Source organism: Symphalangus syndactylus, chromosome 11 (genome assembly GCF_028878055.3).
Source record: "Symphalangus syndactylus isolate Jambi chromosome 11, NHGRI_mSymSyn1-v2.1_pri, whole genome shotgun sequence".
NCBI classification, from domain to species: Eukaryota; Metazoa; Chordata; class Mammalia; order Primates; family Hylobatidae; genus Symphalangus; species Symphalangus syndactylus.
In genome coordinates this window covers 49,530,117-49,602,205 of record NC_072433.2, presented here as the reverse complement: position 1 = coordinate 49,602,205, position 72,089 = coordinate 49,530,117, and the positions used below count along the sequence as shown (strand labels likewise).

General features: G+C 41.6%; 1 long non-coding RNA gene and 1 pseudogene across 3 annotated transcripts; both read right to left on the bottom strand.

Annotated features, from left to right (window-relative positions):
- Positions 1-36,374: 36,374 nt before the first annotated feature.
- Positions 36,375-53,368, bottom strand: LOC129492807 (uncharacterized). 3 transcript variants are annotated; one of them, XR_010114427.1, is made up of 7 exons: positions 52,723-53,368; positions 50,218-50,360; positions 40,884-41,125; positions 39,544-39,593; positions 38,635-38,739; positions 37,971-38,089; positions 36,375-36,458 (listed from the first exon to the last, which is right to left on the bottom strand). It is a non-coding gene; the product is annotated as an uncharacterized lncRNA (long non-coding RNA). The 3 variants fall into 3 exon arrangements; XR_008660955.2 differs by lacking the exons at positions 50,218-50,360; positions 52,723-53,368 and adding an exon at positions 42,849-42,963; XR_010114426.1 differs by lacking the exons at positions 40,884-41,125; positions 52,723-53,368 and having other exon boundaries at positions 50,218-50,323.
- Positions 53,369-60,561: 7,193 nt separating this feature from the next.
- LOC129492623 (angiogenic factor with G patch and FHA domains 1-like) lies at positions 60,562-64,488 on the bottom strand (annotated as a pseudogene).
- Between the last annotated feature and the right edge of the window lie 7,601 nt (positions 64,489-72,089).

The window sequence follows — 72,089 nt, the reverse complement described above, 5'->3', positions numbered from 1 at the left end:
CTTACTTGTCCAAATTTATTACAAATAGCTCAAAATAAATAATTCAACTCTTCTTTTTTCTATTTATTTTTTGTTGATGCTTAAGAGTAAAAAGGTATTTCAACTGAATTTTTTTCTTTTTTAAATTTTTTTTAGCATCAGTTCTCTTGTTTTATCACCATAAGACTGTAAACGGCCATAACAGGTCACTGAATCTAGCACTGCCTTCAACAAGAAATGCACCTAGAGCAGGAATATAGTACTTGGCACTCATCTCTAGGCCTATAACCTAATTGATTTTTTTTTTGTCTTTGGTGACAGTAACATAAATTTGCAGCTGGAAAGGACCTTAGAGGTCATCTAGTCCCACCCAAGTATCTTTTAAAACAAAATAAAGAAGTATGTTGGCTTGGTGCCGTGGCTCACGCCTGTAATCCCAGCACTTTGGGAGGCCAAGGCGGGCAGATCACGAGATCAGGAGATTGAGACCATCCTGGCTAACACAGTGAAACCCCATCTCTACTAAAAATACAAAAAATTGGCCGGACATGGTGGCAGGTGCCTGTAGTCCCGGCTACTCAGGAGGCTGAGGCAGGAGAATGGAGTGAACCTGGGAGGCAGAGCTTGCAGTGAGCTGAGATCCTGCCACTGCACTCCAGTCTGGGCAACAGAGCGAGACTCCGTCTTAAAAAAAAAAAAAAGAAGCATGTTTACTTCATCATTTTGTACTTATATACTGTGTGTTTCCAGAAAAGCCTCTGAGATAGCTTAGAGTGAAAGGTACAGACACTATAAAACAAGGGCAAAATGACAGAATAATGAAGAGAAGGAGGTGACAACTACATGGGACAACCTAGGGAAGGAAACACTACCCTTCAGCCTAAAATTTAGTCCTAAGCCTCTTGTTCTTAAAGGCCAAAAGGAAAACCAGAATTCAAATAGGAGTCATTAGTTAATAAAATAGTATCTGCATATGTCAGCAGCTATTTTTTGGTAACTCTAAACTCTTCAGCAAAATATATAAGTCTTTAAGCAACAGACAATGGACAATACAATAAAAATAATCTTCAATCGCAATTTCAAAACTTTTAAAGATGCTAAGTACAAATTACCTTTTCTTACAGGATGCTTTGTTGAAAGCTGCCCGCATGATGGTATGTTAAATTACATGATATTAAACTGCCTGCATGATGGTATTTTATTGGGACCTGGTTATATGACTTGGTGAAGAATGTAATCTTTGAGAACTTAGAAGAGTGAATGGTTAATATTTCTCTGAATTTTTTTTGTTTTTAATTGATATATTATTTTATCCCTCATAGACAATATATGTTCTGGGAAATATACTGAAGTATAGTAAAAAAGAATCTCAGGGTTAAAGTGCTGAGGTAAATGAGAAAGCAGAGGTTGTGTCTGAAGAACCATGTGGTCACACTGCACCTCACAGCAAACAGAAATATGGGTGAGCACAGCCGGGAGCGGTGGCTCACGCCTGTAATCCCAGGACTTTGGGAGGCTGAGGAGGGCGGATCACGAGGTCAGGAGATCGAGACCATTCTGGCCAACATGGTGAAACCCCGTCTCTACTAAAAATACAAAAAATTAGCCGGGCGCAGTGGCGGGCGCCTGTAGTCCCAGGTACTCGGGAGGCTGCCGCAGGAGAATGGCGTGAACCCGGGAGGCGGAGCTTGCAGTGAGCCGAGATAGCGCCACTGCACTATACTCCGGCCTGGGTGAAAGAGCGAGACTGTCTCAAAAAAAAAAAAAAAAAAAGAAATGGGTGAGCACTTTACCAGCAGATAAACACCAATGAGAGAGGGAACAGCAGTCGCAAGATGTGTTTTAACAGAGAGATAGTTAATTAAATATTTTCTAATACACTTATTGAACCTACATTTAATGGAATTTTTTTCCTTTCCTGACTTTGGCAAATGTGTGTATTTTTATAGAGAACATGGTTTTACAGATGTAATTTTCAGACTTTAAGTCAGGCCCATCACCAACGCTCTATGAATTGGGTGGCCTTGATATGTGGTCCTTGTATTTTTGAATCAGGGACGGGAGCCTATCAAATGAGTCAAAAGCTGATTTTTGTAGCTTTCATTATGAACACCTCTCTGGCTGCTCTTCTTTTTGACTTTACCAAACAAATTAGTTAGTATTCTTAAATGCAAGGTATATTAACATAAGAACTAAATAAATTTTTAAAATACACACACACACACACACATGCACATAGCACTCTATATTTACTTCTACTTTGAATAGCAAACAAGCTGTGTTCCTGGGCCTGTGGAAGAAATATGAAGTTTGAAAAGATTTTTAAATAACTTTTTCTTAATGAAAATAACTCTGTAGTAATTACTGTTTTAAAAAGCCATTAGAATTTGAGCATAACACAGTTTCAATCTTGTCTCTATTCCAACTTAAAGTCCTGTCCAACAATTCCATTTTATGGTCTGTTGAATCACAAAATAAAAATTTGCATATTTTAAAGTATTTGATGAATGAGGAGGAGGAGGGAAGAAAGAAGAGGAGGAGGAGGAAGAGCATGCCAAATGCAGCTAGAGAAGGCCATGAAGGCAGAATTCTCATGCACATATGCCTGATAACAGTAACTATCATGAAAGACTGCAGAAACCACAATCTTGCCATTGCAACCTTGTAAAAAAACACTTCTGCAAGGACATATGTCCAGCAAATGCCTGTCCAACCTTGGACTGGCACCACCCTTGTTATTGATCCTTGTAATCAAGGATAACTATGTCAAAACAATTGTGTAATCCTCCACATTTTTTCTTTAAATGCCTTTGTCTTCCTTTACCTCCCTGAATGCATACATAGTTGACTATGGCACATGTATTCCTACCGAAATACCCTATCCCCAACCCAGTGTTCTTTAGAGAGTCTCTCTCTGTTCATTATTGAGGTTGACACCTTGCACCTATTGATTGATAACATTTATTTTCCAGGATGCACTTATCATTGTTGTAATTAAGTATTAATTGTGCAATCATTTGTTTAATGCTTGTAACTTCCTTCTTGACTGTACATTTGTTGAGCTCAAGTAGTATGTCTGTTTTAATCATTCTCTAGTTCCAGGGCTTGGCAAATTCCTTGGACCACATGAGCTCAATGAATATTTGTTATGTGAGTGAATATATGACTGATACTAAAGTAACCTAAAAAATAATTTATACCAATGATTTATCTCTCTCAGAGTTGGTCCTTATAAATGCTATATGAATCATTCCAAAACAGTACCGACTCTAGTAACAAATCCCATGAATGTGTAATTTCATTTTGATGCTGATTTGGCCCAATTTTAAACAGCATCTGGATGATACTTTGTAATGGAGTCCCATCAAAGTTCCTATTAGAAAAGAAAGAAAAAAAATCAGTAAAACAAAGCAAACAATGTAAACTTAAAACAACACTAATTAGTAAAACTGACACCCAATATGCAGACTAATCTAGAAGGAATTTTTACTAACTATAAGAACAATTAAGTTAAACTGGCCCATCCATATTTTGTTTTATGAAATGGAAGAATTTCCTCAATATAAAACTCATGTAAGATGGTAGTTGCCTCTCCCCAGCCTGTCCCTGAGTCAGACTCTCTGAGTGTCCCAGAAAATGGACACTTACTCCTTTACGGCTCCATTCTTACTTTTTGAGGGGCCAGGTCCTAGCCACTCTCACATATCTTATATACTAAGCTCCTAGGAATATACAGGATACAATAAAAACAAACCAACCAACCGTGTATCAGGTGCCTGTCAGGCCTGGGCACACAGTTCACTCAAGAAAAGCCCTGGGAGGGGAGGCAGCAGAATTGCCAGTCTAGCAATTTGTAACTCCAGTGGCCCAGGTCTTAGCCACATGACCTGGCTGGCATTCTTCTCTCCCTTCTTGCTTCCCTCCAATCATGAACTCGGCCTCTTTTCTTTCCTTCCCTCCCCATGTTACACTGTTATTTCATACAATGGGATGTTAATAAGTTCGGGGAGCCAGTAGAGAGGGATTATAAAGCAAAACAGGAAACTACTGATAAGCAACTTGCATCATACCAGCTGGCCATTGAAGATTATTTTTCAAGTAAAATACAGCCTTCCTTTAGAACCTCTACCCAGAAAGCAGTAGCATCAATAATCTATAAACTAGCACTCATTCTTGCCACCACCAGCACCCTGCATTATCCGTGCGTGCTAGGTATTGTGTATGTCTTGTACAACAAGGCAGACAAGATACTAGAGGTCTCCACTTTAGCTTAGCTGGGCTACTCCAATAAATATTTGCTCACTACTGAGAGGAACTGTGCATATCAACCTTATCTCCCCTGCAGATCAGAGAAAGGGCCTTAGCCAATTTCTCAAAGGTAGAAGAATCGTTTAAAGAATGATCATTTCCTGTTAGATATTAATGATATGGTTTGGCTGTGTCCCTACCCAAATTTCATCTTGAATTGTAGCTCCCATGATCTCCATGTGTCCTGGGAAGGCCCAAGTGGAGGTAATTGAATCATCAGGCTGGGTTTTTCTATGTGCTGTCCTTGTGATAATGAGTAAGTCTCACAAGATCTGATGGTTTTATACAAGGCAGAAAGGGCGGTTCCCTTGAACACACTCTTGCCTGCCACCAAATGAGACATGCCTTTGCTCCTCCTTCACCTTTGGCCATGATTATGAGGCCTCCCCAGCTACCTGGAACTGTGCGTCCATTAAACCTCTTTTTCTTTGTAAATTACCCATCTCGGATATTTCTTCATAGCAGTATAAAAATACACTAAGACAATAATTGGTACTGTTAGAGTAGGGTAGGGTACTGCTATTAAGATATCCAAAAATGTGGAAGCGACATTGGAACTGGGTAACAAGCAGAGGTTGGAACAGTTTGGAAGGCTCAGAAGAAGTCAGAAAAATGTGGGAAAGTTTGGAACTTCCTAGAGACTTGGAGGGCTCAGAAGACAGGACAATGTGGGAAATTTTTGAACTTCCTAGACATGTTGAATGGCTTTGACCCAAATGCTGATAGTGAATGCACACTAATATCTGGGCCGGAGATGGAGATGTGGAACTTGTTGGGAACTAGAGCAAAGGTGACTCTTGTTATGCTTTAGCAAAAAGACTAGTGGCATTTTGCTTCTGCCGCAGAGATCTACGGAACTTTGAACTTGAGAGAGATGATTTAGGGTATCTGATGAAAGAAATTTCTAAGTGGGAAAGTGTTCAAGAGGAAGTAGAGCATAAAAGTTTGGAAAATTTGCAGCCTGATAATACAATAGAAAGGAAAAACCCTTGGCCAGGCACAGTGGCTCACGCCTGTAATCCTAGCAGTTTGGGAGACTGAGGTGGGCGGATTGTCTGATCTCAGGAGTTCAAGACAAGCCTGAGCAACATGGTGAAACCTCGTCTCTACTAAAATACAAACAATTAGCCAGGCGGGGCAACGTGCACCTGTAGTCCCAGCTACTCAAGAGGCTGAGGCAGGAGAATTGCTTGAATCCAGGAGGCGGAAGTTGCAGTGAGCCGAGATTGCGCCACTGCACTTCAGCCTGGGCAACTGAGTGAGACTCTGTCACCAAAAAAAAAAAAAAAAAAGAAAGAAAAAAAGAAAAGAAAAACCGACTTTCATTAAAGCCTCCTGCAGAAATTTGCATAAGTAACAAGGAGCCAAATGTTAATCATCAAGACAATGGGGAAAATGACTCCAGGACATGAAAGACCTTCACACCTTCACGGCAGCTATTTCCATCACAGGCTCAAAAGCCTAGCATGGAAAAATGATTTCCTGGAGCAGGTCGAGATCCGCCTGCTGTGTGCAGCCTAGAGACTTGGTGCCCTGCATTCCAGCCACTCCAGCCATGGTCTGGGTGGGAGAAACCATGGTACAACTCAGGCCATGTCTTCGGAGGTTGCAAGCCCCAAGCCTTGGCAGCTTCCACAAGCTGTTGAGCCTGCAGATGCACAGAAGTCAAGAATTGAGGTTTGGGACCCTCCACCTAGATTTCAGAGAATGGATGGAAACACCTGGATGTCCAGGGAGAAGTTTGCTTTGGCGGGGAGGGGGGCTGGGGCGGGTGCAGGGGCTCATGAAGAACCTCTTTTGGAGTAGTAGAGGAGTGAAATGTGGGCTCTGTCCCCCATACAGAGGCCCTACTGGGGCACTGCCTAAGTAGAGCTATGAGAAGAGGACCACCATCCTCCAGACCCCAGAATGGTAGATCCACCATCCTCCAGACCCCAGAATGGTAGATCCACCAACAGTTTACAGTGTGTACCTGGAAAAGCCATAGACAATGCCAGGTAGTGAAAGCAGGCAGGAGTGAGGCTGTACCCTGCAAAGCCACAGAGGCGGAGCTGCCTAAGGCCATGAGAGACCACCACTTGTGTCAGAGTGACCTGCATGTGAGTTAAAGGAGATCATTTTGGAACTTTAAAGTTTAATGACTGCCCTATTGGATTTCAGACTTGCATGGAGCCTGTAGCCCCTTTGTTTTGACTAATGTCTCCCATTTGGAACAGGCGTAAATACATTGGGGGTACCCAATGCTTGTACCCCCATTGTATATAGGAAGTGACCAACTTGCTCTTAGTTTTACAGGCTCATAGGTGGAAGGAACTTGTCTCAGATGAGACTTTGGACTGTGGACTTTTCATTTAGTGCTGAAATGAGTTAAAACTGGAGGACTGTTGGGAAGGCATGATTGATTTTGAAATGTGAGAACATGAGATTCAGGAGGTGCCAGGGGAAGAATGATATGGTTTGGATATGTCCCTACCCAAATTTCATCTTTAATTGTAGCTCCCATAATCCCCATATGTCATGGAAGGGACCCAGTGGGAGGTAATTGAATCATGGGGATGGGTTTTTCCCTGTGATGTTCTTGTGAAACAGAATAAGTCTCACAAGATCTGATGGTTTTATAAAGGGGAGCTCCCCTGCACATGCTCTTTCTGTTGCCTGCCACCATGTAAGATATGTCTTTGCTCCTCCTTTGCCTTCTGCCATGATTGTGAGGCTTCCCCAGCCATGTGGAACTGTGAGTCCATTAAACCTTTTTTCTTTATAAATTACCCAGTCTCAGGTATTTCTTCATGGCAGTATGAAAGTGGACTAACACAATATCAAACCCTGGTTTGGGGTAATAATCACTACCTTCTAGGTAACCAGAATGCAAAAAATATAACAGAAAAAAAATCCTAAAAATCATCCTGCATACAAGCAAAATGAAACCGCCATTCTCCATTCTCGATTAACCAGGGACACAACACACTGCAGAAAGCCTCAGGGACATCTGCCCAAGAAAGCCTGGGTATTGTCCAAGGTTTACCCCCACTGAGATGGGATAGAAGTCTCTGACTTCTGAACTGGACACAGGAGTTCTCAAAATCACCAGACGAGGCAGTGAAATGGCATGGTAAATGTTAAGGGAGGTCTCTTTGCAGTTGAGATAAGAGGAAGGCTTCGGTCTCCTGATCATCCCTGGGAATGGAATGTGTCCGTGTAAAGCCGGCCATTCCTGTTCATTCTATTCGGAGATAGGAGAAAACCACCCTGTGGCTAGAGGCAAGATATGCTGGCAGCAATACTGCTCTGTTACTCTTTGCTACACTGAGATGTTTGGGTAAAGAGAAACATAAATCTAGCCTATGTGCACATCTGGGCACAGTACCTTTCCTTGAACTTATTAGTGATACAGATTCCTTTGCTCACGTATTTCCCTGCTGACCTTTCCCCACCTGTTGCCCTGCTACACTCCCATCACTAAGATAGTAAAAATAATGATACTGAGGGAACTCAGACACCAGCGCTGATGCGAGTCCTCTGTATGCTGAGCACCGGTCCCCTGTGTCCACTATTCTTTCTCTATACTTTGTCTCAGTGTCTTATTTCTTTTCTCAGTCTCTCCTCCCACCTGACAAGAAATATCCACAGGTGTGGAGGGGCTGGCCCCTTCAATGTCTATTATGGTGGAGTGTTTCCAGTTCTGTCTTTCCTAATACTGCCCAATAGAAACTTGACTCCTAGAGCTTGTGTAATTTTAATATATTTCAGCCATTTCCCTGTCAATTTTTATACCATACAATAACAGGGAATCTGACTAAATCTCTTAGGGCTTTTAAAAAAATTATATGAGAAGCTAAAAAATTTATTTTTACTAAGGTAAAAGAAATAGGAATAATCACAACAATAGCCATAATTATTCTGTCTATGAATAGCCCTTCAGGTGGTGACATCAGAACTCACAACAACAGCATAAGGGAAGTGGAACAAATGTAGCCAAAATCCCCTGTACACCTCCCTTTTCTCTTCTGACCACAGAATTCAATCGTGTATCCGTTTACTCTGGAATGAAAGTATCTGTAGAAACCATGAATGTTTCATCTGTTTTTCTTTTCTTTTCTTTTTTTTTTTTTGAGACGGAGTCTTGCTCTGTTGCCAAGGCTGGAGTGCAGCTTACATCTTTGCCTCCTGGGTTTAAGTGATTCTCCTGCCTCAGTCTCCCGAGCATCTGTGGCTCCAGGTGTGTGCCACTATGACTGGCTAATTTTTTGTATTTTTAGTATAGACCATGTTTCCCTGTGTTAGCCAGGATGGCCTCAATCTCTTCACCTTGTGATCCACCCGCCGCGACCTTCCAAAGTGCTAGGATTACAGGCATGAGCCACCGCATCCAGCCTCATCTGTTTTTCTAATGTGTAGGGTCCAGCCCTACGAGGCTTAGCAGGTGTTCTCCCCATGTGTGGAGATGAGAGATTGTAATAAACACACAAGTCAAAGACATAAAGAGAAAGCAGCTGGGCCCGGGGGACCACTACCACCAAGATGCAGAGACCAGTAGTGACCCCAAACAGCCGGACGCGCTGATATTTATTGCATACAAGACAAGGGGGGGCAGGGTAAGGAAGGTGAATCTTCTAAGTGATTGACAAGGTGAAGCAAGTCACATGATCACAGGACAGGGGGCCCTTCCCTCTTAGGTAGCCAAAGCAGACTGAGAGAAGGCAGCATACGTCAGCGTTTTCTTCTATGCACTTATAAGAAAGAGCAAAGACTTTAAGACTTCCTTCTACTGTTATCTACTACGAACTTCAAAGAGGAACCAGGAGTATGGGAAGAACATGAAAGTGGACAAAGAGTGTGACCACTGAAGCACAGCACCACAGGGAGGGGTTTAGGCCTCCAGATGACTGTGGGAAGGCCTGTATAATTTATCCAGCCTCCCACAAAAAGCTGGTGGAGCAGAGTGTTCCCTGACTCCTCCAAGGAAAGGAGACTCCCTTTCATGGTCTGCTAAGTAATGGGTGTCTTCCCAGACACTGGCATTACCACTTGACCAAGGAGCCCTCAAGCAGCCCTTATGGGGGCATGACAGAGGCTCACCTCTTGCCTTCTAGGTCACTTTCTCACAATGTCCCTTCAGCATCTGACCCTGTACCCACCGGTCATTCCTATGTTACATTAGCAATGCAATAAAGAGTAATATTAAAAGCTAATGATTAATAATATTTATAATAATGATTGATAATTGTCCATGATCATCTCTATAACTAATTTGTAGTATGACTATTCTATTCTAACAATTTTCTTTATTATACTGAAACAGTTTGTGCCTTCAGTCTTTTGCCTTGGCACCTTGGTGATCTTTCGCCCACACTAATGGTCATATAATATAGTTTAGATGTCTCCTCCAAATCTCATATTGAATTTTAATCCCTAATGTTACAGGTGAGGCATGGTGGTAGGTGGTTGAATCATGGAGATAGATTTCTTATGGCTCTGTGCTGTCCTTGTCATGGTGAGTACTCACGAGATCTGGTGGTTTAAAAGTGACGCGTATCCCTCCCTGATCTTTCCTGTTCCATCTCCTACCATGTGAGATTCCTGCTGCTCTTTCTCCTTTCATCATGACTGTAAGCTACTTTATATGTTAATATTGTTACAAAATTTCACTGAATTTTCTTGTAAAATTACCTGACAAGGTTTCTGTTATTATACCATTAACGTGATAAATAAATATATTATGACATTACAACATATTATGATATCATAATCCATATGTATTATGACATCACAATATGTTACGACATCGTAATGCACACACATCATGACATCACAATATATTATGGCATCATAATTTATACTATGACATCACAATATATCATGACATCATAAAGCACATGTATTATGACATCAAAATTCATAAGCATTATCATGTCACAATATATTGTGACATCATCAGTATGTGTTATGACATCACAATATATTATGACATCATAATTCATGTGTATTATGGCATCATAGTATATTATGACATCCTACTTTGTATGTAATATGATGTATCATGAATTATTACGTAATTCATATGTATTACATATCTATTAGATAGCTCTGGATGTCTTGGGCTCTGCGGGGCAGGCTGGGGGTCAGAGGAGACACACCTGCTGCAGATGGGGAGATTGGGGTACAGGGTCCTGGGGTTCCAGGAGCAGTGAGGAGGCCAGGATTGGCCTGTGGGGACTTTGATGTTAGCTCTGGGTGAGGTGGCTACTGTAGGTGTGAGCACAGCAGTGCTTGGGGGCTCAGGTGGCTGCCAAGGGGCAGATGGACGGAGGGGTTAAGGAACCAGGAGACAAAAGCTACAGCCCAGCAGGAGGGCAGGGTGGCCATGAGGGTTGTAAAAGTGATGCCAACAGCATTTGTGGGGGATGGGCTGTGGGTGTGAAACAGCAGCAGCGGAACAATTCCCAGTCATTCTGGCCTGGAACAGTAGCAGGTGAACTCTGCCTAGTTGTGGAGGGGTCTGTCAGGAAGATGGGGCTTCTGGTTTCAGAGGAGCCCAGAGATGTGCTCAGGCAGATGAGGGTCCTCATGGGATAGACATGGGAGAGGCAGCTGCAACTTGGGGACCATTGGTGGTGGGCTGAGTCCCTGGGACCTCTGGAGTGAGCAGGAAAGAAAGTGAGGAGGAGCCAGCCAGGAAGCCAGAGGCAGAGGGAAAAGAGGAAAGTAGACCCCAGGAAGAGCAGACAGGAAAGGATGAAAATTTCCCCTCACCTGTCTCAACAGTGTCTGCCCCTGCCCACACAACCTCGTGCACTCCCCCTGAGTCCCTGCTCACCTCTGCCTACCCGGCTATCTCAGGCTGGTGTAGGCTTAAGCTCTGGGGGTAACTGAAGAGCCACTTTAAGAAGACACAGTCTAGAAGTGAGCAGCATTGAGTCACTGTTGTCTTCCAGTCCTGGGAACATCCTGTGCCACAGTTTGCTGAGCTGTCTTAATCACCAATGGGTCTCCATCTCCCACCCCTGGAGTCCCAGAGGACAGCTCATCGCTGTGATTGGTGCCTCTTCCCAGTGTCTCTCTACACAGCTCCCGCCTGTGCTTCAGCATCCTCCACTGAAAGGTGGGCCTGTCGCCGCATGTGAATGGCGAGGAGATCACTGTGGGGAAGGGGCTGCCTCCTTTCTCTTTCCTGGGCCCCTGGTGCCTCTCTCCTGGTGGTAAGGCAGTTCAGCCTTCCCACAAGTCCAGGCAGGAAGGCAGCCCCACCCCATCACCCATAAATTAGAAAAACTAGTTGAGCTGTGAGAGGGGGAATGGTGACAGCCCTGGAAGTCAGAACAAAAAAGAGCCGAAGCCTCCAGGACGCCATCCTCACCAGTACCTGCTGGGCCCTGAAGCTCTGCAGGGGGTGGCTTAGGGGCTCAGAGGCTTGTGGACCAAGACTTCTCAGTTGCTTCTGAGGCTCCCAGCTCTGCAAGGGGCTGGGTTTCTTCTCCTGGTAAACTGCTCCCAATGCCTGTCCTGACTCACTCACTTAGCTGGGCTACCTGCTGGGCTTCCTTCCTGGCGGGCCCTCCCTGTGTGCCTCCCTGTGCAGGTGGGGTATCCCCTCAAGACTCCATTAGTCTTTGAGGCTTTCAGGCCAGGATGAAGAACCCCAACCTCTCAGCAGGAGCAGCCACTTGGGGGAAGCAGAGGGAATAGAAAGACACACATTGCCAGCTCTGAGCATGACTGGGTGGGGATATTGTGTTGAAGCTCCTGGGAGCCTTATTCAGCCCAAGTAGATGTCCTTGAAATGTCAACACTCTCCCTACACAGGAGAAAAACATGAGACTGGGGGTGGGCAGGGCGATCTTGAATCAGGGGTCTGGTCAGATGGGTCTCTGTTCCTCACCTCAGCTATGGCCTTCATGTGTGCTTCCACCAGCAGAGACCCCTTCCTGGACTTTGCCCCAGTGGATGGACAGGAAACTGCCAGCCATGCTGGCCACCACAACCACCTTTCACTGCCTGGCTCCTGGCAACCCCACTCTCTCATCTCCTGGCTGAAGAACCACAGGAGGTCTAAGGAGAGCATCACATCAGGATATTGATGTGGGCCTGGAAGTTGGTGGGAGTGTGGGCTGGATGTGGAAGGTGGGACCTCTCTTTTGCTTACCTGTCCTTTCACCTGGAGCTATGGCACCAGAAGTAGACCCTGATCATGGAGTGTGGTGCCCTCAGACTGCTTTCATCCCACCTCTGTGATGGAGAACAATTGCAGCAGCCTTCAGCAGACATGCACGCTGGACAGCTGGGTGAGGACTGTGGCCTGTGGGCAGGGTGCAGGGTGCAGGAAGCTAGGCAGCCTCTGAGCTCCCATCTAGTCTCTCAATGTGCCCTCCTGACCAACTCTTTCTACCTGGAGGACTTCTGACCAACCAGATACAGTAAGGTTCAATTCCACTGCAAAGTGTATGGCAACTTAGTATGTGGAGGTGAACAACAGCAAGGTGGGTGTCAATGGCATGCCCTATGTGACTGTGCTTAGGTTACCTGCTGCTGCTTGTCAGGAGCATGGGGGTGGCAGGCCAATGCTCCACTTCACTAAACTCTACCATCATTATAGAAGTTTTAGAGTAGCCTATGAAAGACAGAATCATGTCATTATCCAGGAGACAAAATTCTCTATAGTAAGCAGTTCTCCTGGATATAAACTTGGTGCTGGTTCATTTAGCATTTGCTATGAACCAATGTCTAAAATTAGAGGCAGTTTCTCCTAAAGTGAGATGACATGAGTCAGTTGATAAGTGTGAAGCACTCCTGTGAGTATTGTCCCTCATAATTCATTCAAAAACATTTGCTTCTGTCTTTGCAACTTTATGCTCTCTGAATTCCCACACTGAGTAAAACCCTCCTTGATGAGCTTATAATCAATCTCACATATTTAACAATTTGGATTTTATCTTGAGTTCCACTATAAAATATGGAACAAAATCGGTTTGATTTACAGTAGATGTAAAATAGAAAAATTAAGATTCTGGACATGTAGAATTAGTTCCTTTTATGAGTTTTCTACAAACCTGTATTTATTACACTAAAATAATGCTAAAATACATTTTGTTTTATTGTGTGGAGCTTAAGTGGATAAGCTGGGTAATGGAATAACATTAACTAAATAAACATTGATGCCTTTTTTTCAGTTTTTTAAAATTTTTTAACAAAGATTTCTTTTTACTGTAAAATTGCACTTCATTAAATCTACTCCTAAATATTTATTTCATTTTCATACATACACAAATGGATTTTTTAAAATTTTATTTTCAGGTTTATCATTGTTGGTACAGAAAAGTACAATTGAACTTTGCATATTGATTTTGTATCTTGTGACCTTGCTGAACTCATGTATTGGTTTTAGTGGGTTTTAATGAGTTTCTTATAAACTTTTATATTCACATTATGTCCTCTGCAATGATAGACAATTCTAACATCTTATTTTCCCACATTGATGATTTTATTTATTTTTCTCATGTAATTTCTTTGGATGCTAACATTTTTGTCTCATTCTAAAATGTCAAGACACAACAACCAGTATTTTATTTTTATGGCATTAGGTGAAAGTTTTTCACTGATGCTCTTTAGCAGATTTAGGAAGTTTGCTTGCACTCCTCCTTTCCAGGGAGATTGTGAATGAATATTGGATTGGTCAAATGCTCCCTGTGTCTGTTGAAAGGCTCTTTCTGTTAATTTCCTTTATTCTATTACTTTGTGTAAGGCTCTGATTGATTATTGGATAGATCAATATTGCATTTGTAAAATAATTCCATTTGGTCATGGTGTACATTCATTTTGATATATTCTTGATTCATTTCACTTTTTTTGAGAATTTCTGTGTGTGTATTCATCAGGGAAATTCATCCATATTCATATTTACTGCTGATGCTTTTGTCTGGCTTTAGTATCAGGGTATCTGGCCTTAGTATCTGGCCTCACAGAACAAATTGGGAAGTGTTCCCAATAACTGTCCTCTATTTTCTGGAAGGCCTTGTAAAGAGTCGGCATTGATTCTTCATTAAATGTTTAGTAGAATTTACCAGTTAAGCCACGTGGCTCTGGGCTTCTCTTTTTGTGAAGATTTTTAATTAATTGAATCTCTTTACTTGTTATATGTGTATTCATATATTCTGTTCCTTCTTGGATTTGCTTTTATAATTGGTGCCTATTGATGTATTTATTTCTAATTTGTAGTATTTCATGTATTTAGGTTTTCTAGACAGTTGACATAGAAGATTCAAGAAGTTTAATGTAGGAGAATGTTTAATATAGGAGAATGAGGCTTTGGTGTCATCAATGAATGACTTGAAGTTTCTTATGTTGTAAAGAATGATATGACCATAACTGCCATAGTTAATATTTATTGTGCAAGTCAGATAAGAAGGCAGAAGGAAAGGACATCCATCACTCAATCACAAATCAGTGTACTCATTAAAGCCTTTGAGAAGGACCCTCAACATTTTCCAAGAGAATTCCTTTCCTGGAATCACCATTATAGAGAAAATGGCTAAACAGACAGGCTTTTCAGAGTCCAAAATTTACATTTGGTTTCAGAACCAAAGACCTCAGCTCCGAGGCCACAGCAGAAGTGGGCTTGTGAATTCCCTGGCAGCAGGTCCAAGACCAAGACCTCATCTGACTGTTTGGCTGGAACAAAACATGTGCACTACCCCAGGCAGGTCTCATCTTCTTCCTGCCTCCTATTCTGTCAGCAGCCACCTGTCATTTGTACCAGCTCTTCCTTCACCTCCCACAACCTGTGATTTTTTGGATCCCTCTGCAGGCTGTATGAGCCAGGCACCTAGGGTCACGATGCACATAGCACCCTGGCTGTGCAGATGGGAGAGTTCTCTCAACCTCTTCTGGCACTTAGGAGTCATATGTCAATGGTACCAACTCTAGGAGGGAGGCTCTCCCATACACAGACTTGCTTCTGGCCTCAGTCGAAAGGAAAACTTTAGGATGACAAGAAAAATAAGACACTGGCCTGGAAGTTCTGCCTTAAAGGGACAGCCACAGCCTGGTCATCCTTAGCCACAATTTTAGAGTCTGGGTCAACAGGACACATCCCACCTTCAGAAGTGGTGGAGCTTAGGCAATGGGTCCCAGGATGCCACGATTCAATGGCAACCTGGAGCAGTAGCACCTTAGTAGCCCATGCACACTAGGTATACCCTGTGGCAGAAACAGGTACAAGCCATGAAAGAGCCATCCATCTGCTGGAGCAACCACGCCAGTCATCTGCATGATCTTCTATAAGTCCCAGAGTTTCAGGAAAAGGCACAATCTTTTCTGAATGCAGATCCACAAGAGGAGGGCCCTCCATGGTCTGAATCACCACTCAGTGAGAAATAATATCAGGCTCTGCTTAACAGGCTGCAGAGCTCACCAGGGGATCAGCTTTAGCAGGCAGGCATCCTTCTCAGCACTGCCATCCAGGACTCTTTCCCTTGGACACAAACAGCAAAATGCCAGGAAGAAGGGACCAGGAACACACTGTGGTCAGAAGCAAGACTGATGCAAGAAGTAACCAATTGGAAATCCAAAGAGAGCATTTTGGCCCTCTCCTGTGGGCAACCCTCAACTTTGGTGCTCACTTCCTAATCTCAGTGATGGTTTCTGAGCTTCATCCTGCCTCTGGAGTCCACATGGGCTCCAGGCGGTGAACAGTTTCACTGAATCCTGATGCAGCAAAGCATTCTCATGACAAACATGACCTCTTCACTTTGATCATAAGCTCCTGGCCCATCTGGACGATGCACAAACTGGAAACCCAGCAAGGGGAGGAGAGTAGCTCTAAGGGGGACACATTCCCACTTCTTTCCCTTCTAGCAAGTTTGAAAGCTAATTGTAAATGCAGGTGGATATGTAGAAAATGAGGGAATGCTATAACTTCTCATCACATGAGTTTATGACCAGGAGTTTTTAATCCTAGCTCTGAGAGCTGTAAATGGGAATTGGAAGTTTTTCCACTAAGCATCTATCAATGACTGATTGTGCAAGCTTATCTTCATCATGCTGAGGAGTCTTCACTGAGAATTTTCCTATTGAACAAATAAACATAGAGATAGTGACAGGTAGGCCAGGCATAGAGGCTCACGCCAGTAATGCCAGCATTTTGCGAGGCCAAGGTGGGCAAATCAGTTGAGGCCAGGAGTTCGAGACCAGCCTGGGCAACATGTCGAAATCCCGTCTCCACTAAAAACACAAAAAACAGCTGGGCATGGTTACTCATGCTGGCAATTCCAGCTACTCGGGTGGCTGAAGCCTGAGAGTCTTCTGAACCCAGGAGGCAGAGGCTGCAGTGTGTTGATATTTTGCCACTATACTCCAGCTTAGGCAACAGAGTAAGACTCTGTCTCAAAAAAAAAAAGAAAAAAAAAAGCAAGTGAGCGCGAGAGAGCAAACTATAAAATCACTGAACAAAGTGTAAGGATGTTAATTTTCCCACAACATCAGAAATTTTGTATATATTTACATGCATATCTACACATAAAGCTGATCTCATTATATGTTAAATCAGTTACATGTTCAGTGAAAAATAAAGATATTATTTTCTCTGTTTTAACACTGAAGAGCGGTGCATGTGCTCCAGACATGTCCCGTTGGAGTTGAATAGGGCCTGTTCTGGGAAAGGGGGAAAGGCAGAGTAAGGGCCTGGTGCATTTAGGTGGGGTAAAGTGGGACCCTAATAGAGAGGCATCCAGGGTCTGGGCCCTAGCAACACTGAGGCTCACAGGGGCTTCTGGAGGTGAGGCAGGTGAGGGAAATGGCCCAGGGTGCTGAAGGCTAAAATATCCTGTAACAGGCGAAGATCTGGCCAGATCGTCCTGCATCTCAGCATCATTGCCAGCCAGGCCTAACTTAACCCTGTATTGAAGACACCCAGCTGGGATGGACAGGTGTGAGCCTCCAGGCTTCAAAGAGCCCCCACATGAGATCTGCCCTGCGGCAAGGGTCCAGACCATTATGGCCAGGCCAATTTAAAAGAGCCCCATCTCCTCTGTTCTCAGAGGCTTAAGCGGGTGGAGAACAGATAAGAAGTGAACTGAAGACTCCCTGAAAAAAAACAAAGTCCCATGGGGTTTGCCGCCCCCTCCCCCCACCCACCTAAAACTGGAACCAGTCAGCCACCTCTGCTCTTCTCTATGCCAAGAACCTCTGTTCAGGGCTCCTGGCAAACCGCTCCTCCCTGCTGCCTCCCCGCCACAGTACCCTTGCCAGGAATGCCCGAGATCTGGCACCTGAGCATGTTGCACGGCAGGCGGGGGAGCAAGCGGGACAAGGGCGGCGATGTGTCCTGCACAAAGGCGGGCGTTCACGGGCCCAGGCTGCAGACCAACTCGCCTCACAGCAGGTAGCAGCTATGTGCCCCCTGCCAGGCCACTCTCCCTCCCGGAACAGCAACTCCTGCTGCCGCTTCTGTTTGTTGAACACAGAATGTATGAATGTCAGCTAGGGTGCCAAGGATGGGGATGGTGGCGACATCTGGTACTGTTGTAGTAAAACTCCAGCCAAGGAACACGAAGAGACCTTTGGAGACCAAAGAGAACTTTATTTAATTCAGGCACCTGGGCCAACAGCAGGCTCATGCCCAAAATGGCTGCCGACCCAGGCAAAGAAAGCAGGCTTGCTTATATGCCATTTGAGGCGGGAAAACAAGGCAGGTTACAGGTTTCAGACAAAGACAGTAAATTATCCAACCTGTGACAATTCGGAGAGAACTTACAATTTAGTTATTTTGTCCAGTCAACTTAGAAGCTGGACAGAGCTGGGGTAAGGGAAAACAGGAATTACAGAAATATGCGGGGCTCTGGAGGCAAGGCAATAAGCTTGGAAGATTGAGATAAGCTCGCAGCTGCAACTTGTTAGCAATGCTGGAATGGGCTGCTGAAATTTCTTAGCTTATGTATAACTTCCAAATAACCTATACTTAATGTTAACTGTTACCTATGTTAGGTTTATTATTTTAAACTTTATTATTATTTATTTTATTTTATTTTCCTTCCACAGTATCTCTTACCATCCGGCCCAGGCAGCAGCCAGCCCTACCTGGGCCGCGGCCATCAGCCTCATGAGCCTGGCGTTCCTGTCGCCCCTTCTCCCCACAGCTTGCCTCCTCAGTCTCACAGTCGGGCACCCGGCTCCTCGAGACGCAGGACCAGCTCAGATCTCAAGTCCTGCGCCTGCTGGGTGAGCAAACGAGGAGACGGGGAGAAAAGCTGTCTGTCGTTCCTGAAGGAACAGGACCTCCGCACTCCAAGAAGGAATCGGGAGCCCAGTGGGGGCTGCAGGAGCAGAGGACGGTGGCCGCAGTAGCAGCAGAGGTAGGAGTAGGAGCAGTGGCTTCTCTGGAGGTGGCACTGTCTGCTCCCTTGAGCCTCTTCTTAACGCAGTCTTGTTTCAAAATCCCTGCTCACCACGGATGCACAGTCACAGCTGAAGATTGTAGTTATCTAGGAGGATTCTTTCTTAATTGTAAACCTATGTTTTATATAGGAGTTTTTTCGTTGTTTCTCTCATTCTTTTTTGAAATTTCGTATTACTTTTTTTTTTTTTTTTTTTTGCTAAGTTCCTTGACATTCGTGTTTTGTGAGTTTTGTTTTACCTACGTATTATGATTTTGGATGTAAATCTGCATCTCTATGTACATGTTAAGTCAATGTGGTGTTTAATCAAAATATGAATCAGCCATATCTACCACCAATAAAATCGTGTATGTTTGTTTGCCTCTATAAATATACTCCATTTCTTCTTAATTATGTTGCATATTTCTCTTCTTGGCTGGTGTCAAAAGTTGTTTTATCTTGTTCAGGAGAGTAGTGATGTAAGTAGTCTTAATTTACCCACGTATTTATTGACAAATCTATATTATCTTTGTGTGAGGAAAACACATTTATAATTTGAAGGTAATTTTCCAAAAAGTTTATAACTCTGTATCTCTTTTATGTATCACTTTACAATATTTTAACTGTAATAAAACACAACAAAATTTACCAGTCTATACATTTGTAATTGCGTAATTTATTAGTGGTACATATATCCACATTGTTATGCAACAGGCTTCCAGAGCTTTCCCATTGCAAAACTAAAACTCAATACCCATATACATCAACTGCCCATTTTACCCTCTCCTGAGCCCTTAATATTTTACTTTCCATTTCTGTGAGTTGGACTACTTAAGATATCTCATAAGTGGAATCACACAATCACTGTCACTTTGTTTCCTGGCACATTTCACTTAACATCATGCCCTTAATGTTTATTGTCATTGCAGCATGTGATAAGATTTCCTTTTAAAATCATATTTCATTGTATGTATATATCATATTTACTTATTTATCTGTCAAGGGACATTCAAGTAGCTTCTACCTTTTGGATTTTGAGAAAAATTCTGTCATAAACATGAGTGTGCAAATGTTTCTTTCAGGTCCCGCTTTCCGTATTTAGGTAGATATCTAGAAATGGTATTGCCAGACCGTATGATAATTCCATTTTTAATAATATGAGGAACCTCTGTACTATTTTTCATAATGGCTGCATGATTATTTTTTCCACCACCCAGTGCACAAATGTACCAATTTCTCTACATCCTTGAAAACACTTGTTATTTTCTCTTATTTGATAGTGGCCATCCTAATGAGTATGAGGTAATATCTCATTGGGATTTTGCTTTTCGTTTCTCTAAAGATTCATGATTTTGAGCATCTTTTAAAATTCCTCTTGGCCGCTTGTATATCTCCTTTGTAGAAACACGTGGGTGTGAAGGATTACCTAGGTGCCAAGGCAAGAGACTGAAGGTAAAAACTGTTGCAGTATAATAAAGAAAATAGTCAGAATAAAGAATAGTTATAATACAAATTAGATATAGAGATGATCATGGACATTATCAATCATTAGTATAAACATTATTAATCACTAGCTTTTAATATTACTCTTTGTTGTATTACTAATATAACCAAGGAATAACTGGTGGGTATAGGGTCAGGTGCTGAAGGGACATTGTGAGAAGTGACCTAGAAGGCAAGAGGTGAGCCCTCTGTCACACCCACATAAGGGCCACTTGAGGGCTCCTTGGTCGAGCAGTAACGCCAGTGCCTGGGAAGGCACCCATTACTTAGCAGACCATGAAAGAGAGTCTCCTTTCCTTGGAGGAGTCAGGGAACACTCTGCTCCACCAGCTTCTCGTGGGAGGCTGGATATCATCCAGGCCTGCCCGTAGTCATTCGGAGGCATAAACCCCTCCTTGTGGTGCTGTGCTTCAATGGTCATGCTCCTTGTCCACTTTCATGTTCTTCCCATACTCCTGGTTCCTCTTTGAAGTTCTTAGTAGACAGTGGTAGAAGAAATAGTGAAAGACTTAAAGTCTTTGATCTTTCTTATAAATGCATAGAAGAAAACACTGACATATGCTGCCTTCCTTCTCTGCTTTGGCTACCTAAAAGGCAAGTGCCTCCTGTCCCATGATCACATGACTTGCTTGACTTTATCAATCACCTGGACGACTCACCCTTCTTACCCTGCCCCCTTGTCTTGTATGCAATAAATATCAGCGTGCCCAGCCATTCGGGGCCACTACTGGTCTCTGCGTCTTGGTGGTAGTGGTCCCCCAGGCCCAGCTGTTTTCTCTTTATCAGAAAGCTTATTATATTTGAGGTAGTCCCATTTTCCTGCTTTTTTCTTGTTACTTCCGCTTTTAATGTCACTTTAAAAAAATTACCAATCACAGACAAATGGAGAGCCAAATCATGAGTGAACTCCCATTCGCAATTGCTTCAAAGAGAATAAAATACCTAGGAATCCAACTTACAAGGGATGTGAAGGACCTCTTCAAGGAGAACTACAAACCACTGCTCAATGAAATAAAAGAGGATACAAACAAATGGAAGAACATTCCATGTTCATGGGTTGGAAGAATCAATATCATGAAAATGGCCATACTGCCCAAGGTAATTTATAGATTCAATGCCATCCCCATCAAGCTACCAATGACTTTCTTCACAGAATTGGAAAAAACTACTTTAAAGTTCATATGGAACCAAAAAAGAGCCTGCATTGCCAAGTCAATCCTAAGCCAAAAGAACAAAGCTGGAGGCATCACGCTACCTGACTTCAAACTATACTACAAGGCTACAGTAACCAAAACAGCATGGTACTGGTACCACAACAGAGACATAGATCAATGGAACAGAACAGAGCCCTCAGAAATGATGCCGCATATCTACAACTATCTGATCTTTGACAAACCTGACAAAAACAAGAAATGGGGAAAGGATTCCCTATTTAATAAATGGTGCTGGGAAAACTGGATATCCATATGAAGAAAGCTGAAACTGGATCCCTTCCTTACACCTTATACAAAAATTAATTCAAGGTGGATTAAAGACTTAAATGTTAGACCTAAAACCATTAAAATCCTACAAGAAAACCTAGGCAATACCATTCAGGACATAGGCGTGGGCAAGGACTTCATGTCTAAAACACCAAAAGCAATGGCAACAAAAGCCAAAATTGACAAATGAGATCTCATTAAACTAAAGAGCTTCTGCACAGCAAAAGAAACTACCATCAGAGTGAACAGGCAACCTACAGAATGGGAGAAAATTTTTGCAACCTACTTATCTGACAAAGGGCTAATATCCAGAATCTACAATGAACTCAAACAAATTTACAAGAAAAAAACAAACAACCCCATCAAAAAGTGGGCAAAGGACATGAACAGACACTTGTCAAAAGAAGACATTTATGCAGCCAAAAAACACATGAAAAAATGCTCATCATCACTGGCCATCAGAGAAATGCAAATCAAAACCACAGTGAGATACCATCTCACACCAGTTAGAATGGCCATCATTAAAAAAATCAGGAAACAACAGGTGCTGGAGAGGATGTGGAGAAATAGGAACACTTTTACACTGTTGGTGGGACTGTAAACTAGTTCAACCATTGTGGAAGTCAGTGTGGCGATTCCTCAGGGATCTAGAACTAGAAATACCATTTGACCCAGCCATCCCATTACTGGGTATATACCCAAAGGACTATAAATCATGCTGCTATAAAGACACATGCACACGTATGTTTATTGTGGCACTTTTCACAATGGCAAAGAGTTGGAACCCACCCAAATGTCCAACAACGATAGACTGGATTAAGAAAATGTGGCACATATACACCGTGGAATACTATGCAGCCATAAAAAATGATGAGTTCATGTCCTTTGTAGGGACATGGATGAAACTGGAAAACATCATTCTCAGTAAACTATCACAAGGACAAAAAACCAAACACCGCATGTTCTAACTCATAGGTGTGAATCGAACAATGAGAACTCATGGACACAGGAGGGGGAACATCACACTCCGGGGACTGTTGTGGGGTGGGGGGAGGGGGGAGGGACAGCATTAGGAGATATACCTAATGCTAAATGACGAGTTAATGGGTGCAGCAAAACAACATGGCACATGGATACATATGTAACAAACCTGCACATTGTGCACATGTACCCTAAAACCTAAAGTATAATAATAATAAAAAAAAGTAAAAAAAAAAATTACCAAGACAAATGTCATGATTTTTACCTTATATTTTAAGAGTTTTACAGCTATCTTACTTACATTTAACTGTTTAAGATATTTTTGTATATGGTGCAAGTGAAAAGTTCAATTTTATTTTCTTCCATTTTGATACTCAATTTTAGAACACTATTCTGTTCTTCCCTGTTGTTCGGTCATGGCAACTTGATTGAAGATTATTTGATGATATTCATAAAGGTTTATATCTGGGTTCTCTATTCTGTTCCATCATCTATTTGTCTTTCTGTTTGTATTGCTATAGCTTTATAATATATTTTGGAATCAGGAAGTGTGATACCTCTAACTTTGTTCTTCTTCACAGTTACTTTGGCTACTCATTGTTCCTTGAGATTCCATATGAATTTTAAGACTTAATATTTCTGAAAAAAATGTAACATTGGGATTTTGATAGAAAATACTTTGAATTTGTGCTTCACTGTGAGTATTATTGACATCTTTTTTTTTTTTTTTTTTTTTTTTGAGACGGAGTCTCGCTCTGTGGCCCAGGCTGGAGTGCAGTGGCCCAATCTCGGCTCACTGCAAGCTCCACCTCCCGGGTTCACGCCATTCTCCTGCCTCAGCCTCTCCGAGTAGCTGGGACTACAGGCGCCCGCCACCACACCCGGCTAATTATTTTTGTATTTTTAGTAGAGACGGGGTTTCATCGTGGTCTCGATCTCCTGACCTCGTGATCCACCCGCCTCGGCCTCCCAAAGTGCTGGGATTACAAGCGTGAGCCACCGCGCCCGGCCTGACATCTTAATAATATTAAATTTTCTGACCCTTGAACAAGAAGTCAAGAGTGTTCTGATTTAAGTTTCACCTATGTTTTCATTTGCCAGTTTCCGTCTGCTTGTGATTTGCAGCTGAGGTCTTATTATGTTGCCCAGGCTGGTCTCCAACTTTTGGGCTTAAGCTATTCTCCCTCCTCAGCCTCCTGATGTGTTTCAATTACATGGATGAGCCACTGCACCTGGCCTCTTTATTATTTTTCTGACATTTTTATGATTTGAAGGTAATTTTTGAAAGGTTTATAAATATGTATCTCTTTAGAAAGTTTTTCACTATTAATGTAGTCAAAACCACATAAAATTTACCATCTTAAATATTTTAAGTACATAGTTAAATAATATTAAATATATTCACATTATTATGCAACATATCTCTAGGATGTTATGTTGCAAAACTAAAATTCAATAGCCATGAAACAACAACTACCCTTTTATCTCCTCCCCTGAGGCTCTGACTGATACTATTCTACTTTCTGTTTCTAAGAGTTTAACTATTTTAGATATTTAACTGGAATCACACAGTGTCTTTTATGACTCATTTATTTTATTTACATAATGTCCTCAAGGTTTATCCTTAGTGTAAAAATAATCAGATCTTCTGCTTTTAAAAAACTGGATAATATTCCATTATTTGTATATTCCAATTTGTCTTTATTCACTGATTCATTGAGGGACATTTGGGTTTCTTCCATCTATCAGCTGTTGTGAATAATACTGCAATGAATAGGGACATACAAATAACTCTCCATTTGGCCATATATATGACAGTTTATTTCTGTGCTCTATTCTGTTCCATTGGTCTGCCTGTCTGCCTTTATGTCAGTACCAAATAGTTTGGTTACTGTAATTCTGTAATACATTATAAAGTCAAGGAGTGTGATGCCTCCAATATTATTTCTTTTTTTGAAGGTTGTTTGGCTCCTGAGAGTCACTTTAGATTCCATATAAGTTTTAGAAATGCTTTTTGTATTTCTGCCAAATGAAATGACATTTAAAATTTGATGGAGATCTCATTGAATCTGTAGATCATTTTGGGTAGTGTGGACATCTTCACAATATTGTCTTCCAACCCTTAAACAAGAGCATGCAGAAGAGTGTGTTGTTTAATTTCCACATATTTGTAGATTTTCCATATTTCTTCTGCTATTGATTTCTAATTTTATTCCCTTGTAATAAAAGATGATTGTAATATTTTAATCTTTTTTTGAAACAGAGTTTTTCTCTGTTGCTCAGGCTGGAGCAGAGCGGCTCAGTCATGGCTAACCACAGCCTCGATATCCCAGGCTCAAGTAATCCTCCCCCATCAGCCTCCTGAGTAGCTGGACGCACAGGCATGTTCCATTATGCCCAGCTAATTTTTAAATTTTATATTTTCTAAAGACAGGGTCTCCTTATGTTGCCCAGTCTGGCGTTGAACTCCTAAACTCACTAATCCTCCCACCTCAGCCTCCCAAAGTGCTGGAATTATAAGCATGAGCCACAATGCCTAGCCCATATTTTAACATTTTAAAATTTAGTAAAGCTTGTTTTGTGTCCTAGTAGGTTATCTACTCAGGAGACTGTTTCATGACCTATTGGAAAAAGTGTGTATTCTGATATTGTTGTGTGAAGTGTTTTTTTTTCTTTTTTTTCACTTCTATTTGTAGCCTACACAGACCTATTGGACTGAACAAAGTGGGGTGAATGCAGGAATAAAAGACAAGAGACAAAGGGGTATATTTGGAAAAAGGGGTCAGGGGCACTTTGCCTCTAGTGGACAAGGTACCTGAGCTTTACACAGCCATCCCTATTTATTAGGCAAAAGAGATAGTGAGAAGAGAGGGGTAGTTTTCCACCAGCAGCTTGATTCACAGAAGACTTGCGAGACTGCATTCTTAGAACAATAGGCACTGGATTTCTCAATAGATAACTTCAAGGAGCCTGGTGCCAGGGAGTGAGGCCCTCAGCAAACCTTTTTGTGGCAGGGCAGTGTGAGTTTGCCTACATCCTGCATTCATGATAAACAGTTTGCTCTTTGATCATATAGGCTCCAGTGGAATGCTTAGTTGGTCACGACCCACAGGCCTTCGGCTTCATGAATCTGTTCACTGTGATGAGTGTTTTCTGTATGTCTGTTAGGTTTACAGAGTTGGCAGTGTTATTCAAATTGTCTGTTCCTATGTTAACTTTCTGTCTGGCTTTATTATTCATTACTGATAGTCGGGTAATTATGTCTCTTACTATTTTTCCATAGCTATTTCTTTCTTCATCTGGGTCGATCTTATCTTTATACATTTGGGAACACCGATGTGAAGTGTACATATATTTATTATTAAAACAGCTTCCCCAGTGAATCAACACTTGTATCATTATATACTATCTTTATTTGTCTTTTAATTCAGTTTTGATTTAATGTGTATTTTGCATAATTATGACCCCTCTTGCTCTCATTTGATTGCAATTTTCCTAGAAGATATTTTTCATACTTGTACTTTTAGCCTATCTGTGTGCTTAGATCTAAAGTGAGTTTCTTATAGACAGCAGAAAACAAATCTTTTTTTTAAATCTCTTTAGCCAATTTACATATTTCTATTGGAAATTTTATTCTATGTATATATTCATTTTAATTGTGAAAAGAATGGACTACTTCCATTTTGTTAATAGTTCTATTTGTTTCTTGTAGGTATTTTCTCCTCTTTTCTGCTCTTATTGCCTTCCTTTTTATTTAATTGATTTTTATAGTGACATGTTTCTATTTAGTTTTTTGCCAAGGCCAAATTGCAAGATAAAAAGTTTACCTTTAATCTAGTCTCTTGACATCAGATCAAACCTATGGACAAATCTAAAAACATGAGGTTTCCCTCTTCTGGGGCCCCACTTTTTGGACTGCTGTATGATCTCTGGAGGATTGATGAGTCCACACCAAGCAGCAGTGGACAGCAGTGTTCTACCTGTGAACACTTGTTTCTTGTAGGCCCTACTGTCTCTCAGGGCACCACCTCTCTTATCCTTGAAACAGGAGTGATATTGGTAGAGAAGGGGCATTCACTCCTATCTGGCAGAAAAGGAGGATTCAGGCCCTTTACCTCTCAAAGGTCAGAAAAGTCAGAGCCCTCAGAGATGCACTTGCAATGTGGCAGCCACTGGCCACAGGGGCTACTAACTGTATTGTGCACAGTATAACTAAGATATGCTGGGGAAAAATACAAGAAAATATTTAAACATTAGTTACATATACATATGTGCATAAAAATATATAATGCTGGGTTAAAGAAACATGTATATGTGTGTGTATGTACATATGTACACATATATATGTTTCTTTATTTCATTCTGATTATATGTTGAAATATTTTGGATATATTGGGCAATGTTTTTAGCATCAATTTCACTCATTTTTCTTTTTCTTTATGCTGTTACTGGCAAATTTTAATTGACACATGTGGCTCACATTTTACTTCTATTGCACATTGGTGCAATAGAGGATTGCCTAATTTCAAAGCTCAGTTTGCCTCAAAAGCCAAGAGGCCAGAAAGATTGTAAAATCTAAAAATGAAAAATAATTGTAATCGGTTGGGCATGGTGGCTCATGCCTGTTTTACTAGCACTTTGGGAGGCCGAAGCGGGCGGATCACTTGACCTCAGGAGTTCAAAACCAGCCTGGTCAACATGGTGAAATGATGTCTCTACTAAAAATACAAAAATTAGCTGGGCAATGCGGTGGGTTGCCTGTATCCCAGCTACTTGGGAGGCTGAGGCAGAAGAATCACCTGAACCTGGTGGGTGGAGGTTGCAGTGAGCCAAGATCTCACCACGTACTCGAGCCTGGGTGACAGAGTGAGACTCTGTCTCAAAAAAATGTAAATAAAAATAAAAATAATTGTTATTATTTTGTTTCTATTTTGAATAATACACACACACACACACCCCTCCCCCCTCACACACACACAAATGAGGCAGAGAAAGAGAGAATCTTGTTCTGTCACCCAGGCTGCAGTGCAGTGGCCTGATCTCAGCTCACTGCAGCCTCTACCTCCCAGGCTCAAGTGACCCTCCCACCTCTGCCTCCCAAGTAGCTGGGACCACAGACACCTGTGACCATGCCTGACTAATTTTTTCATTTTTTTGTAGAAAAGTTTTGATGTGGGGCACTCACACTCTGTTGCCCAGGACGGTCCCAAACTCCTGGATTCAAGAGCTCCTATTCTCTCAGCCTATCAAAGTGCTGGTATTAAAGGTGAGATCCACTATGCCTGGCCACATATATACAATTTATAAATAAAAATAACCTTATATACATGGTTAAATGCAAATATCCCACAGTGAAGGCCGGGCTTCAGCATAAGGAGGAAGTCCTGCCTGAAAAAGGCTGCACCTTGGAACATTTTACCCTGTTGTCATTTGGCTACCAGTTGGCTCACATCTTCTCTCATTCACAACCTGAAGGGGTGGGGCCTAGGGCCATATTATCCAATCACTAGTGCTGGGGTAAAAACTGTCTTAAAACTATTATTTTAATGCTTAGCAATGCTAATTTTTAGTGAGAAACTTAAGATTACTTAATTTAACATAACCAGACTTTAAGACTTTAAATTACTAAAAAACAAAAAAAAAAGTTAAAATGATGACACAGTTACTTCCTCTAATGTTTTTTGGTGAGGGTTTCAAATACCTATGTCATATATTGAAACCTACAGTTCTGCAAGCCCTACCCTTAAATCAAAACAACCCTGATGCTATTGTGAACAGGTACTTAGCATAAATCCTACGCTTAGGCAAATTTATATAGTGACTTCAATTGTCTTTCACATTCCTTTCCTGTGATAAGTGTCTGGGTTTAGGGGGTCACAGTGTGAGGCTCCACGATCTTCAGCTATCTGAGACATAGCTTCTATTAATAAATGTTCCTCTTAGATGTTTCTTTCTGAGAAACTTAATTCGTCAGCCTCATTCTTCAAACTCTCAGCTCCTTTGGCCTTTAAAGGTGGGTTTATATACATATATATATATATATATATATATATATATATATTCACAAGAAAACACCCTCATATATATGGTCTCTCAATTTCTCGAACATTGTTATGTGGTTCATGACTGTAATGTGTACCACATGTAGTTTTGTACATGAATAGTATATTTTTTATAGCTACTTTCTATTACACATCACTAAAATACATGTTCAGTAAGTTCTCACTTAACATCATTGATAGGTCCCTGGAAACTGACTTTAAGTGAAACAAAATACTATATGCCATGGAAAATTAACTCTTGTTTATATCAATTAGCCAATGGTAAAATTGATTTTATTATATAGTACATTGTTTTACTTAAAGTCACAGTTTCCGAGAATCTATCAAAAAAGGGAGAACATACTGTCATTAGTATTGTAGTATATTGCACATTACAGCATTACACTATTATAGTATGTTATTGTAGTCTTAGCAGTTGGTAGTATATTGTGTTTCAGTTTCTCCCAAGGTCACAGAATTATCCAGACCAACCAATAACAACCTCGTGTGGGAACCAAGTGCATCTCAACCTCTTGATACTACAAAGCCTTCCCTAACACCCCCTGTTTATTCTCTCTACTCCCAAGTGCAATCCCTGTGTGGGTCTGTATACCTTATATAATTTCCTTCTTCCATGATTATATGTAATGAATAACTGCTGTCAATCTCATTTGTCCAATGATTGGTGCCATGGTTTTAACTGTCCCAGTAGTACAAGGGTGGTAATTTATCCCTCACCAATGGGGTAAAGGGGAGGCTAATCAAACAATTCACAATACAAACTGGATTAACCAACCATGACTGAGGACATCGGCTCAACTTTAACTGCTTTTGGCCTACTGATTTCATGATACATTAAAAGTCACCTCAGTCAGAGCCACCAGTTTCTGGTGGGCTTTTGCTTTGGTCTAAATAGCCGTTTGTGGCCTTTATTATGAGTTGCCTTCCCTGACCACATTAAAGCACACTCATCACCTAGACGTATATGGTCAGTTGACTCTGCTCCAGCCTGATGTGTCATCATATTTAGCCTTTGTTTGCATGCAGTTTGCAAGACACTTGCCTTTCAAGGCAGTGAAAACACAGAACCTTAATCAGTGAGTACTTCAGTCCTGATTACCAAGAGTAATCAGGATATTGAGTTATTTTGCCCGGTTTATCAGGGAATTGGTTTTTGTTTTGTTGTGAGTTTCTTTTTCCCCACATTGATTAGTATTACACATATTTTGGATAGTAACATATCCTACATATGGTTTACAAATATTTTCTCCCATCCCGTATATTGTCTTTACATTTTGTTGATTGTTTTCTTTATTGTGCAGAAACTTTTGACTTTGATATAGTTTCACTCTTTTATTTTTGCTTTTGTTGCTTGTGTTCTTTGTGTCAAAGCCAAAACTTCATTGCCATGACCAGTGTCAAGGAGCTTTATCCCCAGTTTTTTTTAAAGAGGATTCATGATTTTAGTTGTTATGTTTAAGTCTTTATTTTAAACTCATTTTTGTGATAAGAGAAGGCTTTGCTTTTTGTGTGTGTATATCTAGTTTTTTTCTACACGATTTCTTGACGTGTCTATCTTTTCTTAATTCTGCAGGATCAGTTGACTGTATATGTGAGTTTATTTCTGGGTCTTCTGTTCTGTTCCATTTGTTTCTGTGTAGGTACTATGTTATATTGGTGAGTATAGCTTTGTAATATAGTTTGAAATCAGAAAGTTTGAGGCTTTCAGCCTTTTTATTCTTCTCAATATTTGGCTATTTGGGGTCTTTTTGGTTCCATACTAATTTTACAATTGTTTGTTCTACACTTATTTTAATGGCATTAAAATTTTGATAGAAATTTCTTTAACCATAGGTAACTTTCTGTAATATAGGTATTTTAACAATATTAATTTTTAGAATCTATGAATACAGGATATATTTCCCATTTTATATTCTTCAATTTTTTCATCATCATTTTATAGTTTTCAGTATGAGATTTTTACTATTCTTGGTCAAACTCATTTTATTTTATGACTTAAGTATTTCATTCTATTTGATAATATTGTAAATGGGATTGTTTTCTTTATTCCTTTCTCAGACACTTTGCTGTTACTGTATAAAAATGCAACTGATTTTCATGATAATATTGTATCCTGTAACTTTATTGAATTTGTTTTTTAGCTATAACATGGTTTTGCTGTTGTGTTTTTGGTAAAATGGTGGGTATTCTTAAGCCTTGTTATACTTTACATTGACAGTTGCTATTATCATTCTTTAAAATATGACCAGATGGGTTTCTGCTGTCATGAATTCAATGGAATTCAGATGTTCCCATTTGAAAGAATTTTGTCGGTTTTGCCTGGGCCCAGGGAGGGCGGCGGGGGGGTGCACCCCATGGGAGCCCAGAGATTCAGGACGATGAGGGAGAAGCGGTCAGGGAGGAGGCTGAGCACGGGAAGCAGAGAGAGGCTCTGGGGACAGTAGGGAGGAGAGGGGGTCGTGTCAGAGACCCAGTGGGGAGAGAGAATGGGCCAGAAAAGGGGTGAAGAGTGGGAGTGGGCAAGAGGACTGCTTCCCAACACAGGCCGGGGGCAGGGGAATTTTGCTAAAACCGCAGGCCCCAGGGAAGAGTGCGGGCAGGGTGGGAGGCAGTGGAGAGGACCAGGCAGACCTCAAAGTCAATTTGGAGAAAGGAACATTTCCCAGTTCCTTCACCTCTGCCCAGCGTTCTGCAGGCATAACCCCCAGGGGCAGGGAAGGGGTGGAAGCAGCTGTCAGCATGCTCGGAGAGCTGAGGGGCGCACACTCGCTTCGCAGGGCCCGGGTGATGGCGGAAGCAAGCGATGGCTGCGGATCCCGCTGGCTCTGTGGATGGGCATGGGAGGCAGGGGCGGGGCAGAGCTCACAGGGCCCAGCGCTGGGGTCTGCAGGGGGCCCTGGAGAAATCCACCCACCCCTGCAGTGGGCCTTCTGGGAAACCAGTGTGGACGGCGCGGTGGAAACGCCCCTTCCACCTGGAGCATTTGAGGCTGGAATTTAAGCTCCGGCAGACAAGCCGCGGAAAGGCTGGAAGAAACCCGAGTGCAAAGCCCAGCCCAAGGGGAGGAAGCGAAAATGCCTGGCATGTGTCAAACTGGGCTCTGAGGAGAGGGTTCCGGGCCTGATGTTCACTGCCCTATGGAGACTCAGGCTGGGCGGGACCCTGAGAAGCACCAGGGACCCAGTGCAGCAGGGCGGAGAGGGCGGTGAGGACACACAGCTACTGCTTCCCAGCACAGTTCGCCTTCTCCAAGTCCCGGCCCCCAGCTGAGCCCAGCACTGAATTGCATGGCGCCTTCTGGAACACTGCTGGGGGTGACCAGTGGAAGACCCCACCTCCCAGGGAGACAACCCTACTATACCCCCAGATAATAAAGCTGCTCCTCTGACCAGAAAAATAAATAAATATATAAAAAATTATGTTTGGTCTTTGAAAATAATGTGTATCCTGTTTACTGGACAACATGCTGCCCATTTATCTATATGCCTAATTAGTCAAACTTTTTAATGAAGTTATTTAGCATTATGATCCTTTATTATGAAACAAAACAGTAAATTTTGTAATGATTTTAATGTCATCTAATATGATGGAAAATATGTCAATTTGTCACTGCCAATGAATCTTTGTGTTACTTATTTTACACTGTTAGTTATTCTGTCTACAAATGTCTAATGGCTTAGAATCTCGCTTAACATATTGTATGTACTAAGCCTAACTGCTCTAATTTATCAAATTATCTTTTTATACCATTCCTAAAAATACAATATTATTTGTTATTTTATTAAAATTATTTTTCTGCCTAATCTAAATAAGAAAATTATGAGGTCTATTGAGTCTGCCCTCGATAAAAGTTCATTTTTTGGCTGGGCACGGTGGCTCCTGTCTGTAATCCCAGTACTTTGGGAGGCCGAGGCAGATGGATCACGAGGTCAGGAGTTCAAGACCAGCCTGGCCAACATGGTGAAACACCGTCTCTACTACAGATACAAAAATTAGCCAAGTGTGGTGGCAGGAGCCTGTACTCCCAGCTACTCACGAGGCTGAGGCAGAGAATTACATAAACCCAGAAGGTGGAGGTTGCAGTGAACTGGGATCGTGCCACTGCACTCCAGCCTGGGCAACACACACACACACACACACACACACAAGTCCATTTTTTCCTCTTTATTAATACATTAGAGGGTATAAAAGCAGTTTCATTATAGAGACATGTCGCATAGGGATGAAGTATGGGTTTTTGTGCAACAATCATCTGAATGCTGCTCATTTCCCCAATTAGGTCTTTTCTCATTCCTAAACCCTCTACCAACCTCACATCTTTCTGAGTCTCCACTGCCTATTTTTCGTTTCTATATCCAAGTGTATGAATTATTGAGCTCTCATTTATAAGTGAGAAAATGTAGTGATTTATTTTCTGTTTCTGAGTTATTTCACTTACAATAATGGCCTCCAGTTCCACTCATGTTGCTGCAAAAGACATGATTTTATTCTTTATGGCTGAGTAGAGTTCTGTGGAATAAATGTAGAGCACATTTTCTTTATTCAATCATTGATTGATAAATTTAAATTGACTCCATATCCTTGCTATTGTGAATAGTGCTGCAATAAACATATGAGTGTGGGTATGAGTGTAGGTACCTAACTTTCCCACACTGAACCCATGGAGGACTAATATCTACAAACATTTAACTGTACTCTCTGTGGGAAAAGGTTAATATATTTTTACAGTTTAATAAAATTATTGTGAAATCACTACACAAGGTGTTTACCATTGATATTTTTCCATAAAATTGAAGTCAAGTTATGTTAAATGTAATTGATCATACTTATTTATTCCTCACCTGACTCATATTGGCTTCATTTTAAATTTTCTAAATTTATACCTTCTTCCATTTCATACATTTCAGTTGATCATACTGTATTGTAGGATATTAAATAAAATATAAATATTGTCATTTATTTTATGTATTGATATATTTTATATTTTTATTCTTGCATTTTACAGTGAGGTTATGAAAGCTTTCATCATCTAAATCTATTTTTTGTTATGTTCTTTGCCTCTTAATATTCATATAAATAATTATATAAACACAAATGTTTTTGAGAATATTCAATTTTAGATAATTTTGTATTTCATCCATAATTAATTTGTATTACTACCCGTGTGAGTTAGAGGACTGTTTATCTTCACTTCTGCTTCACTTTCACCCTGATCTCTCCACACTCCACAGCTCTTGTTTAGTCAAGAATAGTGATTTATCATTTAAGTAAATGGGGCCAATTCAATAAAAATATACAGATGTACCTTTTAGATATATGGGTTTTGCTCTAGACCAGCGCAATAAAACAAGTATCACAATAATGTGAGGCACACAACTTTTCTTTCTTCTCAGGGCATACAAAAGCTATGTTTATACTATACTGTAGAATAAGACTGTAATAGCCTATGTTTATATTAACAACGTACATACCTTAATAAAAAATGTAATTTATTGTTACAAAATGCTGACATAGGTATACACACACACAAAGATCACATGATTTTGGAAAAGTAGCATTAATAGAGTTGCAAAATGTTGGGTTGCCAAAAGTCTTCAAATTGTAAGAAATCCAACATCTGCGAAGCACAATAAAGTGCAATAAGACAAGCTTTGCCTGTGCAACAATCAATATTCATGAGCAATATACATAGAAATCATACATAAAATATTTTCACATATGTATAAAAGTAATTTACAACTTACAAAATAGGTGGGAGTTACAATCAGAAAATGATTTGTGAAGTAAATTAAAAGGGAGACCAAGCCTCGGAAACATTCCTGAACAGACAGAATCAGTTAGATCTCCTAAGTGACCTCATCTTGTTGATTTGCAAACAAGCAAAACATAATGTGACCTATTTTTTGTGAGTGCCTGCAGTAAAAATCAAAACAAAACAAAACAAAAACAGAACTTAAGCTTAAGCTATCAGAAGTACCCAAGAAGCTTACAGTAATATACATCTGTATGGTAAACCAAATAAGACAATTTCATACCTGCAACGAATTAAATAATTTTAATATTTTGCTCCTGCATTTCTTCAATACCTCTGACACTTAGCCATTGAAATGGTAAACCTCTTTTGGTCTGGTGTTCCACAATTCATTAGTTGCCTGTTACTCAAGAAAAATGTTTTTTGAAACAGGTTCTTGCTCTGTCGCTTATGGGGGAGTGCATAGACAGAATCAAAGCTCTCTACAACCTTACATCCTGAGCTTAAGCCATCCTCCCACCTTAGCCCCATGAGTATCTGGAAATACAGGCATGTGCCACTGTACCTGGCTAATTTCCTCTTATGTTTTGTAGAGCCAGGGTCTTACTACGTTTCTCAGGCTGGCCTCAAACCCCTGGGCTCAAGTAATCCTCTCACTTTGGTCTCTCAAGGTGCTGGAATCACAGATATGTGCTACCATTTCCTGCCAAGAAAACTTTTAGAATTTATCTAATTAAACAAAAGAGCTTCTGCACAGCAAAAGAAACTACCATCAGAGTGAACAGGCAACCTACAGAATTGGAGAAAATTTTTGCAATCTACTCAACTGACAAAGGTCTAATATCCAGAATCTATGAAGAACTCAAACAAATTTACAAGAAAAAAAACAAACAACCCCATCAAAAACTGGGTGAAGGATACAAACAGATAATTCTCAAAAGAAGACATTTATGCAGCCAACAGACCCATGAAAAAATGCTCATCATCACTGGCCATCAGAGAAATGCAAATCAAAACCACAATGAGATACTATCTCATAACAGTTAGAATGGTGATCATTAAAAAATCAGGAAACAACAGGTGCTGGAGAGGATGTGGAGAAATAGGAACACTTTTACACTGTTGGTGGGACTGTAAACTGGTTCAACCATTGTGGAAGGCAGTGTGGCGATTCCTCAAGGATCTAGAACTAGAAATACCATTTGACCCAGCCATCCCATTACTGGGCATACACCCAAAGATTATAAATCATGCTGCTATAAAGACACATGCACACATATGTTTATTGTGGCACTATTCACAATAGGAAAGACTTGGAACCAAGCCAAATGTCCAACAACAATAGACTGGATTAAGAAAATGTGGCAGATATACACCGTGGAATACCATGCAGCCACAAAAAATGATGAGTTCATGTCCTCTGTAGGGACATGGATGAAGCTGGAAAACATCATTCTCAGCAAACTATCGCAACAACAAAAAAACCAAACACCACATGTCCTCACTCACAGGGAGGAATTGAACAATGAGAACACTTGGACACAGGAAGGGGAACATCACACACAGGGGCCTGTCATGGGGTGGTGGGAGAGGGGAGGGAAAGCATTAGGAGATATACCTAACGTAAATGACGAGTTAATGGGTGCAGCACACCAACATGGCACATGTATACATATGTAGCAAACCTGCATGTTGTGCACATGTACCCTAGAACTTAAAGTATAATAAAAAAAATCCAAGAAAAAAATTTTGTATTGTGCTACAATTTACTTTTAAACAGGACAAAATAAAATGAACTAGCTATACATAAATCTAACAAAAATTTGTAAAGCATATGAGAAAGACCATAAAAAGTCTTTGAAATATAGGAAAGTCAGCATAAACAAATGGAAAAATACATCATGTTCTAAAGCAGAAAAACTCATTATTACTCAATCATCAATTTTTAGAAGTAATTAATAAATTTAATTTTGTCCCAATATAGATACCATCTGGTAGTGGAAGCAGGCATTTTATTGCAGAACTCCTATAGATGAAAACACAAATAAGAACAGTTAAGAAAACTCTGAAAAAATAGAATTGCTATCCCACCCTGTGAGACATGTTGATTTATGAATATGTGTATAGCTCAGTGGTACTAAAAAATCAGAAATAAACCACAGTGCATAAGAAAGTGTCTTTGCTTGTTCAGGCTGCTAAAACAAAGTACATTAGACTGGGTCATGTATAAATAACAGAAATGTGTTGGTCACAGTTCTGGAGGCTGGCAAGTTCAAGATTAAAGCACCAGCAAATTCAGTGTCTGGTGAGGGTCCCTTTTCTAATAAATGATGCCTTCTTGCTGTGTCTTCACATAGCAGAAGGGACAAGGGTGCTCCATTCAACCTCTATTACAGAATATTAATTACATTCATAAGGTTGAAACCCTTCTGAATTAGTCACCTCCAAAAAGCCTCCATGTTTTAAAACTATCACATTAGGATTAAATTTTTACAAATGAGTTTTTAGAAGAACACACAAATTCACTTCATAGCAAAAAGTTAATTGGCAATAAAAACTACTGTTGGGTAGGCATCATTAATGCTTTGGGTTTAATAATCTGATATTTCTATCATAAAGGTAAAAATAATGTATTAATTATAACTTGTAATTAAATAACAGTCAAATGAAAGATAAATCTATATGGCAAAAAAATCAAGTTTTTACAAGGTGAATTCTTACAGTTTGGATCAGAATTTTGGTGGTTTCTGGTGATGAATAAGAGGGTTTCCTCCTGTGACTTTTTTACTGAAGTTTCTGACAGGCTTGCTCAATTTCAAAGTGTATAAAAATCTTTTCTGTTTCTGTCTTTGAGAAATTCAAAATAAAATTGGCCTCCATGTGGTTGATCCTAAAACAATTATTCACTCAGTGCTGCTCTGCTGAGGAAGGGCACTGAATCTCACACGTCCAGAAGCATCATGTTCTGTCAGATACAGGATTTGTCCCTGAGCCAGAGCCTCATCATTCACACATGATCAGAGGCTTCCCCAGGCATGCACTGCTCTGCGCCCTCCCACACAGGCTCCGCTCTGAGCATCTGAATCAGAAGGTGACCAATGAACACGTGTCCTAGTACTCTAATTTACAGGGATTTTGTTTTCTCTTAATGATCACTTCCAAAGCTCTAGAGTCTTTCCTGACTCCACCTACCACATACAGATTGATTGGAAGATTTGGACAGAAGCTTCGGTCCTCACTCTAAGCTCTGCCCTGTTCCATCAACTCACTCCTCTAGAAGTAAAATAGTCTAATCACTCCTGAGAGACCACATGTCAGTGCATCTTTCTGTGCCAATAATTGAATAAAAGTGCTAAGAAAAACAGACCAGAATTTCTGCTGAGGGTTGCATCTAAGGGTCTACATGCCAGAGTTATATCTCTATTTTACACAGCTATTGACAAGTGTAATTTCATCTCTAGATAAAAAATTGAAGACAGAACCCCAGTGCGCAGAGGAAAAATAAAATGGAATTAATGCTCTATAAAATCCACCGTACCTCAGCTGTGGATTGCTAAGTCTCCTCAGCAAAAAGCAATTGTTCTCAATCTTCCAAAACAACTGTGGCTTCAGGCAGCTGGACACTGAGAGTGCAGGATGCTCACTGGGATTCCATGCCTACATCACAGAGGGATGAAATTCCTAAGAGAACGTGAAGCCTCCGGTCTTGTTCTGCCATTTGGTCTAACTAATACTCCCACTCATTCTGGCCCAACAGGACTCCCCAACTCTTCTCTGGGCCACACTAGGGAAAACTCAGAAAGACAAAAAGTTATTAACATGCCTCCATTTCTGTAGTTCCTGGGGTCTAATTTGTTCATTTTTAGGTTTTGGGTTTTTGTCTTTTCTCTACATCCACAGAATTTGTGTGTGCTATTCCAGTACCTATAATTTTAAGTAGTCATTTTTTTCTATTCTTTTCACCCATACTGTCTTCTAGTAATTTTTTTTCTAGTAGAGCCATATGATATGGACACAAGAACTTCTATATAAAAGTTCATCATAACTAAGTTGAGTATCCCATCCCCTCTTTGGGTTGGACTGCCATTCAGAGAATGTAAAAACAAGATTTGCCCGGCGTTCAGTTAAGGAAAAGAAAGACACATCTTGTCCAGGAATGGTCAGTGAGAAATCTCAAATTTTGAAAATGGATGCCTATAGACCTCAAAGATGTTCTCTTCATCTTGGAGTCAGTCAAGAAGAGATTTTTGGGTGCTTGGGGGACAGTCACATTCAATCAACACATTACATAGCCAACATGTGTGAACCTAGAGGAAAAAGAAAGCAAAATCAAACAGTTTGGCCATGTTAATAAGTTTAGTGATAAGAGCTACAATGTGATTTCAATGCAAGTGGTCACAAAAGTCTAAAAAATTACACAAATGAGCTTCAAGAGACACATGTTTTGGCTGGATTCAGCTGACTATTATCCTAAAGGTGTCAATAGTGGTGAGACATGACCAATACTTCAGGAATTGGGCCAAAGGCCAATACAGTTATTATGCCAGGAATGGTCTGGGGCCTTCTAAACTGTGAGACAAATTGGTAAACTTTCACCAGGAAGCACTATTTGGCATGCAGTGATGACCTCTGCATTACATATGGATTCAGGCTTGGTTTATTGGCTTAACTGTGGTTAGCATTTTCAGAAAAATGATCTGAAAGATCAGCAGCTGAAATTCTGTCTGATTTGAATCTGAAAAAAGATATCCTTAATCAAATAGCCTTTAGTTTCAATGTGGAAGACCAAACAGAACATGAGCAACAATCCAAAACCCTGAGCTTTTACCTTTAAGTGGAGCAGACACCCCTGCTTCAAGTTCTGTGTGTCTGGCAATGAGGTGAGACACCCACAGCAGCCTCGTGAACACCGTAAGGTGGCAGGTTTCTTGACTTGTCAGTGAGTTGGGGCTGGGCATTTAAAAAAATATTCACTGAATTGAAGACACCTTTGAGCCAGCAGTTTTTCTTCAAACAGTGAAGGGGGGTGTATTTGTTCAGTTTCACACTGCTGATAAAGACATACCCAAGAACTGAGCAATTTACAAAAGAAAGAGGTTTAATGGACTTACAGTTCCACGTGGCTGAGGACGCTTCACAATCATGGCAGAAAACGCAAGGCCTGTCTCACATGGGGGCAGACAAGAGAAGAGAGAATGAGAATAAAGCAAAGCAGATGGATTTCTCCTTATGAAACCATCAGATCTCATGAGACTTATTTGCTACCACAAAAACAGAATGGGAAAAAACCGCCCCCATGGTTCAATTATCTGCTACGGTCCCTCCCACAACACTTGGGAATTATGGGAGCTAAAATTCAAGATGACATTTGGATGGGGACACAGCAAAACCATATCAAGGGGCATAAAATTTTCACCAAAGAACCTAATTTTTCTTTTATAGCTAAGATGTTCTTGTGGCATTCCAATTTACTTTTAGAATGTGTTATATTCTAAGTGGTCTTCTGATATCTTGTAGAACTCAAATTTTCTCACTTCAAAACTGAAATATCAAGGTGGGAAGCCCCAAGCCATGATGTGCCAGGATTCAGTTTGACAAGAGCATTGTAGGAAGCTCAACACTGACTTTCAAATCCTTGGAAGTAGTAGTGTCAGGGAGATTATGTGTCAAAAAGTCTTAAGGGCCACCTCTAGGTGGAGGCTGACTCCCTGTCTCAGAAGCATCAAATGAAAACAATATCAAGTATTCCTTGGCTGCTGGAAGAATTGAGCTATGTAAATGTTCTCACATAGTTGCAGTGAACCTTAACTGGAAAACAAGACTATGCGATTTTGGCGATTTTATCAGTTACTGGCAGAGAGATGTTACCATTCTAGACAGGAGTATGAAGGCAGATGCTTCTAAATTAGGAGCCAACAGAACATCACCTATAGAGTTGAGCTTTTTGGACATCAGAGAGTAGAGGCATTCATGAAACATTCTGCCCTGCCACTTTGGCAAATGGCAGGGAAGTTTGTCTCACTTACACTTCTCTACCTGTTCCTCACCCAGTTTAGAATAATCCCCTCTGGCACTTATGGGACAGGCAAGGATAAAAACACCTAACCTGACAGTTGCTACTGTAGATTCTATGTAGAAACACAAGACTTTGATTTAGCTCAAAAAGTTCCACCTCCATTGTTATGTGTCCCTCCTGTCTTCACTGTCACCCTGCCCAAACACTACTAGTTGAGTTTTGCTGTTTGTTTTTATTTTATTGTTTACCTTTGTTTTATGTTATCCTGTATGTAAACACAGATTTACAAGTTACACTATCCTCAAGCCAGGGGAATACACAAGACCAATAAAGGCTGGCACAGGTGTGTGTAGAGGATAGGACAGGGCAATGGGAAGACATTATTCTCTTTAAACTTTTCACCCTGAGGTCTGTGCTGTCCCCTCACCTTTGTACCTTCCAGCATTTGAAGAGTATTCAGAATCAAAAGCTTCCAACTGATGAAGGAGGGTGAAGGACTTCATCTGGAGGATGAAGTCCAAGATCAAGGTGTGAGTAGTGTTTGTTTTCCCTGAGGCCTCCCTCCTGGGCTTGTATGTGGCTGCCTTCTCCTTGTTTCTTCATGTGGCTATTTCTCTGTGTGCACATTTGTATCCTTATTGTTGCAGGAAGTCAGGAACCCCAAACGGAGGGACCAGCTGAAGCCATGGCAGAAGAATATGGATTGTGAAGATTTCATGGGCATTTATTAGTTCCCCAAATTAATATTTTTATGATGTCTTATGCCTGTCTTTACTGCAATCTCTAAACACAAATTTTGAAGAGTTCATGGACACTTATCACTTCCCCAGTCAATACTCTTGTGGTTTCCTATGCCTGTCTTTACTTAAATCTCTTAATCCTGTCAGCTGAGGAGGATGTATGTCACCTCAGAACCCTGTGATAATTGCGTTAACTGCACAAATTGTAGAGCATGTGTGTTTGAACAATATGAAATCTGGGCATCTTGAAAAAAGAACAGGATAACAGCAATGTTCAGGGAACAAGAGAGATAACCTTAAACTCTGACCACTGGTGAGCTGGGCAGAATAGAGCCATATTTCTGTTCTTTCAAAAGCAAATGGGAGAAATATTGCTGAATGCTTTTTCTCAGCAAGGAACATCCCTAAGAAAGAGAATGTGCCACTGAGGGTGGTCCTCTAAAATGGCCCCCTTGGGTATGGCCATCTTGTATGGTCAAGCTACAGGGATGAAATAAGCCCCGGTTTCCCATAGCACTCCCAGGCTTATTAGGATGAGGAAATTCCTGCCTAATAAATTTTGGTCAGACTGGTTGCTCTCAAGAACTGTCTCCTGATAAGATGTTATCAATGACAATGGTGCCCGAAACTTCATTAGCAATTTTAATTTGTGCCGGTCCTGTGGTCCTGTGATCTCACCCTGCCTCTATTTGCCTTGTGATATTCTATTACCTTATGAAGTATGTGATCTCTGTGACCCACACCCTATTCGTACACTCCCTCCCCTTTTGAAAATCCCTAATAAAAACTTGCTGGTTTTGTGGCTTGTGAGGCATCACGGAACCTACCGAAATGTGATGTCTCCCCAGATGCCCAGCTTTAAAATTTCTCTCTTTTGTAGTCTGTCCCTTTATTTCTCAAACTGGCCAACACTTAGGGAAAATAGAATATAACCTATGTGAAATATCGGGGGTGAATTTTGCCTGATATCTGGCTGAATTTCCCCGATACCTTATCTCTTCTTTCATGGAGACATCACTTAGATTGGATTAGGACCCACCCTAAGGCCCTCATTTTAAAACATTTTATTGTAACTGATAAAAAATTGTCGGCCAGGCGCGGTGGCTCATGCTTGTAATCCCAGCACTTTAGGAGGCCGAGGCGGGCAGATCACGAGGTCAGAAGATCGAGACCACGGTGAAACCCCGTCTCTACTAAAAATACAAAAAATTAGCCGGGTGTGGTGGCGGGTGCCTGTAGTCCCAGCTACTCGGAGAGGCTGAGGCAGGAGAATGGCGTGAACCCGGGAGGCGGAGCTTGCAGTGAGCCGAGATTGCGCCACTGCACTCCAGCCTGGGCGACAGAGTGAGACTCCGTCTCAAAAAAAAAAAAAAAAAAAAAATTGTCTACATTTATGGTACTGTTTTGAAATATGCACACATTATGGAATGGCTAACTCAAGCTAACTGGCATATGTGTTACCTCACATACCCATCATGCTTTTGTTATGAGAACACTCAAAATCTACCATCTTAGCAATGCTCCAGAACAGATTACATTAACTGTAGTCACCAAGTGCAATAGATCTCTTGCACTTATTCTTTCTTACTGAAATTTTGTATAATGTGACCTCTCCACCACCCCACCTGCACCCCCAAAGACCTCATTTTAATGTAATTACCTCTTTGATGACACTTTCTTCAAATATGGCCACATTCTTAGGTACTGGGGGTTAGGGTGTCTACATACAAATTTTGGAAAGCACACAATTCAGCTCACAGCAGCCTCTGTGAGGATGTAATGTTTACATTGAGATCCCAGTAACCTAGCAACGGAGGGAATGACATACAAAGATTCTGGGGAAGAAAATTCCAGGCAGATGATTTTATTGAGCAATAATCCTGAAATGGGAGCCAGCAGGGTGAGTTTGAGGAAGCAGAGACCAGTGATGGCAAGGAGCGGGTGTGGAAAGCAAGCAGAGGAGGTGAACTCACAGAGTTCCAGTGAGATAAGGAAACTTGACTGTGATTTAATTCCCTATATGGTGAGAAGCCATTGGAGGGTTTTAAGCAAGAGGCACAATCAGATTTATATGTTTAAAAGCTTTTTCCAGCTGCCTTATGGATAATGCATTCTAAAGAGGGTGAATATGGAAACAAAGATCGTTTTGTCACAGGTCAGGTAAAAGTGATAGTGGCTTAGACTGGATGATATGGAATCAGAATGAAGTAGGTGGATTGAGGATAGATTTGTGCAAGAGGCTATAGTGGCTATAGGACCTGTTGGTTTGTTGCTTGAAAGGGAAAAGGGTCTTCAAGACTACTGCTACATGTTAGTCAAGTTAAGAAAGTTTCCAGAGATATGGTGGGGCCCTTTCTGAGACAGAAAAGAACAGGAGAACAGGCTTTGGGAGAACATCCAAGTGATCTAGTATTTTCCTAAGAGCATGGTTCAGGAAACTTGGTAGAGCCTGGGCATCCTCAGAAGTACTGACACACTCCTCCCACTGGGTCATTTTAGCACTGACACTCAGACACAGAGCATGGAAATTCCCAAATAAGAAGAGATGTGATGCTGTAGGAATGCAAGAGCAGTGAGGAGGTTGGTGGGGCTTTGCAGCACACCAGCTGTGTGATCTCAGTGGAGACCTGCTGCATCTGGCCTGTGTGAGGTCAGTCTCCAGCACAGCGGGGATAAGAGCACCCACTTCATAGATCTGTCTTGAGGATTCAACAGAGTCACACTCTTGAAATGAATGCAAGTCCTGTCACATGCTGGGCCATTTGCAAGAATTATTATTGGTATTATAATTAATATCCTTGGTGTTATTATTAATATCCTCAATACTGATGGCACATCAGCTGAAGGACTCCATCAATAACTTCAGAGATATCCAAACGCCCTCAGTCTTCACTCTTCCATACATTTCTCCAGTCTAGTAACCAAACCACTCTCACTTCAACCTTGTTTTTGTTTTTAAGTTAGATCAGTGGCTCTAGGCATGTCCCTAAGGCTCTGAGCAGTTTGTCAGTTGTGTTCTGTCCACCCCAGGTCTTTGACAGGCATTGATACTCTTTAGGAGATCTAGGAAGCTTGTTTGTACTCCTCCTTTCCAGGGAGATTAATTGTGAATGAATATTGGATTGGTCAAGTGCTCTCTGCATCTGTTGAAGGGAACTTCTGTTGCTTTCCTTTATCCTATTACTTTGTGTAATGCATTGATTGATTATTGAATAGTCAGCACTGCATTTGTAAAAGAATTCCATTTGGACTTGTTCAGGAAAGTAGTCATGTAAATAGCCTTAATTTTTTCATGTATTTATTGACAAATCTATATTATGTTTGTGTGAGGAAAACACTTTTGCAAATTGACTGTAATTTTCTGAAAAGTTTATAACTCTGTATCTCTTTTATGTATCACTTTACAATATTTCAATTGTAGTAAAAACACATAAAATTTACCATTCTATACCTTTTTAATTGCATAATTTAGTAGTATTACATATATCTACATTGTTATGCAACAGGCTTCTAGAGCTTTTCCATTGCAAAACTAATACTCAATACCCATTAAACAACAACTGCCCATTTTACCCTCTCCTGAGCCCCTGACAAACACATTGTACTTTCTGTTTCTATGAGTTGGACTACTTAAGATATATCATAAGTGGAATCATACACTCATTGTCACTTTGTTTTCTGGCATATTTTACATAACATAATGTCCTAAAGGCTTATTGTTATTGTAGCAGGTGATAAGAATTCCTTTTAAATCATATTTTATTGTATGTATATATCATATTTTCTTTACTTAGTTATCTGTCAAGGGACATTTAAGTAGCTTCTACCTTTTGGATTTTGAGAATAATTCTGTTATAAACATGGGTGTGCAAGTGTTTTTTTTCAAGTCCTGTTTTGAAAATTTAGATAGATATCCAGAAATGAGATTGCCAGATTGTATTATAATTCCATTTTTAATATTCTGAGGAAGTTCTGTACTATTTTTCATAATGTCTGCATTATTATTTTTTTCACCACCAGTGCACAGTGCTCTGATATCTCTACATCCTTGAAAACATTTATTATTTTTTCTTGTTTGATAGTGGCCATCCTAATGAGCGTGAGGTAATATCTCTTTGGGGTTTTGCTTTTTATTTCTCTAGAGTCATAGTTTTGAGCATCTTTTCAAATTCCTCTTGGCCATTTGTATAGCTGATTTTTAAAAACATCTGTTGAGCATTTTGCTTATTTTAAAGTATGATTATTCATTTTTTGCTATTGAGTTTTAGAAGTGGTTTATACATTCTGGATATTAACTTCTATTAAATATGTTATTTGCAATTTTTTTCTCATTTCTTCAGTGGCATTTTTACTCCACTAAATGTTTTCTTTGATATCCAGAAAGCTTATTAGCACTTGATGTAATTCCATTTTTCTGTTTTTATTCTTGTTACTTCTGCTTTTAATGTTATACTAAAAAAAATTACCAAGATAAATGTCATGATTGTTTACCCTAAAAGAGTATTTTAAGAGTATTTATTTTAAGAGTTTTATAGCTATCTACTTACATTTAAATGTTTAATTCATTTAAGTTATTTTTGTATATGGTGTAAGTGAAAAGTTCAATTTCATTTTCTTTTATTTTGATATTCAGTTTTTTTATAACACTATTTGTTAAAGACTCTGTTCTTTCCCCTTTGTTCAGTCATGGCAATTTGATTGAAGATTATTTGATGATATTCATGAAGGTTTATTTCTGAGTTCTCTATTCTGTTCTGTCATCTATTTGTCTTTCTGTTTGTATTTCTATAGTTTTGTATTATGTTTCGAAATTAGGAAGTGTGATACCTCCAACTTTATCCTTCTCTAAAGCTACTTCAGCTACTCATTGTCCCTTGAGATCCCATAGGCATTGAATCTGTAGACTACTTTGGGTATTGTGGATGTCTTCACAATATTGTCTTCCAATTCTTGAATAAGAGCGTGCTTAAGTTTGTTGTTTAATTTTCACATATTTTTAGAATTTGTAGTATTTTTTCTGCTATTGATTTGTAATTTTATTCCCTTTTAATCAAAAATAATAGTTTGTAATATATATATATATTTTGAGACAGGGTTTTGTCCTGTTTCTCAGGCTGGAGCACAGTGGCTCACTCATGGCTAGTCAAAGCTTCGATCTCCCAGGCTCAAGCAGTCCTCCCAGTTCATCCTCCTAAGTAGCAGGAAGCACAGCCATGCCCAGCTAATTTTTTAATTTTATATTTTGTAAAGACAGGGTTTTCTTATGTTACCCAGGCTGGCCTTGAACTCCTAAGCTCACTCAGTCCTCCCAATTCAGCCCCCCAAAATGCTGGAATTATAGACATGAGCCACCATCCCTGGGCCATATTTTAATATTTTAAAATTTAGTAAAACCTGTTTTGTGTCCTAGTAGGTCATCTATCAAGAAGAACATTTCATGACTCATTGAAAAGCCTTTGTATTCTGATGTTATTGTGTGGAGTGTTGTTTTTTTTCCCTTTTTTTCTTTTCACTTTTATTCAACATGACTAGTGTATTCTGTATGTCTTTTAGGTTTACACAGTTTGCAGTGTTATTCAAATATGTTCTCATGGTAATTGTTTCTCTAACTATTTTTGCATAGCTATTTCTTTCTTCATTTGTGTCAATATTAGCTTTATATGTTTGGGAACCCTGGTGTGAAGGGTTATTATAAATACAGCTTTCTTCATTTCTGTCAATATTAGCTTTATATGTTTGGGAACCCTGGTGTGAAGGGTTATTATTAATATCAGCTTCCCCAGTGAATTGACACTTCTGTCGTTATATCATATCTTTCTTTGTTTCTTAATATAGTTTTGATTTAATGTGTATTTTGCATAATTTTGACCACTCTTGCTGTCATTTGATTGCAATTTTCCAAGGAGCTATTTTTCATACTGCCACTTTTAGCCTATCTGTGTGCTTAGATCTCAAGTTAGTTTCTTATAAACAGCAGAAAATAAATCTTATTTTTAAAATTTCTTTAGCCAATTTATCTGTTTTTATTGGCGTTTTTACTCCATGTATAAATTCACTTTAATTCTGAAAATAATGGAAAATTTCCATTTTGTTAATAGTTCTACTTATTTCTTGTAGCTATTTTCTCCTCTTTTCTGCTCTTATTGCCATTCTTTGTATGTAATTGATTTTTATGGTGACATGTTTTTATTTCTTTTTATTTTAATTTGCCAGGGCCAAATAGCAAGATAAAAGCTTTGTCTTTAATCCAATCTCTTGACATCTAAACACTGGAGGTCAAGGTGATGGACAGATCTAAAAACATGGGATTTTCCCCTTCTGGGACCCCATAATTTTTGGACTGCTGTCTGATCTCTGGAGGAGTGATGAAACCACACCAAGCAGCAGTGGACAGCAGTGTTCTACCTGTGAAAACTTGTTTCTTGTAGGCCCATCCTGTCTCTCAGGGCACCACTTCTCATGCCCGTGAAACAGGAGTGATATTGGCAGAGAAGGAGCATTCCCTCCCATCTGGAAGAAAAGGAGGATTCAGGCCCTTTACCTCACTAAGGTCAGAAAAGTCAGAGTGCACTGAGATGCACTTGCAGTATGGCAGCCACTGGCTACAGGGGGCTACCGAGCACCTACATTGTTCTCAGTATGAACTGAGATATGCTGGGGAAAAATACAAGAAAATGTTTTAAAGATTTACATATATGTATCTTTAATAATTTAATTCTGATCATTTGTTAAAATATTTTGGATATATTAGGTGAGGTTATTAAAAGCAATTTCACTCATTTTTCATTTTTTATGTTGCTGCTAGAAAATTTTAATCAACACATGTGGCTCACATTTTACTTCTATTCACATTGCTGCAATACAGAATTGCCTATTTTCAAAGCTCAGGCTGCCTCAAAAGCCAAGAGACCACAAAGATTGTAAAATCTAAAATTTAAAATAATTGTCATTGGTCACCCATGGTGGCTCATGCCTGTAATCCCAGCACTTTGGGAGGCCAAGGTGGGTGGATCACTTGAGCTCAGGATTTTGAAACCAGCCTGGCCAAAATGGCAAAATCATGTCTGTACTAAAAATACAAAAATTAGCTAGGCAAAGTGGTGGGCACCTGTAATCCCAGCTACTTAGGAGGCTGAGGCAGAAGAGTTGCTTGAATCTGGGGTCAGAGGTTGCAGTGAGCTGAGATCGCACCACTGTACTCCAGCCTGGGTGACAGAGTGAGACTCTGTCTCAAAAAAATAAAAATAAAAATAATTATCATTATATTGTTTTCATTTTGAATAATACACACACATTCACACACCCCATCCTCCCACCCCAAAACACACACAGAGTGAGGGAGAGAAAGAGAAAGAGGATCTCACTCTGTCACCCAGGCTGGAGTGCAGTGGCCTGATCTCAGCTCACTGCAGTCTCTACTTCCTAGGTTTAAATGACCCTCCAACCTAAGTCTCCCAAGTAGCTGGGACCACAGACACACCACACCATGCCTGGCATATATATATATGTGTATATGTATATATATGTGTGTGTGTATATATATATATATATATATATACACGTGTATATATATATATATATATATTATATATATATATTTGTAGAAAACCTGGGGGTGGGGTGCTCACACTATGTTTTCCAGGCTGGTCTCGAACTCCTGGTTTGAAGATCTCCTCTCACCTCAGCCTACCAAAATGTTGGGGTTACAGGTGAGATTTACTGTGTTTGGCTATATATATATATATATACATATATATATATATATATAGATATAGATATATATATATATATATATATAATTTATAAACAAAAATAACCTTATATACAAGGTTAAATGCAAGTGTTTCACAGAGAGGGCTGGGCTTCAGCATAAGGAGGAAGTCCTGCCTGGAAAAGGCTGCAACTAGGAACGTTTCACTCTGTCTTCATTTGGCTACAAGTTGGTTCACATTCTGTCACTCAGAACCAGAAGGGCCAGTGCCTGAATCCTATTAGCCAATCACTGGTTCTGGGGGAAAAACTGTCTTAAAACTATTATTTTCATGCTTAGTCATGCTAATTTTCAGTGAGAAACTTAAGATTAGTTAACATAACAAGACTTTAAGATTTTAAATTACTAAATAAAAAATTAAAATTATGACATAGGTACCTCCTTTAATGCTTTTTGGAAGGGTTTCAAGTATCTATGTTATGTATTGAAACCTATTGTTTCTGTAAGCCTTACTCTTAAGTCAAAACAACCTTGATGTTATTGTTAACAAATACTTAGCATAAATCCTACCATTAGGCAAATTTATATGGTGATTTCCATTGTCCTACACATTCCTTTCATGTGATAAGTGTCTGGGTTTAGGGGGTAACACTGCAAGGATCCACCATCTTCAGCCATCTGAGATATAGCTTCTATTCATAAGTCCCTCTTACATGTTTCTTCCTGAGAAACTTGATCTGTCAGCCTCTATCTTCACCCTCTCAACTCCCTTGGCCTTTAAATGTAGGTTTACATATACTTACTCATGACAAAACAAGGTTTTATATATATGGTCTCTCAGTTTCTAATGGAACAGGAATTAAAAGAAACTAAAGAATGTGTCAGCAAAAACTCAGTTGTATGTAAGAAAACCCAATTCTCCCTGAGGAAGAGAAAGAGTTGGAGTCCTTTAAAAATTAACTGCTTGTTTTTCTGCCTGTGGCTAGTGAGCATTATCTCTCCCTTTCCCAGGCATTGTGAACACCCTGTTTCTCTAACTGTGCAGCTTGCCCTGAGATTCACCACGGCCTCTTCTTGGTCTTGAGGGTGTTGCTGTTCTACTGGGATGGGGGCTCAGCTGACAGAACAAATAAGAGCTTCTGGAAATAGTGGCAGCTGTGAGGCTACCAGGAGCACACCTCAGGCTTCCCACTGCCTGCCTAGGAGTCCCTAAAAAGCAGGGCCTAATGTTGACCAGGGAGTCATAGCCACAGGTTTTCTGGAGCTGGCTGCAAGACAGAGTCTTCCCCTACTCTCTTCTGATCTGCTCGGCCCTCACCTTTTATTCTGACTGTGTCACACTTCAAACCACAAATTCCTCCTCAGTCAGTAGATGACAATTATCTCTTGTCACTGAAGCAGCTGCATTTCCTGGAGGACTTTGGTCTGGAGACAGAAAAAAGGGCAGGATTCTGACAGATCCTGGGTGGAAGATGATAAATGAGAATGGTGGGGGAGGGATGGGACAGGGGTTAGTCTCTGGGACTTTTCTTTTAAAGGGACCCACCCTCCCCTCCAATCCCATGTAGCCCCAACCTGTTCTCAGAGTTGGATATCAACAGTCCCTCTACTAGGAATTTATCATTGATTCTATTCCCCTAATCAAACCCTCCATTGGGATGGATCTCCTCCTTCTCTGTGTATCAAACCTTCCCAACAAATCTAAGATGCAGAGGATGGAACCAGGGAGTGTCCTCTTCAGGGTGGTCTCTGAATATCGCATCCCCACCCTCCCTCGAAGTGAGGGTGCCAGCTGCTCACGTTTCTCCTTCATTAGTGTTGTTTATATTTTCCTAGAAGGTAGGTGGCCAAGATCCCTCAGAAAGGGCCTCTGGCCCATGACTAGCCCTCATCCCCTCTACTTCCCATGCTGCACCACCATCAGGGTTGCCAAGGTCAGGGCAAGTGCATAAAACAGGACTTGAAACTGCATCAGGTTCTGGGTTCCACAGAAGGGACACTGAGGCTCAGTGACCTTTTGTCCTGATTCTTTGTGATGATGAAGTCCTTGGAAACAAAGAAGGTACTCAACAACTTAGGAACTTCCTGTTTTAGGAGGGGCCCAGTTTCTCTCTTCTCCAATGAGCACCACCTAAGGCAGAGGCTGAGACTCACTTATACAGCTTCACCACTCAAGGAATAGGGACTGGTGTCTTTGCTGGAGCCTCCATCACTCATAGATAAGATGGACCTGACACCCACATTCACAAGGGCATCTGGTAGGCTCTCAGGAAAGGAGGTTTGCTGAGTGCTGCAATCTCAGGACTCAGTCCAGGACTCTGTCCTCACAAGCTTCAGGATGCTGGTCCCCACCCTGCCTGCCTGCCCCAGTCTCACACACGTCCATATAATCCTTTACGACAATTTCCAAGCATCATCAGGTCAGTGAGAAGTGTGTCGAGCGAGAGCACAGCACCCTGTGCCATCAAGGTGGTAGCAGTGATGAGCACCAATTCTCAGCTTCCCCCACAAGGCCTGTCCTTTGAACTCTCACCAACCCCTGGCTCCTTGACATCCCTACCCAAGTCTCCCACTTGGAGCAGCCAAGGATCCTCAGAGTCCTTACCAGAAATCTTTCCCTCCTCTTTCCACAGCTGGCCTCCAAAGACACCAAGTACCTCCTAGTTAATTCTATGGTAGGAATTTAACAAGTCACAAAGTAAGGTTGTCCCCACCCTCACTCTTCTCCAAATCCACTGTGAACTCAGCTGTCTAAGGCTCTTTCTCTGGTTTCCCTAATGAAGGCATTCCAAGCACTGTGGCCACAGGAGGGAAGGGCCAGAGGAGGAAGACACTCTGGTCTCTTGATGTGGAGAACTCCAGCTGGGAGGGAGGAGCCCTATCCTTGACTTCTTGGAGCCCCTCCCTGCCACAGCCACAGGCCTACTCACCTGCAGCAGCAGCAGCACCATCCAGACTCTCTAAAATGTTCCCTACCTAGCAGAGTCAGAAACAGGGTCAGTGAGACTGTGCTTCCCACATCGAGTTACTCCCTAATCCCATTGACATCAGATCTTGGATAACTGTCTGAGGCAGCTGGTGCAATTCTCCCACCACCTCCAGTGAGCCCTGATTCTAGATTTACTCCCAGCTCCAACATTCACTGCCTGCGTAACCCTGGGCATGCAGCCAGGGCACCCTGAGACTGTTTCCTCATCTGGGAAGTGTGACGGGAACACCTTCCTTACAGGGCCTCCTGAGGACTCAGTTGCATGTGGCTATCACCACTGTTCTCACTATCATCCCTCTCAGGAAGAGGGAGGCACAAAAACTCTCAAATTTCCTTCTTCCTTTGAACCTTATGATGACCCTCTGAGGACTGCACAACAGGCTTCCTGGATTTTCCAGATGAGGAAACAGAGGCCCAAAGAGGGAAGTGACTTGCCCAGGGCCCCACAGGAGAAGCTGGCTCCTCCTCCCTCCTTCCCCAGCTGCCTTCATGGCACACACTAGCACCACCACTGACCACGGTCCCATCCTCTGGACTCTGTGGGTGTCCACATCACCATCCAGGCCCAGATTTGGTGGAAAAAATATGGTGTCTTGGGAGGCCTGATTGAGCAGGGCAAGCTTGTTCCAGCTTCACTGGAATTGCTATCCTACAAGCCGCATTTGAGGCTATGACAAAGACTTCACCTCCCTTATGATCCACCACGGGAGACTCCCACACAGGACTCTCTCTTTATCCACTCCGCGCAGCTTCTGCAAATAAAATTGTGCCCATGCCCCACCTAGCAGCTGCTGCCCTCCAGTGTCTCTTGTACCCAGGGCTGATCACACCCACCTTTGGAAATTTGCTGAAATTCAGGAGGACATAAGCAGATTTTTGGCTCAAACAGGTTGCTTCAGCCTTGTGTCCTGGGCCATCTCCTCTGGCCTTCAGAAGGCCGCTGCCAGCCTCAGTGTGTCAAGCCCTGATGCTAGCAGCCTTCAGGAGGCAGAAGATGACTTCTCTACAATTCCCCACCCTGTTGGCCAGGCCTGGGAAGGACTCGAGGTCTCCATGGTGGCTTCTGAGTGTCCAGCACTCAGTGGTCCCATTGTGATGACAAGGAGGATAGCCAGAAGTACCGGGTTGAAGAAGACGGAGGACAAACAGGAGGAGAAGGTGAGCTTCCAGAAAAAGGCCCACCACAAACGCTTAGTGCCTGGGTGGGCGCAGGGATTGCTGGGTGCTGCTTGGGGGCAAGGCCTTGGGCCCTCTGGAGATCACCATGATAACCACCCACTGCCAGGAGTCACCAGGGATTGTCTGAAAAGATTTGAAAATGATACACCCCCCAGTTACTCAAGAAATGGAAGAAGCTGTAGCCACAGCAGCTCAGCTGATCCAGGCCACTGTGGGGCAAAGGGACCTGCACTGAGTACCCTTTGGACTGCAGCCTGGGCATGCAGCCTGAGTCTGGGGCACCAGCAGAGCTCAGCCCATGCCTCCACCACCCTTGCCCTCTTCTGGTTTGTACATCATCTGGCTGTTCCAAGATTCTAGTGGCTTGATCTCTGTCCTGCCAGGGAAGTGTCCAAGGTTGGAGAGACAGAGCAGTGGGAGTGGGAATGCTGGGCGCTGCAAGAAAAGAGGACAGAGGTAGTCATCTTGTCCTGCTCAGAGAGAAGAGGAGAGGCCAAAGTTCATGACACACTGTCTTTTTAGGGGGCCTCCCATTCAAGTCCTATCCAGTCTCCACTGTTCTACACTTCTGCAGACTGAAGAGATAAGGCTCTGGTAGCTGGGCATGGCCACAGAGGTCTGCATGTTCATCTTGACAGACCCACAGACTAACAGCACTAGGGCCAGCACCCATGGAGGCTCTCTCCAGTCTGCCGGGCAGTGGACTCCTGCATTCACAGTAGGCAGCTGTTCCGCCTCACCCACCAGCCCCGTGGCTCCAGTGACTGATATCCTCAGGGCTGATCAGGCCCCCTATTGGCAGGACTGCTAAGATTCAGTGTGACATGGACAGATCTTTGCTCAGATGGGCTGCTTGAGCCTTCAGTGTCCTGGGCCATCTTTCCTGGCCTTCAGAAGGCCCCTGCCAGCCTGAGTGGGCCAGGCTCTGACCCTGGCTGCATCTCCCTGGGAGACCCATCTCACCTGTCCTCCTTCTTCCATGGCTCCTGCCCAGTGCTTCCCACTTTCTCAGGACAAGCCTGGCTCCAACAGACAAGTCTAGACTCTGTGTGTTTATCTTTATGGTGAGCAAAGAAAGATAATGATTTCCATTTTCTTTTATTTTTTTTCTAACTTTACCTATAACTTGTTTATTGTAAAAAGGCTTAGGCTTCAGAAGACCTGACCCACCCACCCAGGAGGCCCCAGCCACTACTTCAGTACCTTTCAAACCCACACTGTCACTAAATATTTCCACACTTAACAAAATAGGTGGAAGCACAAGCAAGAGCAATTCCACTGGCATCAGTGGTGTGAAGATGGTGTCAGAAGCGTAATGCCCGTTTGGATTCTATAGGAATTCCAAAGAAATAAACAACTCAAGGTTTGTTTGGACAGATTGACATAGAGAAATAACTTTGATAGGTTCTAGTAAACAGAATTTAAGCTTCCTAACAGCCATGACCTTACAAGTGCCTCTTCCTGAATTTGGCAATGTTTTTTGATGTCCAAATTGCCATGATGGCCTCACATAGGTAGAATACTTTATACCATTGATTTTTACATTACTAATTGTGCATTTTGGCTGACAATGTTTCATACATCATGGTTAGTTTCCCATCTTGCTTGAAAATTGGAAGTGACAGCCCTTTATGGAATGTTGTTTTTGACACACTTCCAGGTAAGGTTGTGTCCCCACAGTGCTAAGAGGACAAGTAGTCATCACTGTTACATTTTGATGGGGGCAGGGGAAGCAGACACAATTTGAGAATAAAAGGTACCTAGGAATCAGAATTTGCTTTTCAATCAGTTTTAGTGTGAATTGCACATCTATTAGAATAGCCTGTTCATGCACTCTCAAGATTTCAAGGAGGGACAATTGTCACCTTAGAAAAATTGAAGTGACCAGTGGACTTCCCTCAGATATTTTGTTTGTTTGTTTGTGGCATTTGGTCATGCCATTGTAAATCATTTTTTTGGAATCACTGGGTGATGAGAATCCCCAGTCTGGAGAACTGGATACCACAGAGTACTGGGGTGGCTAAAGTGGCAGGCACTGCAGCCCACAGGAAAACAGCATCCAGGATTATCTCTGGCGCGACCCAGGTGCTGGGTGAGGCAGCCAGCCCAACAGCTTATTATGTGTGTGGAAGGGCGACCACGGGCCTGGTCGTGGACTCCAATGTCTAGGAAACAGGCACGGGCCAGGGAGCACCTTACACGTTTACCGCTATAGTATGTGGGACCTTCATCCCCCACTGGGTGTCCCACTTCTTCCTGCAGTGCCAGGTCCTGTTCCATTCTTTCTGGAGGCTTCAGAAGACTTTCCTCTCTGACTCCCGGCATGTTCGCTTGGACGGTCCAGGACCCCAGATCTGCTCATTTCCCAAGTCTCTACAGTGCCAGGTGCCCCATTGTGACAAGGAGGATGACCAAAAGTAGGGGATTAGGACCTTGGAGAAAAGAAAAAAAGGCAGGGGAGATGCTGTAGGGAGGAGGCCTGATGTGACTGCTTCTAGTCTGGGGCTGCTGGTGCCGCTTGGGGTTAGGGCTGGTCGCTGCCAGGGTCAGGGGATCCGCTGTGCTGAAGATTCTCACTGTTTCCACCCGTTCCCTGTCGGGGACGCCTGGGTAAGCCGCTGAAGTATTAATTCCACATCCAGAGCAAAGACTGAGGACCCTGGTGCGGGCTCCAGCCTGCAGGACACAAGCATGAGCCACGGAGCACCCTACATGTCGAAGTTGTTGCGGGCTGCTCTTGCCTCCCCCATGAGCTCCTGACTTCTTCCTGGAGTGCGGGAATTTTGTGCTTTTCATTCTGGAGGTGGCAGATGACTTTTCTCCTGGACTTCATACTTGTTCGTCTGACCCCTGTAGGGCCTGAGTTCAGTGGGGTTCCAGGGTCTCCATGGTGTCAGGCGCCACATTGTGACAACAGGGACGATGACCAAAAGTATCCCTGTGGTAGAGGAAGAAGAATAAAAGGAGGAGTGGAGCTGCAGGTTGGCGGCTTGATAGGATCGCCTCCAGCCTGGGGCAGCTGGATTGGTGAGGTCGGGGCTGGTTGCTGCCTGGGTGAGGTGATAAACCATAATGAAGAATGCTATTATCCCCACTTTCAGCTGGTGGTGCCTGGGCTTATCTGAAAACCTTGGGAAAGTGTTCATGTTTCCGGGGCTTAAGAAAAGGAACAAGTGGCAGGTGCACAGGCTATTCCAGGCCTCCCAGCGGCATCACAGAACCAGCACCAAGTGCCACCTGGACTGCAGCCTGGGCCTGCAGCTTTGGTCTAGGGCAGCCAAGACAGCTCAGCCCCCACCGCCACCACGCACTTTGGATTCGCTTCTGCTCTGTCTGTGCTGGAGTTTAGGTCTCCTGGTCTCTGGTCTGCCCAGTAAGAGTGGAGGGGTGGAGAGGTGAGGGAGTGGAGTCAGGAGCCTTTTTCCAGTGCTGGGCATAGTGAGAAATCAGAAGACAGGTTATGATCTGGTTATGCTTGAAGGGGAGAGGTCAAAGCCCAGGACATTCTGCTTTGTTAGGGGACTTCCCTTTCAAGCCCTATTTGGTCCCCACTGGCCTTTGCTTCTGAGCACGGAAGAGTTGGGGCTCTGTTACATGAATATCTGAAGAGATCCTAACCCTTGCCCTGAACGACTGAGAGACTTATAGCTCTAGCCCAGCACCTCGGTAATGTGAAACTTTTGCTACCTGTGCCCTCCCTACATAACGGATTGTGACATACCACTGGGCCAAGCACCCAGGTAATGTGACTCTTTCTTGTGCCCTGCCTACACTGGGCATTGTGATATATCACTGAGCCTAGCACCCAGGTGATGTATCTCCTTTATTGGGACTTGTCAACAGAAATGGTTGTGACATATCTCTTGCCCATCACCCAGGTGTCGTCACTCTCTTGTCTTCTGTTCACCCATAGGTAAGACTGTGACCTCTACCTTGGCCCAGCACACAGGTATCATGATGTCTCTCAGATGTGGAACCACCCAATAGAAGAGATTTTGACTGTCACACATAGAGTTTGGCCAAAGTGTAAAGTCCTGAGTCTCCTACTTGTAAAAAGTTACAGAAGATTCTGACACACACACATATATTATGATGCTTTTGGGTGGTACAGAGAGTTTCATAATACAAACCAGAACACAGGTGATATTGTGACTCTCATAGGCACATATTGCTGAAAATTAGTATTGTCACCCTCATACATGGACAGAGACCACTGGTGAGCTCCTGATTCTCATGTGCAGATAAAGTCCACAGTAGGAATTTTGATTGTCATGTGTAAATCTGGCCACAGGTGGGATGGTGACTCATTTTTGGACCCAGCTCACAGGCCCAGTAATGACTCTAATACCTGGACCCAGCCAATAAAATCGATGTTTGCTTTAGTAACTAGGCTTAGAGCAACAGGTAATGTTCTGGGTTTCTTACTTGTACAAAAGTCACAGAGCCCTACAACACTCAAGCATATTGTACAACGCCCTCAGGTGGTAAAGAGAGTTTCATAACAGGGTCCATCACGAAGAGGAAATTGTGACTCTTGTCTCCACACTAAGCTAACAGTAAGGATTGTCATTCACTTACTTGGCCACAGCTCATGGTTGAGGTTCTGAATTTCACATCTGGAGGCAATTGAAAGTTGCAACTGTGACTCTTATACATGCATCCAAACCACAGGTAAGATAGTGACTTTTGGATCAAGATTAAACACTGTGACGCTGTGTCTCCTTTATTAGGACACTTTTTTTCTGATGAGGTTGGTTTATTAGGACACTTTTTTTCAGATGAGGTTGGGGGTCTCATGCACAGATCCAGTCCACTGTTGACATTGTGACTCATGTACTTGGATAGAACTCACAAAAGGTGTTGACTTTCATATTTGGAGCCAGGTCACATGCAGTATTGTGAATCTCATCCCTGGACATTTCTGCGGGTGTGAGTTTTACACATATCTTTGCCCAGCAACTGATTGATTTTACTTTTCTGCCTGGGTCCCATCTAAACATGGGATTGTGGCCTATATCTAGGTAAAGCACATGAGTGATATGACCCTCCTGCCTGGGCTATTCTCTCAGAGGAGATTTTGAAATATTTATGCACCAATCACCTAGGGGATGTGACTCTCCTCGCTGCACTGGGCTCAGCCCACAAGGGGCACTGTGACATATCACTGGGTCCATCATTTAGGTGATGTGACTCTCCTCTCCTGCCTGGACCCCATCCCCATTTGGAATTTAGACATATTTCTGGTCCCATCACCCTGTGATATGACTCTCCCCTTTTGCCTTGGACCTGCTTACCTGGGGAATTGGGACATATTTCTGGGCCCAGAACATGGTATATTTGACTGCTTTTCTTTTCCTAGACTCTCCGTACAGAAGTGATTGTGACAAATCAATGGGCCAAGCTCCCAGGTGATGTGGCTTTCCTGTCTAAGCAATGCCTGTAGTTGGGATTATGAAATATACCTGGGCCATATTTTCTAGGTGATGTAACTCTCCTGCCTATGCCCTTCCTCAGAGGGCATTGTGATATGCCTCTGCTCCCATCACCTCGGTTACGTGACTCTTCTTTCCTGGGCTCTATCCACAGGGTAATTCGTGAAATATTTCTAGACCCAGCACCCAGGTAATTTGACTCTCCTGCCTTGATTCTGCCTACAGAAGGCATTGTGACGTATCAGTGGGCTCAGCAGCCAGGTGATGTGACTTTCCTGCCAGGGCTGTTCTCTCACAACATACTGACATATATCTGGCTCACCATTCAGTTGGTGTGGCTCTCCTTTTTGGTCCCTGCCCACAGGTGGTATTTTCACACATACCTAGGTCCACTTCACCGGCATAATGATGACTATCCTACATGTACACAACCAATGGAAGAGATTTTAACTGTTATAGCTGTACTTATGGCAATGTATCAGGTCTTCGGTCTCCTAGTTTTGGAAATATCGCAAAGTTTTAGGAAGCTTATGCATATGCTATAATGCCCTCTGGTGGTACAGACATTGTCATTACAGGGCACAGCACACAGCCAACAAATTAAAATTGTCAGTCTCACACATGGACAAAGCCCACTGTTAAGGCCCTGAATCTCACTCATAGACACAGTCCACAGTTGGAATTTTGACTGTCATATGTGGATCTGGACACAGGTAAAACGTTGACTCATTGCTGGACCTAGCTCACAGGCATGGTAATGACTCTAGTGTCTGAACCAGTCAATAAAAAACGATTTTGAATCTTTTAAAGCATATTATTTTCCTGAAAAGCAGAAGTATCAACAGTTGCACATATAAGTAAAATATTTTACCTAGATTTTCTATGGCATATATCACCTCATAAGAAATTCCAAGTTTCTTCATTTGAAATACTGCTCTCTTCAAGAGACAATATTGTAATAATTTGTAAAATGTGGTTACTTTTTTACCATTAGAAAATTAATTATGTATTATCCACAAATATCTGAAATACTTCACTGAAGTAAATACTCTATGGTCAGAATTATTGTTTTCTTTAACATAAAACTAATATGGGTAAAATTATTTACCTGAATTCAGATATTTTGGCTTCAATTGCCATTCTACCTCACTAGAACTTCCTTAACTCCATAAAAGGTTATCATTTGAATTTTTGTTTAATTCAGAATTTATTGAAAAGAGATTGTTTTTTAAAAAGTTATAATGTTTTTATTGCAATTGAGGTCATTTTAAATAAGTATCTTAAACTTGAGACCCTGACTGAGTATTCCTTCTGTACTAGAAATCAGATTTCTCTGGCACAACTCCATTGCCTGCAATAATATTTATGAAAACTACAAATACCAGCACACTATTTCAACACTCTACTCAGTTGTTCAAATCTAAGTATCTCATTAGCTATGAAACAAACCAAATGTAAATGCTGAATGTATAGTACAAATCAAGAGATTCTTTACAGAAAAAAACAAAAGACTAATTTTCTACAATATGTCACCTGTTCATTAGTTCTTCAATAGTACTATTTAGGCTATTTCAAGTTCAAGAGGTTTTTTATGTGGGTTCTAAAAGGCATAAACAAAGATGCATATAGTCAGATTTATTTTTATAAACTTTAGATGCTCCTTTTGCTGTGCATCTTACTTTGAATATATGGAGACAAAGACAAATGTACATTTAAGTCATTAGTGGTTATAGGAGTTTTCCCTATGTAACTTTTTGCTTATAAGGATGTTGCAAATGACAAGATAAAATCATGAAGCTTGATAAACTGATCTGTGCCCTGTAAACTTTAGTCCACTTACTGTACAGCTTGATTCAGTCACTATTTATTAGTTTAAAACATGGTTTTAAAAGCTGCAAAGCAAACTTTATTACACATTCTGAATCAGAAATGGGAAAACTGTGGCACAGTTCCTTTGTGCTGCAAACTCTTTGGGGGAGAAAAGTTCTGCAAAAAATAAAATAAATAAGAGTTTCCAAACTCCATTTTTAAAAAAGCTTGAGATTTCTCCTATGATTAACCTTCACCCTACAGTACTTTTTACCCAAGGCATGGTCCCTAGATCATCTTTTTAAGGTTTAGTGTCTGGGAAGTTTTCAGGAAACCCCTCTCATGCTTTTGTCCAGGTTGTTTGTTTTTGTTTTGGAAAAGGTGAATGTCTTCAACTGAAGATGGATTGCCTGTCCCCAAGCCTACGTGTGGTCCCTGAAGCTGAAGCTGAAGTTGTCATTCCCCCACCATTCTTCCCCAGGCCATCTCATTTTTTCCAACCCATCTTCTTCAACATCTTCTGAACTTTGTTGTTGTCAGTAGCTTCAGAATGGATAGATGCAGGGGCATCATCTCTTTAGAAAGTTTCTTCACTTCCAATCTACTCCCTACTTCCAGCTCTATCTTTATATTATAGATCCTTCAATGTCTATTCATCTTCATAGTCTGTATTCTGTAAACCGTATTTTACTTGTACTTGTATTTTCTTTAATTATTTTCTTATTTCCAACTCTTTATTCTCCTTACTTACTGTTGAACCAATAAGCAATTCATCTTTCTTATGAAGGTGAAGGTGAGGTCTAACCTTCCCTGGGTCACAGCCATCACAGCTATCACTGCCAGGGTGAATGTGAAAAGGTAACACAGACTCTCCAATTTTCACTTCATGTCTGTGCTCAAGTACATAGGGTCACATTTAGTTTTCAGCTAAGCAATCCGTTTCCCATTAATAATTGTTCCATTTTGACTGTTTTGATTTACAAGACATAACTTTGAAAGTCATGGTCAAAATAAATGTCTGCATGAAACTTACCGATACCACCTTCAGAGATTCAAAGAGTATGCTTCAGATCATTTTCCAGTCCAATTGTAGCAGGTTTTTCATTGGTAATGATAAAGAGCGATCCTGTCTGCAACAAGGATGATCTAATGACAATTACTCTAATACAGAGGGGCCAATGTCTTTTCTCATTTTCCTCCTCAGTGTCTTTTGCAGTTACATTGTCTTCACTGGTAATGTGAGGAGGGCTGCGCTGGGCCTTACCAGACACTTGTGGAGCCAGAGACCATGGAAGTGCAGGCGGTGAAAGGCAACCTCGCCCAGGCTGGCTGCTGTGACCCCCACCAGGATGCCCTGACACGCATTGCCAGGAGCCATATGGGGTCGTGGGCAATGTGCAAGGAGATGGCTGATGGCCCTGCTTGATCTGCACAGCTGGAAACCAGAAAATTCCTGGGAACTATTACATCTTCCCCAGCTATTAGAATAGCTGGAGGAGCGTTGGAGAAGTCAAGGGGCCAGAAGTGCTAGGGCTGTTCCCGGGTTCAGCCAGAAACAGTGATCAAGAGTGTTTTAAATAAAGTTTACCTGTGGCAAGATAGGACCTGCAGATTACTCTTTTTTTTTTTTTTCCAAATTTATTGAACTATGATTTACACATTGAAGCGTGTATATATTTAGAGTGTACAATAGAGTGCTTTGAGATGTATATACATCTTTAAATTATCTCAATGAAGTTGGTTAACATATCTATCTCCACACATAGTTGCTTTATACTTGTCTGTGTGTTTGGTGAAAGCACCTGAGATCTACTTTTGAAACAAATTTCAAGTACATATTATTATTCACTGTAGTCACCATTCTGCACTTTAGGTCCCCAGCAGTTTTTCATTATATAATTGAAGGTGTGCACCGTTTGATGGAAATCTTCCCACTTTCCCACTTCTTAGCCCATGGTAGCAACCATTCTACTCTCTTTTTCTTTTCTTCTTTTCTTTTCTTTTTTCTTCTTTCTTTCTTTCCCTCTCTCTTTCTTTTCTTTCTCTCTTCCTTATTCCACATAAAAATGAGATCATGTAGTATTTGTCTTTCTGTATTTCACTTAGAATCATGTCTTCAAGGTTCATCAATATTTTTGTAAAGGAAAGAATTTCATTCTTTATTAAAGCTGAATTATCTCTCACAGTTTATCCATTTATTTGTATCAGAGGAGTGCCAGTGCCCTTGATGATACTGATTTCATGTCCCTTGGCTGTATGCTCCGAATTGGGATTAGTGGTACTTCTAGTTTAAAAATTTTAAGGAAACTCCCTACTATGTTTTTTTATAATGGCTGCCCAGTGGATATGCTCAGCAATGATGTACAAATATTCTCTTTTCTTTGTACCCTAACACTTTTTATCTTTTGACTTTTTGATAACAACTATCCTCACACCATGATAAAATGATTATCTTATTGTGATTTTGATTTCAATTACTCTCATAATTAGTGATGTTGAGCATCTTTTTATATACATGCTGGCCATTTTATGTCTTTGGAAAAATGGCTATTTAGATGTTTTGCCCAATTAACCAGGGTATTGGTTTTTGTTTTGTTCTGCCATGCGTTTTTTTTCCTTTTTTGTACCGATTAGTATTATGTATATTTTGGATAGTAACATATTATCTTACATATGGTTTACAAATGTTTTCTCCTATCCCTTACATTGCCTACATATTTTGTTGATTGTTTCCTTTAATGTGCAGAAACTTTTTACTTGGACATAGTTCTCCTTTTTTTGCTTTTGTTGCTTGTGTTCTTTGTGTAGAATCCAAAACATCATTGCCATGCCCAGTGTCAATGAGCTTTTTTCCTACTTTTTAGAAGATTCATGATTTCAGTTCTTACATTTAAGTCTTTATTTTAAACTCATTTTTGTGATGATATAAGAGAAAAGTTCGCTTTTTGTGTGTGCATATCTAGTTTTTTCTACACCATTTCTTAATGTGTCTATCTTTTCCTAATTCTGTGGGATCAGGTGACTGTATATGTGTGAGTTAATTTCTGGGTCCTCTATTATGTTCCGTTGGTTTTTAGGTAGGTACTATACTATTTTGATGACTATAGCTTTGTAATATAGTTTGTAATCAGGAAGTTTGAGGTTTTCAGCAGTTTTTTTTTTTCTCAGTATTTGACTATTTGGGGTTTTTTGTGGCTCCATACTAATTTTACAATTGTTTGCTCAACATTTATTTTAATGGCATTAAAATTTTGATATAAATATCTTTAACTCTGTGATGACTTTGTGTAGTATGGAAATTTTAACAACGTTAATTTTTAGAATCCATGAACACAAGATATAGTTCCTATTTTGTATTTTTCCATTTTTTTATCAACATTTTATAGTTTTCAGTATGCAGATCTTTCATATTCTTGGTTATACTCATTCTATTTAATGAATTACTTCACTCTATTTGATAATATTGTAAATGGAATTGTTTTCCTCATTCCTTTTTCAGATATTTTGTTGTTAGTGTATAAAAATGCAACTAATTTTCATGTTAATATTATATCTTGCAACTTTACTGAACTAGTTTGTTAGTTATAACAAGGTTTTGGAACAGGAATTAAAGGATATTAAAGAGTGTGTAAGCAGAAACTCAGTTGTATGTAAGAAAACCCAACTCCCCCTGAGAAAGAGAAAGAGCTGGAGTCCTCCTTTAAAAACTAGCTGCCTGTTTTTCTGTGGCTAGTGAGTCTTATCTCTCCTCCCTTCCCAGGCATGGTGAAGACCCTGTTTCCCTAGCTATGCAGCTGCCAGGTCACTAGACAGATAAACTCAAGTTGCAAAAGTTGTTTTTCCTTGAAAAGTAAGAAATGACGTAATGCCTGTCTCAATTTAATAACTGTCTTTGTTTCTTGCTTCTGTAGTATGACTCCCCCTGCACAGCTCTCCCTCCACCCATGAAATGCTTAAAAGGTAACTTAACTCTTGGTTCAGGGCTCAGTCCTTTGGATGTTAATCTGACTGTGTTGGTGCACCTAAATAATTAATAAATATCCCTGGAACCCCATCGGTCTCTCTGATTCCTTAAAAATCCTGCCACATTTCTGGGGGCCCACCTGAGATTGGAGATGACAGATTTACTGTCTCCTTTGCCTGCAGAACTAGAGCCCCGGGGCTGGGGGAGACCAGGCATCCAACGTGCACTGTTGGGGAGCTTCACCAGGATGGAAAGTGGCTCTCCCCATGTCCTGGCACCCTGCCCAGCAGTATGACAGAACCAGGGATGGCATTGCAGGACAATACCAGCACTTCAGGAACCATGGTAAGGAGCAAGGGCCCAAGGCAGGGAAGTCTGTCCCATAAGGATGAAGAGGAGCTTGATCACCTCCTGGTGAATGACCACTAATCCAGCCCGGAGCAGCTGGGGGGGTGACAGGAGTGGCTTCCCAATTTGGATGATCCTTATGTTCCCACTAATGAAGTGAAAGTGCTTCACTGGATCTGGAGACAGGAAACGGAAAAAAGGAGGAAATGGGCCAATAGAGCAGCAAGTGGAGCAAGGTAGAGCTTGCTGGCAGTGTGGCAAGAGTGGCTTGCCACCCCAACTGGGAGTGTGTGGGTGCATGTAAATGCACCCAGGACATGAAAGAGGCTCATTTCACCTGATGAGAAGTCCTGGGGCAGGGAAGGTATGTGAAAGTGTGTGAAAGAGACAATCTCGGGATAGGCCAATGCAGGTAGTGATGTAGGGAGGCACAGGTGCCTTAGAGGGACTGTATGCTCTGAGGCAACTGCAGGGGAAATCAGACCTAGGATGCTGCATAAAGCTGGTAGGACCAGTTCCACAGCCACAGTAGGCTGTGACAGGGGAAGGCATGTTCCTGACTAAGCAGCATCTGAAACTCCCACAATAGGGCCTGGGCTGCTGGAGCTGATAGTGAAAATGAGAGTGAAAGTGTGCTGCAAGGAACGAAATGGGAGGAAAAGCTTCAAAACTGACTCCTCTGGAATGCATAATAAAGAATTTTAAAAAAGGATTTAGAGGTAATTATGGGATAAAACTGGATGTTCAAAAGTTAAGGACATACTGTGAATTAGAATAGCCCTCTTTTAGTGTTGGATGGCTGGCCAAAGGCACTATAGATAGAGAAATTGGCCACGCGTTTTAAGGTGGTGACTAGGTTCAGAGGACAGCCAGGGCATTCAGATCTAGACTTTTTGTTGACTCATTGCTAAATGAATGCAGCCCTAGCAGTTTATTGTAGAACACTCGCAGCTCATGCTGAGAGAAATCAGCTGCACTGGCAGCTACAGAGTTAAAAAGAAAGTCACAGAGACTTGTAGCACCACCAAGCCAAAAGCAAAAGTAAAAATCAGCCGCCCCAGAAGCTATAGAGACAAAAGAAGTCTCAGGAAAGGCAGAAAAACCGGTTTTGCAAGAACCACAGGAGGGAATAGAGACCCCTCCTCCCTACATTCCAATCTATCCCCCTTTACCAATGTTAACTGCCCCTAAGGAGTTAAATTCAGACAGATACAGGCTCCTAGTCTCACCACAGAAGGAGAAGTCAGGTCTCTGGGAAGTTAAAGTGAAAGGCTCGAAAAGTCAGGCAGGCCATCTCAGGTCTGGCTGTGCCCAAGTTATGCTTATGCCTCTTAAGAGGACAAAAGGATCCCCACTAGGGCCCAGATAATGCAGTCCAGTTTCAGCACCTACAAAGGTGCTGAGAAGCACTTCTGCAAAGGCTAAAGGATGGTAAAATAGAAAGGCAATCAATACAAAAAATCTCAGAGGTGCTCCAGGGTGCAGATAAAAGTTTTATGAAAGACTTCATGAGGCATTTTTGTTGTACACTTCGTTTAACCCTGGGGTTGCCAAAAATCAGTGAACAGGGAATACGGCATTTGTAAGGCAGGCCCAAGTAGATATCAGGCATAATTTGCAGAAGTTAGAAGCTCCATAAGCGTGAATGCTACTCAGCTTATTAAGGTGACTACCAAGGTGTACATTAACTGAGATCAAGGGGCAAAGAAGGAGGCTTAAGAAAGGCTAATTTACTAGCAGCAGCCCTTACAGGAAGAGAAACTGGCTTTGCAAGGAGGCATGGATGCAGGCATGAATGCAGTCATGGAAAAGGCTAGTCTGGACAGGAGTTTGAAAGCTGGCCAAGGCTAGAGAGAGATTTGTGTGCATGGTGCAAAAGGAAAGGACATTGGAAGGATGAATATCAAAAGAATAAGGAGAACAATCAGGGCCATGGTATGAAAAAAACCACCGGCCAAGGGCTACTGCACTCAGGAGAAACCCAAGACCCTCTGCACCTGCTGTGGAAGGCAGGATATAAAGTGTCAGGAAAAAAAGCTCAAATCTGCTCTGAAAGTGTCCAGTATTTAGGCTTTTATATAAGCCAAGAGGAAAGATTGCTTAACAGTGAACAAAAGCAGGCTGTTTGTGCACTCCCTACACCAAACACCTGGTGTCAAATAAGAGAGTTCCTGAGGGCAGCAAGGTTCTGCTGCATTTAACTCCCAAATTTCTTGCTCATGGCTAAGCCACCATGTGAAGCCACAAGGTGGAGGACAAAAGGAGACCCTCCTCTAGGAGGGCAACCAGGAGCATGCTTTTAAAGAAATCAAAGAAGCCTTGACTAAGGCCCTAGCTTTAGGACTGCCAGATTGAACTAACTAAGCTTTTCTTCTTGTACGTCCACAAGTGAAAGACAGGCCATAGGGGTTCTAACTCAAGCCATAAGGTCATGGCATTGCCCAGTGACATACTTATACAGGCAATTAAATTCTGTAGCACTTGGGTGGCCTCCTTGTTTTAAAGCACTAGCTGCCACTGCCCTACTGGCACAGAAAGCTAATAAACTGATGTTAGAGACCATGAACACCCTAAACCCGGCCATCTTGTTCCTCATCGTGTCAGTGCCAGGAGGCCCCCTTCATTGCTGTGTAGATGTGGTAGATAAAGTGTCCTCAAGCCAGAGAGATTTGACAGATTGGCCCCTTGGGGACCTGGACATTGAATATTTTACTGATGGAAGCAATTTCATACTAAAGGGAGTCCAGTGAGCTAGTTATGCAGTGGTGACTTTGGACTCAGTAGTAAAGGTGCAGTCTTTGCCTACAGAAACTTCTGCTTAGAAAGCAGAGCTAATAGCTCTGACAAGAGCTCTCTGGCTAGCAAAAGACCAGAAGACAAATATTTACACAGATTCCAAATATGCTTCTGCCATTTTGCATGTTCATGAGGCTACTTAGAAAGAAAAAAATAAAGACTTTTAACTGCCGGAAGTAAAGAAATAAAGTAAAAGGAAGAAATTGTACAGATCTTAAATGCTGTATAAGCCCCAAAAGAGGTGGCAGTGATGCACGGCAAGGGGCACCAAAAAGCAAGAACACTAAAGGCAAAACAAACAACAAACAAACAAACAAAAAACTGGAAAGCCTAATAACAAAAATAGACACAAATATCAAAAAAGATGTGGACATAGGAGACTGGAAAGATAATAAATGGTCTCCTGAAAGAATCATTAAATACTATGGGCCAGCAAGTTGGGCACAAGATGGATGATGGGAGTACTGTACCCCCATCTATATGCTCAACTGCATCATAAGTTTGCAGGCAGTCCTTGGAATTATAACCAATGAAACATCAAGGGCACTAGATTTATTGGCAATACAAGCAACACAAATGAGGAATGCTATATATCAAAATAGGCTGGCTTTAGATTACCTCTTAGCCTCAGAAAGAGGAGCATGTGGAAAATTTAATTTAACCAACTGTTGCCTAGACATCGATTATAATAGCCGAGCTGTCATGAAAATCACAGCTAGAATATGCAAGTTGGCCCGTGTTCCAGTTCAGACTTGGTCCAGGTGGTCCCCAGATTCCTTGTATGGAGGATGGTTCTCAGCCTTTGGAGGATTCAAAACCCTCATCAGTGGGCTCTTGCTTATTCTTGACATCTGTCTCGTCCTCCCTTGCCTCTTACCCCTGTTTATTAGGTGTATTCAGTCAACTATAGAGGTAATAGTGGCCCGACACACCACCACACAGTTGATGGCATTAACCAGATAGCAGCCACTGCCAGTAGAAGAAGAAGTTCAGCTCCATGAGGAGGTGGCAAACAGTGGTGCTTTCTATTAACACCTCTGTTATAAAAAGCATCAAAGGAAGGAATGGAACAGAAATTAAAAGAAATTAAAGAATGTGTAAGCAGAAACTCAGTTGTATGTAAGAATACCCAACTCCCCCGAGAAGGAGAAAGGGCTGGAGTCCTTTAAAAACTAACTGCCTGTTTTTCTGTGGCTGGTGAGCCTTATCTCCCCTCCCTTCCCTGGCATGGTGAAGACCCTGTTTCCCTAGCTGTGTAGCTGCCAGGTCACTAAACAGATAAACTCAAGTCACAAAACACTTTTTTCCTTGAAAAGTAAGAAATGATGTAATGCCTGTCTCAGCTGAATAACTGTCTTTGTTTCTTGCTTCTGTAGTATGATTCCCCCTGCACAGATCTCCCTCCACCAACAAAATGCTTAAAAGGTAACTTAGCTCTTTGTTCAGGGCTCAGTCCTTTGGATGTTAATCCAACTGGGCCAGTGCACCTAAATAATTAATAAATATCCTCCTGAACCCCATTAGTCTCTCTGGTTCCTCAAAAATCTCGCTACGGTATTGTTGTTGTTGTTGTTGTCAGTAAAATGATGTTTCTTTTTTCTTTTTTTTTTTTTGATGAAGTTTCACTCGGTTGCCCAGGCTGGAGTGCAGTTGGATGATCTCATCTCACTGCCACCTCCACCTCCCGTGTTTAAGTGATTCTCCTGCCTCAGCCTCCCATCACCATTCCTGAATAATTTTTGTATTTTCAGTAGAGACAGGGTTTCCCCATGTTGGCCAGGCTGCCCTGGAAGTCCTGATCTCAGGTGCTAATGGTGGATATTCTTAATCCTAGTTACACTTTAAATTGATTGTTGTTGTTAACAATTCATAATTCTTTAAAATATGACCAGATGGGTTTCTGCTGACATAAATTCAGTGGAATTCAAATGTTCCAATTTAAAATAATTTTGTCTGTTTTTCCTGGGACCCGGGAACTAGGGGGCACCCCGTGGGAGCCCACAGATTCAGGATAGGGAGGGAGAAGCGGTCAGGGAGGAGGCTGAGCATGGGAAGCAGAGTGAGGCTCCAGGGACAGTAGGAAGGAGAGTGTGTCATGTTGGAGACTCCGTGGGGAGAGGGAATAAGCCAGAAAAGAAGCAAAGTGTGGGAGTGGGCAACAGGACTGCTTCCCGGCACCGGTAGGGGACAGGGAACTTTGCTAAATCTGCAGGACCCTGGGAACACTGCGGGCACAGTGGGAGGCAGTGGAGGGGACCAGGTGGACCCCGAAGTCAATTTGGAGAAAGAGACATTTTCTGGTTCCTTGACCTCTGCCCAGCATTCTGTGGGTATGGCCCCCCAGGGCCACGGTAGGGGAGGAGGCAGCTCCTGGAGGGCTCGCAGAGCTGAGCGGCACATACCTGCTTCGCAGGGCTGGGGTGACGGTGGAAGCAAGCAATGGCTGTGGATCCCGCTGGCCCCACGGGTGGGTGCAGGGGGATGGGCAGGGCTGAGCTCATGAGGCCCAGCACCGGGGCCTGCAGGTGGCCCTATAGGAATCCACCTGCCCATGCAGTGTGCTTCCAGGAGACCAGTGTGGACAGCACTGTGGACATGCTCTTCCCAGCTGGAGCATTTGTGAGGCTGGAATTTAAGCTCAGGCAGACAAGCAGCCAGAAGAAGGACTGCAGGAAACCCGAGTGCAAAGTCCATCCCAACGAGAGGAAGCAGAAATGCTTGGCCTGCATCAAACTTGACTCTGAGGAGAAAGTTCTGGGCAGGATGGGTCACTACCATACAGAGACACAGGCTTGGCGGGAGCCTGAGGAGCACCAGGGACCCAGTGCAGCAGGGTGGATTGGGCAGTGAGGACCCTACAGCTACTGCTTCCTTGCAAAGTTTGCCTTCTTGAAGGCCCAGCCCCCAGCTGAGTCCAGCACTGAATTCCATGGCGCCTCCTGGACCACTGCTGAAACTGACCAGTGGAGGATCCCACCTCCAAGGGAGAGAACCCCACCATGTCCCTAGCTGATAAAGCTGCTCCCCCCACCCAGATAAATAAATACATAAATATAAAATAATTTTGTTTTGTCTTTGAAAATAACGTGTACACTCTGTTTACTGGTCAACATGCTGCACATTTACCTATATGCCTAATTAGTCAAACTTTTTAATGACGTTATTTAACATTATGACCCTTTATTATGAAACAAACAGTAAATTTTATAATGGTTTTAATATTATCTAATATGATTGAAAATATGTCAATTTGTCATTGCCAATGAATATTAGTGTTATTTTACACTGTGAGATATTCTGTCTACAAATGTCTAATGGCTTAGAATCCTGCCTTGCATATTGTCTGTGCTAAGTGCTAACTACTCTAATTCATCAAATTATCTTTTATACCATTCTTAAAACACAATATTATTATTCCTTTATTTTTATTAAAATTATTTTTTCAGCCTAATCTAAATATTTATGAAAATTATGAAGTCTATTCCATCTGCCGTTTTGACAAAAGTCTTTTTTTATGTTTATTAATATATTGGACAATACAAATGCAGTTTCATTACACAGACATGTTGCATAGTGATGAAGTATGGGCTTTTGTGTAAGAATCACCTGAATGGTGCTCATTGTATCAATTAGGTACTTTCTCATTTCTAACCCCCCTACCAACCTCCCATCTCTCTGAGCCTCCAGTGTCTATTTTTCCAGTCTGTATATCCAAGTGTATGAATTATTGAGCTCCCACATATAAGGGAGAAAATGTAGCATTTCTGTTTCTGAGTTATTTAATTTACAATAATGGCCTCCAGTTCCATTTATGTTGCTGCAAAAGACATGATTTTATTCTTTTTTATGGCTGAGTAGTATTCCATGGTGCAACTGTATAGCAAAATTTAAATTGACTCCATATCTTTGCTATTATGAATAGAGCTGCAGTAAACATATGGGTGTGGGTGTCTTCTTTATGTAATAAATTACTTTCCTTTGGATAGATACCTAGTAGTGGGAATGCTATATCAAATGGAAGTTCTATTTTGAGTTTTTTGAGAAATCTCCATACTGTTTTCCTTCAGGTTGTAGAAATTTACATTACCACAAACAATGTGTAAGTATTCTCTGTTCTCTGTATCCTTGCCAATATCTGATTTTTTTTTGCTTTTTAATAATTAGCCATTATGAATGGTGTAAAATTGTATTTCATTGTGGTTTTTAATTGGCATTTCTCTGATCATTGGCAATTTTGAGCATTTTTTACATGCTTGTTGGCCATCATTGTCTTCTTATTGGAAATTATCTGTTCCTGTTCTTGTCTGCTTTTTAAAGAAGTTACTTGTGAATGGCAGGTGAGGGACTGAGTCCTGGGGGATGACCTCCAAGGAGTCAAATAATGGCTGGCATCCCCTCATGCTGGAGGTGAGATTGGGCCATCCAGATGACTCTGGATGCTTTGTCCTGGGCTCTGGGTGGCAGGCCATGGGTGGGAGCAGACACCCATGCTACAGATAGGGAGATTGGGGCACACAGCCCTGGGGTTCCAGGAGCAGTGAGGAGGCCAGGACTGGCCTGTGGGAACTTTGATGTGGGCTCTACTACTGCAGGTGTGAGCACAGCAGTGCACAGAAGCTCAGGTGGCTGCTGTGGGGCAGATAAAAGGGTTAAGCCACCGAGAGACAAAAGCT